The 70,376-nt window shown below is 39.1% G+C and overlaps 8 protein-coding genes and 1 long non-coding RNA gene across 19 annotated transcripts in view; 5 read left to right on the top strand and 4 right to left on the bottom strand.

The window, feature by feature from the left end:
• The window catches only part of LOC135638177 (UDP-sugar pyrophosphorylase-like), a 21,534-nt gene extending 17,721 nt beyond the window's left edge, over positions 1–3,813 (top strand). For both annotated transcript variants that reach the window (XM_065151168.1, XM_065151169.1), the window contains exons 15-17: positions 1,487–1,567; positions 2,896–3,135; positions 3,298–3,813. In XM_065151168.1, the coding sequence (XP_065007240.1) occupies positions 1,487–1,567; positions 2,896–3,135; positions 3,298–3,465 (489 nt within the window). In that variant the 3' untranslated portion in view covers positions 3,466–3,813. The remainder of the gene's footprint in view (positions 1–1,486; positions 1,568–2,895; positions 3,136–3,297) is intronic.
• Positions 3,814–10,371: 6,558 nt separating this feature from the next.
• Positions 10,372–13,880, bottom strand: LOC135638876 (uncharacterized). 3 transcript variants are annotated; one of them, XR_010496779.1, is made up of 6 exons: positions 13,741–13,880; positions 13,592–13,642; positions 13,126–13,438; positions 11,473–12,718; positions 10,891–11,370; positions 10,372–10,681 (listed from the first exon to the last, which is right to left on the bottom strand). It is a non-coding gene; the product is annotated as an uncharacterized LOC135638876 (long non-coding RNA). The 3 variants fall into 3 exon arrangements; XR_010496778.1 differs by having other exon boundaries at positions 11,529–12,718; XR_010496780.1 differs by having other exon boundaries at positions 11,545–12,718.
• On the top strand, positions 10,590–16,353 carry LOC103985548 (putative inactive cadmium/zinc-transporting ATPase HMA3). 3 transcript variants are annotated; one of them, XM_065152393.1, is made up of 11 exons: positions 10,590–10,761; positions 10,927–11,037; positions 11,123–11,356; positions 11,612–11,869; positions 12,154–12,251; positions 13,132–13,387; positions 13,457–13,594; positions 13,756–14,083; positions 14,336–14,538; positions 14,825–15,021; positions 15,121–16,353. In XM_065152393.1, the coding sequence occupies exons 1-11, from the start codon at positions 10,746–10,748 to the stop codon at positions 16,123–16,125; spliced, it is 2,844 nt and encodes a 947-aa protein (XP_065008465.1). In that variant the 5' UTR covers positions 10,590–10,745; the 3' UTR covers positions 16,126–16,353. The 3 variants fall into 3 exon arrangements, with proteins under 3 accessions (XP_065008465.1, XP_065008464.1, XP_018682101.2); XM_065152392.1 differs by having other exon boundaries at positions 11,564–11,869; XM_018826556.2 differs by lacking the exon at positions 10,927–11,037 and having other exon boundaries at positions 11,564–11,869.
• An 11,319-nt stretch (positions 16,354–27,672) lies between these two features.
• On the top strand, positions 27,673–28,716 carry LOC135637611 (uncharacterized). Its single transcript, XM_065150255.1, has one exon. The coding sequence runs from the start codon at positions 27,964–27,966 to the stop codon at positions 28,474–28,476; it is 513 nt and encodes a 170-aa protein (XP_065006327.1). The 5' UTR covers positions 27,673–27,963; the 3' UTR covers positions 28,477–28,716.
• Positions 28,717–29,323: 607 nt separating this feature from the next.
• On the bottom strand, positions 29,324–40,356 carry LOC103985552 (WRKY transcription factor WRKY51). Of its 4 annotated transcripts, none has more exons than XR_010496501.1 (6): positions 39,461–40,356; positions 39,215–39,340; positions 38,999–39,129; positions 36,504–36,927; positions 36,293–36,419; positions 29,354–29,819 (listed from the first exon to the last, which is right to left on the bottom strand). XR_010496501.1 is itself a non-coding variant. In XM_009403283.3 (3 exons), the coding sequence occupies exons 1-3, from the start codon at positions 40,144–40,146 to the stop codon at positions 39,000–39,002; spliced, it is 942 nt and encodes a 313-aa protein (XP_009401558.2). In that variant the 5' UTR covers positions 40,147–40,356; the 3' UTR covers positions 38,675–38,999. The 4 variants fall into 4 exon arrangements, 1 of the variants encoding a protein (XP_009401558.2); XR_010496502.1 differs by having other exon boundaries at positions 29,355–29,628; XR_010496500.1 differs by having other exon boundaries at positions 29,324–36,419; positions 36,504–36,860.
• Positions 40,357–47,245: 6,889 nt separating this feature from the next.
• Positions 47,246–52,503, top strand: LOC135638824 (protein ENHANCED DISEASE RESISTANCE 2-like). Of its 3 annotated transcripts, none has more exons than XR_010496735.1 (3): positions 47,246–48,366; positions 49,852–49,930; positions 50,626–52,503. XR_010496735.1 is itself a non-coding variant. In XM_065152274.1 (2 exons), exons 1-2 carry the CDS (start codon positions 47,265–47,267, stop codon positions 49,866–49,868), a joined length of 1,119 nt encoding a protein of 372 aa, XP_065008346.1. In that variant the 5' UTR covers positions 47,246–47,264; the 3' UTR covers positions 49,869–50,167. The 3 variants fall into 3 exon arrangements, 1 of the variants encoding a protein (XP_065008346.1); XR_010496734.1 differs by having other exon boundaries at positions 50,616–52,503; XM_065152274.1 differs by lacking the exon at positions 50,626–52,503 and having other exon boundaries at positions 49,852–50,167.
• Positions 52,504–55,222: 2,719 nt separating this feature from the next.
• LOC103985555 (uncharacterized) lies at positions 55,223–57,835 on the bottom strand. Its single transcript, XM_009403288.3, has 2 exons — positions 56,054–57,835; positions 55,223–55,608 (listed from the first exon to the last, which is right to left on the bottom strand). The coding sequence occupies exon 1, from the start codon at positions 57,734–57,736 to the stop codon at positions 56,072–56,074; it is 1,665 nt and encodes a 554-aa protein (XP_009401563.2). The 5' UTR covers positions 57,737–57,835; the 3' UTR covers positions 55,223–55,608; positions 56,054–56,071.
• Positions 57,836–60,948: 3,113 nt separating this feature from the next.
• On the bottom strand, positions 60,949–62,178 carry LOC135638228 (xyloglucan endotransglucosylase protein 1-like). The gene is made up of 3 exons (XM_065151249.1): positions 61,855–62,178; positions 61,579–61,772; positions 60,949–61,495 (listed from the first exon to the last, which is right to left on the bottom strand). Exons 1-3 carry the CDS (start codon positions 62,107–62,109, stop codon positions 61,102–61,104), a joined length of 843 nt encoding a protein of 280 aa, XP_065007321.1. The 5' UTR covers positions 62,110–62,178; the 3' UTR covers positions 60,949–61,101.
• A 1,907-nt stretch (positions 62,179–64,085) lies between these two features.
• On the top strand, positions 64,086–65,405 carry LOC103985906 (uncharacterized). The gene has a single exon (XM_009403761.2). The coding sequence runs from the start codon at positions 64,086–64,088 to the stop codon at positions 65,403–65,405; it is 1,320 nt and encodes a 439-aa protein (XP_009402036.2).
• Positions 65,406–70,376: the final 4,971 nt, after the last annotated feature.

The raw sequence follows: 70,376 nt of genomic DNA, 5'->3' as shown, positions 1-70,376 counted from the left end.
ATAGTGTTATTGATGATATTACATCTATATATGTTACTCTACCACATTCTGGATGTGCTTAATAGCTGGGTTTAAGATTTGTAATACCGTACAGTACCGGTATTTCGACTTAGGCTCGGTACGTACGGTACTGTGTACCGAGTACTGTAGCAGCGCTACAGTGCATTGCTACAGTGCTACAGTGCGGACCGGTACCGGACGGTCCGCATACCGCTGGCCTGTAGAACCGGTACGTACCACCCATACCGGGTGGTACGATTCGGTATGACAGACCTTAGCTGGGTTATTGTTGAGAGATTATGATGTTGACTAGTGAAGACAACAAATTAGATCTTTTAGTAAAAAATCATGAGACAAAGTGTCATTCAAATGGGAATTATTCATAAGGTGACAGATCAACTGGAGCTCTTGTTTAGCAGGTATAGTTGCTTCACAATATTAATTGTTGGTCATTGCTTGCGCTCGTAGTATGGCATGGCCTTGTATGGTGGAATGGTTCATGAGGGGAATTAAAATCTAGCTAAGGATGGAAATTTCCCAAGGTCACCAGATGCAACCATCAGATTTTGGGCTTAGAAGGCCAAATATGAAGGTGCAAATCCATATAAAGTTGGGCCATAGTGATGGGATGGAGCTGGGCATTTGTATATTGGTTCCAGGACTGACAATATATGGTAGTATTGCACAAACACTAATCAGTTTTTTAGGCTGAGCCTGTTCAGAAGTTAAATTTTAGACCTGGGATTAAGGTTCGCAATACCGTACCATACCGGTATTTCGACCTGAGCTCGGTACCGGTACGGTGCGGTGTACTGAGCGGTACACCCAGGTGTGCTGAGTACTGTAGCACTACTACACTGCTACAGTACTACAGTGCACTCAGACCGGTACGTACCGCCCGTACCGGACGGTACGGTTTGGTACGGCAGACCCTGCCTGGGATGACCGGTCAGCCTTGACTTCTAAGCCGGTGAAGTTTTCAACTTATCCTTTGTTACTTAGTGAATGGGCCTTTTCAGCTTTCTCTGATAACTAGATGCTGTGGGTGGACAGAAATCTCCATAAATGAAAGATAAATTTATATCTTCCTAACCAGTTCTATGATTTATGCACATGCAACAAGAAAAACAATATCTCAGATTCTTCGTTTGCTCAAATCCTATATATTATCTGTCTCTAGAGAAATAGCATCTACTAAACAGTTTTAAGGACAGGCTTTTTTTCAATTTTTCCATATATGTTATTTGTTTCAGAGATTATCTTATTTAGACACCCAGTTTTTAGTGTCTCAATACATACATATGCCTGGTAGCCATGAATCATTGGGGTGCATTAGTTATCTATTCCCTTTGTTAAAACGTTAAACACTTCAATCAATTTCTACTTTGGAACACCCAATTATATGTATAAATTATCATCTCATTCTGTTTATGGCATTCAAATTTTTATTTTCTGTCTCTGGTTTTGAGTTATTGGCTGATTCTAGGTGCCCAAAGGAAATCCCTATCACAGTGCAACAAGTGGAGAGATGGCTATTTATAAGGCTAATTGTCTTATTCTCAGAAAGGTAACATTTATTATGTAATATATAACCTTGAAAATTGCAAGGCCCTAACTGTAGCTTTCTAATTATGATATTATTCGACTAAAGAAAAAAGGCTATTCTAACTGTCCATAGTAATTTTATGCATTGATACTCGATATTTATTTAAGATAACAAACTTATGGTGCACCTTCTTGCTATTTTTAAGGTGGGCCTTGGAGCTAAAATAAAGATGTACATTGATGCTTCTTGAACTTTGTAAAGGCAGAAGCCCTGTGCAACAGACATCTTTCAATTCTGTTGCACATTTTATGATTTTAGTGTTAGATGTATTTTCAAAATATTTATGTATATTTATATATGAAATGTTGATACGTGATTCTTTTTTTCTCTCAGATCTCAAGATGAGAAATGTCTACAAGGAACATTTTGCTTTGATTAAAGTCCATGAACTTGGACCTTTTTACCTACTTACGAGTTGGATTCTTGTTTGACCTTGCTTACATTCTCATACCATCAAAATTGCACTTCTTTAATCATATATGAGCAGGACATGTTGACATAGCATGTTTCTGATGCATTTTTTGGTTCCATAGAATCTGCTTAAGCATATTACTGCACAAATTGGATTAAGCTTAATTTCTCTCACATGATGCGTGAATTTTAGTGGCACTTGAGAGGAATTGATGTTGTCTGGCTTGATGCAGGCTTATCAGTTAAATATGTGAGAATTATTTTCCTAAAAATGCCTTTGTTTTATCTGGTTATCGGTTGTCTGAAGCTATCTAGTGTGTTGGATTTGCACATATCTTTCCTTATTTCCTTGTCCTTCAAAAGAAATCACTAAGACCTAGCAAACTAATTAGAATTGGTCATTCGGTGTATATATATCATTGCTCATGCTAGTGTGGAATATCAAAATATTAGATTAGTCATCAGCATCAAGGTTCTAAAATCTAGTCATATTGATATGTGCACTAACTGGTACTTACCAATCTAGCCAAGGACCGGTATCAAAACGTATAGCTCAATACATTTTTCATTTTCCTTTTTTTTTCAATTGATAGAGTTGGTATACCATCAGGTCAACGGTGCGATAGAATAACAAAATCGGGATCGAACCTGGACTTAAAATCTTGATCAACGTATTTTTTATTTTTGTCATATTGAATCAGCTACAGCTGTATATTCGATGATTCTTTTTCACGGTTACATGAATGTAGGAGCTACTATGAAGCTCCCAAAGTGAGGAAATACCTGGATAAAGATCCATACAGAGTGATACTGCTGATCTTGTAGATATTTAATTTGCAACAGAGGCTCAGTTTTCTCACCAGATGATGTATTTGCAGGCTGGTGTGCACATAGCTGACCCTGTGACTGACATCTTCAATGGACAAGAGGTGGAACAGTGGCCATGCATCACATGGAGCCCAAAATGGGCCTCAACTTTTAGAGACGTAAAAAGAAAAGTTGGTGAGTGTTGCTCCATATCACAGAGATCTTCCATGATCATCAATGGCCAGAACATATTCCTTGATGGTCTCTCCTTGGATGGAGCTCTTGTTGTCAATGCTAATGATCAAGCAGAGGTATTTCTCTGTTCTCTTACAGCATTTATTCAACAAAGAGATACTTAGATCATTACCAGATGGATCTTAAGCGTTCTAATGTACATGGAGCCTGCAGCATGAGCTTTCACTCAAATAGCAGTCTCGATATGATCTTTAATGTTTAGTTGCGGCCTAATGTAGGTGAAAGTAACCGGATATGTTCAAAATAAAGGTTGGGCACTTGAGCATGTTGATTATAAAGACATCTCGATTCCTGAGGAAACAAGGATAAGAGGTTTCAAAGTCTGTAAGATTGAACAGGTTGAAATAAACTATGCCGACCCAGGAAAATTCTGCTTCAAGTCATGAAGAAGATTCAAATGCAGCTACACACCCGTCTTGTTAGTCCACACTGGGAGATTGTTTTGGTTACAACTTAACCATTCTTTTGTGCATAGGAATAAGTCCTCAAACTCCTTTCTAGTTGTGCATGAGAACAAGTCATTTTGATTCTTCATAATTTTGTATTGCAAATGTTATAAAAGACAAAACCTGCAATGCAGTTTCTGTCTCAAAAGACACCAATATGATTTTCCAACTATGGAATCGAATGATAGGAATGCATATTTTTGTCATATGGATGTAATGATGTTGCCAAAGTCCAATTCAACACCCATGTATTTTGACACCATTTTAATATGACATGAATTTTTCTTCCTCCAAAATATTTTTTTGGCAAATTTCTGCAGCTGGTAGATTGTGTTGTACTCCTTTTCTATGCTTTCAAGGGACAATGAATGGTTAGTTTTTATGGTATCGACGGAATCTAAATTGATGGGATAACTGATTCATTAATTTGTTGAACCTAAACCACTATCTTAGAATGCTTAGATCCATATTAATGATATTACACTTGTTATATTTTCGTGAGTCAATTTGAATCTTTACTTTGATGAGGGAATAAAATTTAAGGTAATTACAAGTGTAACCCAAGGAATTGTACCAGTTTTTGGTAAATTTAGTAGTACATTGAATCACAGTCTATGCAGATCCAACTTTGTTCTTCTTGCTCGATTGTCTGTCCCCTGCATATCATCTTAACTTTCGAAATGTCGATTCTCAATAATCAATCATCATGTAATCAAAAATATTCTTTTACTCATTTTGAATTCGATTAAATCAGTGACTCTCAATTATATTGACAAAGCATAAATTATTCCTGAACATTTATGCATATGATGTCAAAGATATCATGCAAGTATATCGATTTCGATTATAAACTTCTAAACACATGTATGACCTTTTTCTCAAGCGCCACTAGAAAAGTCGATCGACGAAAAGATAAAAGGAATAATGAGCACACAAAGTAGATGATGAGAGTTAGATGATGAGAGTTGGAACCTTTAATCTTGATGGATATTCATCACTAGACTTGTCGATTAGATGCGTATGTATAATGATCATTAATCTGAGAAATAATAATATCCTCGACATAGTTCAATGATAAAAAGAAAAAAATAACACTCGAAATGTAACAAATTACAGAATCCACAGGTCCATATCCCCTTTCACAGGATCACTGTTCAGTCAACTCCCCAAAGAACTCAAACTCAAACTCTAATTGACAATGAATGCATTCATTGGTCTACTGTTTGTGACATGTGAAGACATTGCTTGCCAACCAAAAAGCCCATCCAATCTTGCAAACTTTGATGAGCTAATCCCTTGTCATAAAATTTGGCTGGTTGAGGATGAGAACAAGATTAAGGTCTTTACTTTTTCTGCATGGGATTATTGCTCTTTTGTCCATCAGAACATGACAGCTTTCTCCTCTTTTTGCTCTTGACTGCATTCATCTATCTGCTCATGGAATACTTCTACTGCTGAAACATCTTCAATCGCAAGGAGCAGACTCATTTGAACGCAAAAAGCTGGATTTATGGATCTGCATAGTAGTTTAAAGCATTTGGCTTGTTGTGATAGACATGTTGTTGTCCTTTCTTTTGTCACTGTCATGCAAGTTTGAATTGCCTGGGTTCCACCCCACTGTACCCAAAGCATTGAAGCTTTCTATTGGCATCATTGTTCTTAAAGCTTGTATTGATCTTTTTGAACTGTTGCAGAACCACTACTTGTGAGCTTACTGCAAAACACAACTATGTTTATGATAACTTACTTTTTGATTCTATAATCATATCATTATGAAAACTTTTTGCATTGCTAAACTTCAACATGCATGTTCTGTACAAGAAGAGTTAGAAAGTAGAACCAACAACAAGCAGGTGTATTTTGGGGATGATCCTGCAGACTGGCTTTGAGATCAAGATTATGTTGGACTCCTTAGATTGCCATGATAAGGTCCATATTAGTCAGTCATCACTGGTGTCAGCTCTCTAAGCCGCAAAGAATAATCCTCCACTCTGGAGTGCATCATATAGTGTTTTATCCTTTCGGCATGGATCTCAAAAGGAGTCACCTTTAGCCCCTTTTTAGACATCAACTTTGTAACACTCCAACCAATGTTGGATTAATCATGACCCTATTAGGAGAAGATGGAAAAAAAATATTATGCTGTAATCAATGATTAATTCTCCACTGTGTTATGACTGATCCTTTGTGATTAACCTATTGGTGATGGGTTATAGTGAGTAATAATGGAAGACAGCACAAGTGGATCAAATTTCTTTCAGAATTTGAGGATATAATAGTTTATATGATGAGTGCTGATCCAACTCCACGATATGGTATAATAATAATATAATGAATATTTTTTGTATCAAAATGAAAACTTTAAACTTTGCATTAAGTTAGATCATCAGGAACAAAAAGGAAAAACTATGGATCCTCTGCAGAGTGCAAAAAGGATGAGGTGAGAGATCTGCCATAAGAAGATAACCAGTGGCATACAACATTAGCTTTCACCACATGAAGTTTGTCAGATAGATATAAAATATCACAAAAAATGGACAAAGAGTCTGTTCCAATCCAATCTATCAGTGAGATAGGTGGAGGTGTTCAGCAGCCTTGAGCCCTTCCAGTAGCTCCCCAGCTTCAGCCATCAGGGGATTAGCAGCTTTGCAAGGACCACCTCCAATCCCAAGTGGAGCTGATGATACAGAATCCAGTTCCTATATAAGCATCAACAGCCACAAATGAAGCCATCTAAAATAAAAAAAGAAGTCACAACTGTTAACATAACATATGATGAGAATGAGTGCTGTTCATGGTTGTCTGACATCCTTGATGACTCATGCAAAAAGGAATGAGGACTGTGATTGATATGAGTGGCCATCATTCAGAAAAAATGCAATTAATAAAGCTACTCTTAAAGCTCGCATCAGTCCCATGCTCACATCAGAATCGATGAGCTTTCTCAATCCATCTTTGCCCTGTCCATCATCCTCCATTAGCCATCCAAAGGCAAAGATAACATGAAGGCTGAAAAGTAAAGGAGATTATTGGGGTGGATGCAGCATGTGGCTCTATCGGTAGCCTCCAAAGCTTTGCTCGTACTTCACCATGGAATCATGATTTCAGAATAGGATGCAACAGTCCATCAGAAACCAATACCTTTTTCTGCATGAAAGGCTGAAGATTTTGCACAGATTTGATTTATGATCTGCCTGATAGATGCTTTATAATTTGCTTCATCATGATAATGTTTATTATAAACAGTTATGTATCTTGATTTGGTGATCAATAATTCGAAAAGGGCAAGCTATTAAGAAAGAATGGCAAGCGAATAGATTTTAAAAATATGTTTAATCAATCATCAATAAATATGGACTAATTACATATTACCCCTTATAGTTGGGCTTCCCAATCTCTATACTTTAAAAAATTACATTGACATCCCTATAATGATCTATGATTATAAAAATAAAATATTTAACCTCATTTCTCATTATACCGTCGGCTTTACTACTAACGGAAGATACCGCACGTGTGCACAAATAGTGCTAAAAATAGGGATAAAAATGTTATTTTGCTATCCTCCTCATCATCTAAAAGATATTAATTTTATAGAAGGATAACTTGCTTCACTATCCTCCCGAATTGTCTATCCAATGGCGACGTCGGTAGTGATCCTCATCTCTTGCATCATCTCATTTCGCCTGCTTCGTTATCCTCCCTAATGGCGATGTCGATGGCGATCCTCATCTCCACGGATGTCGCCATTGAGTAAACCGTCCGAGGAGGATAGTGAAACAAGAAAAATGGGACTATGCAGGAGATGAGGATCACAACTGATGTCGTCATTAGGTAGACCATCCAAGAGGATAGCGAAGTCGAAGGAAGAATAGCAAAGCTTTTCACATAAGTTATCCTTCTGTAAAACTAATATCTTTTGGACGTTTAGAATAGTGAAATTATATTTTTAATCCCTATTTTTAGTATCATTTATGATAGCATGTGCGATATATTTCATTAATAGAGTCAACGGTTTGAGGAGAAATAAAGTTAAATGTTTCACCTTTGTAATTATAGAAATACCGATGTACCTTTTTAAAGTGTAAGAACCAAAATACTAAAGGTAACGAACTACAAGGTAATATGTAATTAGTCTGAAAAATAATACAAATACATGATTGATCTACTTAATACTATCATAAAGATTTGATTTGGTGGCTAATAAATTCAAAAGCTTAAGGTGATAAAAGAACCTAATATATATTCTAACAATGTGGTGAATCCTCACAGGAATATATCCTCTGCTAAATCTTCCACATTTTTATTGACCTGTATGAGGCCACCAAACATATGGCCATCATATTTTCTGATGCTCTGATACCAAGAATCATAATAAAATATGGAACCAAAATCTATTTACATGTTGCAAGCTTAGTATATGCTCTCAATGCAATGCACTCACAAGGCAATAGGTATTCTCTTGGAATTGATTCCACTAAGAATGACATTTTGGTGCTCTAGAATATTAGCTTTCACTGAACACCATGTTTATTCTTTTGTGGAAAGCTCCACTTTGGAGTCCATGGTTGCCTTTTGGTGCACCACTATGCCTTCTTGTTGCCATTCTTTGCAGGATGATGGATATAATTTTAATTAGTTTATCCTTCATTATTTTATTTGCCAACTAATCCTTCATATTAACCTTTTAGGGAGGACTTCTCAATAAACAAAATTGCAGAACATTATAATAGAAAAAGCTAAATTTCTAGTGCATTCCAAAAAGGCTAAGATGAGAAAGAAACCTAACCCTAGCATTAGTTGTGTAAGCAGTGGCCCTTCCTTTATCAACTAAAGTCATGAATGGATCAAGCAATAGCAGAACATTATTGGTTGGCAGAATCATCTGACTCCATGGGGCTTAGACAATCTCACAAGAAAGAGAATGTTGATTAAGGATGAGATGTATGTATGTATGTTCTTGGAAAGCAGGAACTAAACTATTAAGATTTTAGCTTGCAATTTGCAGTGGATAGGAAATCCTTTGTGAGAAATTTATGGTTGAAGATAGATAAAACCTGTTGTGGGTGCTTACCATGCCATGCTTTAATCTATGTTTCTGCAATTAACTCACAAATAATTCATAACACATTATGTATCATTAAACTATATATGTATGCCATAATTTGCTGAATTCTAGTGGCAATATGTGCATCCCACTGCTGCCCAATCTGTTTTAGGATACCTTGAAAGAATTGGATCACATCAAATCCTCTCTCTCTCTCTCATCAAAATATCACATTAGTGGTACTGCACTAATCTTGTTATTTCAAAACAACTTCAAGATAAATTATGCCTTTTTTTTTGTTTAATGTGCATTTCATAGAGCAGATTTGGAGAATCACTTTTCCTATCCATTGTTATTAATGTTATCCTTCATGGTGTGTCCTTCAAGCCTTTCCACTAACCAATTCACTTTTAACACAACAATTCTCTTTCTTAGAATATCTATCTCTGATAAATACACAATATCTATGTAAAAATAACGATCCAAATCTTATCAGGTAAATTACCTATCATCTTGGAAAAGTTCATAGGATGAAATCTCAAATCCTTAATTGTTGTCGTCTTCGAAAATTATCAGCAAATATTTTTTTTTAATGTTTTGTAAGTTTATATAAGATATCTGAAAAATATATGCAGATATAAACAGTTTTTTCTTGAACAAAAATTGGTGAGAGAATGTGTGTTTAAAGTGGAATGACAAAACCAATGGACTCAGAACTGCTTTCAAATTTGAGCTGAAAAGAACACTTCTCCTTTGTGACTTTTGTGCCATTGTGGAGCCAAATTTGAAGAGCATGAACAACATAATTAGAAACATGATTTCATGAATTCTGCAAGTTATGTTTGTCACATTCCTTTCTTTGCCAACATCTTCCAGAAATGAATGAACAAATGCTTGACAGAATTGGATGAGATAAGGCCAGTTTTGGATACAATGTTGAGAGAACCCATGCATGATTTTCTCCACTAAAAAAAATTAAAAGTAAAAAAGAAAATAAAGACATGAGCCTATCAAAATTCGACAACCGAGCTGCATCGATCATCCTACCTCAAAGGCTTGTCTCTGAAACCTTTACATGCATTTCTACCTATAAGAAGACTCTCAAACAATTTAAAATTCTTGGATATATGTATCTATATCATGTTTTGTCATCAATATGAATGTAAAGAATTTATCTCAATAGATATATTAATAAGACTGTTGCAACTCATGGCATGCAAAGAGGTGAAAACGGTTTTCAAGATGGGAAAGAAAGCTCGGCGAGAACAGTGATAGACTCGTAACATTTGCTTGAACTTGGAAAGTCTAAATTAGTCATTCCTTTGGTGAGCTTTCGGTATGAATTATTCACGAGGAATTATTCTCTTTGCAATAGTTAATATGTTATGCCCTTTCCATATCATTGATTCACGAGGAATTTTTCATTCTTTAATAACTTAATATATTATGCCATTGTTTTACCTTTTTATTTATCTTTCATTCTCTAACTCTTATAGCTTGATACTTTAGTTTACGTCTCTTATTTGTTCTCTTGATATGCTCTTAATATTAGGATTGTGCCATACGATAATAAAAAGTTCAAAAATATTTTGAGCCAATCTTTGTTGATTGATATGTTGTTGTCGTATTAATTTTATATATATATATATATATATATATATATATATATATATATATATATATATATATATATATATATATATATATATACATGAAGAAATCATCTTTTGGTTCTCAAGCAATGGAGGCCAATGCGAAGGTACCGTAGAACAAACTTATTATCTTCGGCATCATGCAAGAATAAAGAACATGGAATCCTCCTTGGCTCACAAGAGAAAACAACAGTAGGAAATGTTTGATGGTGCCCACCAAGTCATCAACCAAATCATGCTCCATTTTGCTACCTTTTCCTGCCTGCCCACCACCTTATGGCAAGGCATTGCCTTCTTAAATCACCCCAATCCTCTTCTTCCCATTGGCACAAGCAATAGGAGGTTTTGCTCCTCATTCGTTAGGTACAAAATGCATTTCCTTTGCTCTCCAATTCTTCATTAGCAGCCTCAGATTTCTCAGATCTTTTGAATTGGTTCTTCTGCGGCTGCATCCTCTCTACGTGCATACAATCTTGCATTAGGAACCTCAGAAGAAGATTAAGCCTCCTCTTCTAAATGTGATGTTTAAGTTCATATGTAATGTCCACTTTGTTTCTTAAACTGAACTTTCTCTGTCTCTCTAAGCATATACACACACAACAATGATGTTTTATGCAAAGTATAAGTAGATGAAACTAATTGCTTGAGTTAGTGCAAGTATATTACCTCCTGCCACATGATGTTTCACTTTGAGTTCTGCAGATGAGAAACTGGTTATTCTTCTGCATGCACCGGTTCATCATCCTCTTCCTCTTTCTTCTGGCTTTCTTTTTTTTTCCACTTACACACACTGTAAGCATCAGAAATGTAGATGTAAGTACTGCAAACATCAGATATTGGAGCTTGATAGCATCTTAATTGGAGTGAGTGTCTACATAACATGTCTTATCGTTTTAAGGTGTGAAAAGAGAGATCTTGGAAATGGAAGAACAAGGCAGTCCCAAGAGAAGCAAAGAAGTGAGACATCAGAAGAGCTATTTTGAGGTTCTGGGGCTCTGCTGCCCCTCCGAGGTCCCGCTGATCGAGAACATCTTGAGCTCATTGGATGGGATTCAGAAAGTTTCGGTCATCGTTCCATCGAAGATGGTCATTGTAATCCATGACAGCCTCATTATCTCGCAGCTTCAGATCGGTAAGTAGGCATATCTGAGCACCAGAGAAAGTGTTGTTAGTTGTGCATGAACAAACGTCTACTTACTGTCCGCAACAACAATAACAAGAACTTTTCCATGTGAATTATACTTCTACCTTCCAAAGTTTGAAATGCAAGAGATGATGATCTGATACATCATTCATCAAGTTACCTTTAGGACCACTGACCTCAATCAAACTGCTGCAGAAGGATCTATCAAAGTTTCTTTACACTCTATTCTCTTGGCTTCATCAGTTAAGGCATTGAACCAGGCGAGGCTTGAAGCTACCGTTCGAGCATATGGAACTGATGCAATCGTCAAGAAATGGCCAAGTCCATACATACTGGCCTCTGGATTGCTGCTCTCAGCTTCCATGTTCAAACACTTCTTCCACCCGCTGAAATGGCTGGCAATTGCTGCCGTGGTGGCTGGCCTGCCGCCGATTGTGCTGAGAAGCGTTGCGGCCATTCGAACATGCACTCTCGACACCAACATTTTGCTGCTGGTTGCAGGTAGAGCAGCAAACTCCTGAAAAGCTTCATATAAGCAATATGTAGAGATGTGTCATTGATGAAGAATTATTTTCTTCTTCCCTCATGTCTGGATGAGGTATGTATAAGCTTGGTATGAGTTTGGCAATGTGAATCTCTGGTTACTGTGATGGAGATTTGGAACAAGCAGAGCTGATGGATGCACTGTGACCTTGATTGTTTTGTGCAGTTTGGTGTTGGTGATGCATGTTATTGGTAGAATTGGAGTTCCATTGCTGATGCTTTTGTCATTTGTTGTTTGGCAGTGGGTGGAGCGGTTGCGCTTGAGGACTACACAGAAGCAGGCTTCATTGTGCTTCTCTTCGCAGTTGCTGAATGGCTGGAGTCAATATCCAGCCTCAAGGTACCACCTCTCTCTCTCTCTCTCTCTCTCTCTCTCTCTATATATATATATATATATATATATATCATCCTAATGTGACTGTGGGCACACAATTCGAGGATTTTGTGGTGCTGGGTCAGAAGTGACATAGTAGGAAACCCAACCCCACACCATTTATTGGGTCATTTACCAATATAGACCTATGGATGAGATGCAGGATGAAAAGAAGATGGTAGGGCAAACAGAAAAGCTACCAGTCAGATACAGTTCATCAAAACCATCTGGCTGGAGTCTGATATACTCCAATACTTTTCTACACATTCAATGCAATCAAGTGAATGTATAGATTTGCAGTGAAAGTATGGTGCAAGTTTGGGGACTACTTGAGAGGTTTGGAGACACTGACCACAAAATGCTTCCTGTGTCATCACTGAACAATATATGAGCCTGCCAAAGGAACTTATGAAACTTGTTTGAACCTAAGTTACCTGGAAAGAAAAAAATAAGAGTCAGAATCAGCTAAAACCTCTGGCACAATGACACAGACTTGGAATACTAAAAGATAAAGAAGCTATTATAGAGTGAAACATGTTAATAGTATCTCCATAGACTTTTGCTAACTCAAGCACTAAAAAGAGCTATTTTGGTCCATGTAATCTCGATGAACAATTTGATAGCCCATGAATGCACTTTTTTTTTCTTCATTTTTTCTTTTATATAATTTTTTTGTTGATCATCTCAAGGGAGATGTAGACCTCAAAAAGAAAGGAAAAGCGAAATCTTAGGGAACACTAGAACAGTGGTTGTAAGACAAACAACAATGTTCATGGGGCAAAATTATTAGACATGTACTTTGGGATGGTAAGTTTCAGAACAAAACAGCTAAATTTCTAACCTCCAGGCCACCGCTGGGATGTCAACGCTGATGAGGATGGCACCACAAAAGGCCATTCTAGCGGAAACAGGCGAAGTAGTGGATGCTCAAGACGTGAAGACCAACACAATTCTGGCAGTTAAAGCTGGAGAAGTGATCCCAATCGATGGAGTTGTGGTTGAAGGGCAGAGTGAAGTTGATGAGAGTAGCCTCACAGGAGAGTCCTTCCCTGTCGTCAAGCAGCCGCAATCACCAGTTTGGGCTGGCACACTAAACATAGATGGTACAATACTTTTGTCATGCTTCTTCAACTAACTATTTGACCACCGATGACCTGCAAGAGACAATGCAGGTTATATTAGTGTGCGCACAACTGCTTTAGCTGAGCAATCTGCAGTTGCTAGAATGGCAAGATTAGTCGAAGAAGCTCAAAACCGCAGATCCAAGACCCAGACATTGATAGACTCCTGTGCAAAGTACTACACACCAGGTTAGTAGGCCATTAGTTGAAGATCCTCTCAGCAAGATTTCTCCATTGCTAGAAAATAAATGAGGAAACACTTCATCAACTTAAAGGAAGGCAATGAAATATGAAGTAATCACTTGTGCATCTTATGATCTCTGCCTCATCTTTACCTACTACCAATGCAGCTGTGGTGACAATAGCAGCAGGGGTTGCAGCAGTTCCAATGCTAATGAGAGTTAATGATACTAAAAGATGGTTCAGGTTGGCACTTGTCCTGCTTGTGAGTGCATGTCCCTGTGCATTGGTGCTATCCACACCCGTTGCAACATTTTGTGCACTGTTGAGAGCAGCCAGGGCAGGACTCTTTATCAAAGGAGGAGATGTTCTTGAAAACCTGGCTGGCATAACAGTGGTGGCATTTGACAAGACAGGGACACTAACCAAAGGAGAGTTCACTGTCATGGATTTCCGCTCGATTAGCAGCAACGTCTCCCTGCACACACTACTTTACTGGTAAAACATCAATTACAGCAAGGCTTTGTTTTCCGAATACATTAATCTGTTAATGGACACAGAGATCTTCATAAAATCGGTAGAAGGAAAACTAACACATACATGCAAGAATTGAAATGTAAATAAAGATGTTCTCAAATAAAAGGCAACAAAGTGATGATAAAGCTTGCTCTTTTGCAACATTTGGCTCATCCTTAAAGATGAGCTTCTGCATGTTATAAGAGATGAACTGATGATGTGTTAACTCTACAGGGTTTCAAGCATTGAAAGCAAATCAAGCCACCCAATGGCATCCGCATTGGTAGATTATGCTAAATCAAATTCTATCAAACCAAAACCAGAGAATGTAAGGGAGTTTCACATTTACCCAGGAGAAGGAATCCATGGAGAAATAGATGGAAAAAACATCTACATAGGGAATAAGAGAATTGCATCAAGGGCCACATGCAAGACAGGTAAGAAGATATATCCCATCAATTGTTTGCCTTAAGGGTTGTGTAGGTCACATTGTATCACTCCCAAAGTTTTGCAGCATGACTTAGATTTTATCGGATGTTTGTGTTAGCAAAGATCTTACTGATACAATTTATAAAAGGTATCAACATAGAAACCAACAGAGCTTCCAGTATAAAATTTTTATTTTACTTTTTCTATAGACCATCTCCTTTATTTCATGATTAGCAGAAGGATACAGTGATTACTTCAAAGATTTTCTAAGGTTTTTGTGTTTGGATGTTTCAGTTCCAAACGTGGAGGGCATGGAAGGAATCAACTATGGATATATATTCTTGGACATGATTCCAATTGGAATTTTCACTCTGTCTGATACCTGCCGGGCTGGTGCTGCACAAGCACTAAAGGCACTAAAATCACTGGGAATTAAATGTGCAATGCTTACAGGAGACAGCAATGAGGCAGCCATCCATGCCCAGAACCAGGTAAACTAATAAAAAATCAAAAGCAAGCAAGATTTTTTTTTTTAAGCAACTACTTAAGACTTTAGAACAAATTTTGCTCTTTCTAATACTTAATTACAGCTAGGGCATGCCATAGAAATAATTCATGCAGAGCTTCTACCAGAGGACAAGGTAAGAATTATTGGAGATCTAAAGGCCGGAGAAGGTTCTATAGCAATGATTGGAGATGGGATGAATGATGCACCTTCACTGGCCATGGCAGATGTTGGGATCTCAATGGGCATATCAGGTTCAGCAGTTGCAAAGGAGACCAGTCATATAACCTTAATGTCAAATGACATCTCCAAGGTCCCAAAAGCTATCAGACTGGCCAGGAAGACATATTTTACCATCATTCAGAATATTTTCTTCTCGGTGATAACTAAAGTGGTAGTCCTTGCATTTGCCTTTGCTGGCCATCCACTTCTTTGGGCAGCTGTCCTAGCTGATGTTGGCACATGCCTTCTAGTCATCTTAAACAGCATGATGCTTTTGCAGTCAAAAGACAAGAACAAGAAACATTGTGCAAGGCATGAACACAAATTGCCTGGCAGTCATGAACAATCACAGAGTTGCAAACATGGGCATAGTTGCCATGAGCATGAGAAGGGAGACAAAGAAAAGACACATGAGAACTGCATGAATCAAGACAGTCAAATTGAATCATCAATTGCTTCTCATTGCTGTCATGAGTCAGTGGCAGACAAAGCAAATGCAACTCAGGAACATTCAATCTTGATAACTGATGGGAAGGTGCAACATGGAGATGGATTGCTCAAAGAGAATACAAGCAAGAATGTTGCGTGCAGCCACAAGCCTGATATCAGGGAGAATTGCTGTGAGAGTCATGTCATTTGTAGTTCCTCAAAATTTTGCAGAGGCACAGACAAGGAAAAGCATGGTGATTGTTGCATTACTCACCGGCATGTGTGTGGGAAAGAACAACAAGGTTGTTCATCTTCACAGGGGATCATAGAAAGGAGAATGATCGGTGGGTGTTGTAATAGTTACAGGAAACAGTGTGGGAAGAAAGATAGCTGTTGTGCAAATGGAAATGTCCTACTGCCTGAGATCATCTTAGAGTAGAGAGGAGAGTGTAGGGCAGTTTAGGTTAATTCAACTAATGGTGTCCGTTCTTCTCAATTGGATAAAAATTCTGGATGTTGTCTAGATATATAACAATTTGGATTTGGACTGGATGGAAGAAGTTGAGTCATGACTTTCCTTTTCTTTTTCCAAAATCAAACCCAAAGTTTCACAAAGATCACCAATTATTTTGTAAACAGAAAAGAAAATATAAAGAGCAATTTGATATATGAGACTCTGCTAACTGAGCCTGGAACGAAGAGATGTTATCTTCATGACTCTTGAACCTTTACACCTAAAACAAAGAAGCAATCTTACTGTGATTATATCACCCTGTAGTAAACATTTTTTTAACAAAGTTCCTGTTGTTCAATTGCTTACCCACATGTTTTTCGACAAACCATTGTTTTCTCTGTAGGTCTCTTTGTTAGACCTCATGAGGTTACAATTAGGTCATTCATTATCAGGTGCCATTAGGGTGCAATTTTAGCCAAGTCCATGACATTAGACAAGGGGGGTCAGGAGCTTCTTTAGAAGTTCAGCCATTTGTAATTAGAGCATACATGATATGAAAGATAAAACTTTTTAAGGAAATACAGACATTAAATAACCACATTGAAAAACTATAAGATGTCGCTTTCTCTGTAGGTCTCTTTGTTAGCCCTCATGAGGTTACAATTTGGTCGTTTATTATCAGGTATTTTAGCCAAGTCCATGACATTAGACTGGGGGGCCAGGAGCTTTTTAGGAGTTCAACCATTTGTAATTAGAGCATACATGATATGAAGATAACCTTTTTAAGGAAATGTATACATTAAATAACCACATTGAAAAACTATAAGATGTCACACGAGCAAGTACAACCAAGAAACCTAATACCATGGTACAAACACTATTTACTAGTCTGACCAGTATTGACACTGTGATAGCTTTCTACCAACTGGTGTAAGAGCAACATAGGGGTAATCATTTGGTAATCCCCTTGTACAACTTGCATAAAAATCATAATATTATGGCTTCTACTATGATAATCACAACATTAACAAAAAAAAAAGAGCATTTATCTTGATTCTTTTTAGTCACCTACAAGAATCATTTGTATCATAATGCCTAATAAAAAAATTGGTCTTTTTCTCACTATGCTACATCAAAAGTTTGCTGTTTCTTTTCTAGCTCATTATGTATCATAATGCCTAATTTGAGTGTTTGAACTCCCAAAATATCATCCCCTCATGCTATAGTCATATAGTGCTACCTCTATCCAACCTAATGTACAAAATAATTCTTTATTTATATTCTCTTTTGAAAAAAATATTGAATCTTTTTGTTTAACATCACTTACTCATTTCATCATATTTATCTCAATTATTCTTCACAACATTATTCCACAAAGAATGCCTATTCTTTTAATAATCTCATTTACTTATACAACCAGGAACATGCAACTCTCCATTTAAACTATCATAAGAAATATACATGTACCTTCGATCAGGGAATTGATCCATGGTACCAAAAGCTTTCTTGTAAATTTACAGATTATAAGTATTAGGTATATGTGTAAAGTAACAATCAGATTTTCAATTACAAACATTCTGCTGTGAGATGAATGTGACTCTTTGGTAGAAATCCGTCTAGATCATTTCCCAAGTTTGAACTCATCTTATATTGTTCATGTGGTTATTACTCTCCAAATGAAGCTTATTGAATTCTCTAGACTTTTAAAGAAAAAAAAGATATTTTTTTGCACATCCAGAGCAAGACCAAAATTATCACAGAAGTAACACAAGGTTAAATGCAACATGTGCCAACTTATCAATCCACCCTTGTGATTCCTCTTGAATCATATACCTAAAGGGTGGGTCCGAGACGGACAACTACTATATAAATTCCTGATTCATTAGATAGAAAGATCGCCAAGATTTTGTAACACCCTAGAGAACCTATTTCAATTTTAACAGGCCAGACTTTGATTGTGGAGATTGTAGAATTACTTCATATCAAGAGATCAGATACTTGGCAATGTTTGTCATGACGTGGTATACCATCCGATACGGGAAGTATGTGTTAGTCCGACAGGAGACCGGTATACGGACCACCCTGTCTCGGGTGGTTAGTGTTATATGACCTTGTATCACCCGATACGGGGTCTATACCGAGCAGAACAATCGAATTTCGATCAATACCGATGGGTGCCAGGATTCATCTGTTTGAACTAAAAACCTCTTTCTACTCTCTCATTCATTCCCCTTTCGCTCTCTCTAACTCTTCTACTCTCTCAATCTCTTTCTCACTCACATACTTTCCTCACTCTCTCATTTGCACTTAATTAACTATGTTAATGTTGTGATTAGTATATTTAATATTATTTTATCATAATTTGACCTATATTGCAACAAATTTATGTATTTAATGCCTCCTGTAGTGTTTGACATATTTATAATAGTAAAATAGGGCTAATTAGAGTTTATTTAAGTTTTTTAATGTTATGGCAGCAACGTGGATAGTAGTGCCTCAACCAATGATGGCGACAACGCCTGAGAGTCGATGGTCCTGTCTATACATTTTGAAGGTGGTCAATGGACCGAGGAGTAGTATTTTACGTATGCCACCCAATATTCAAATTATACAACTTGATGAGGTACTAGTCAAGTTTATATTGGGAAAGGGAAGGAAAAGGAAGTGGATGATTCTGAGCAGATACGATAGAGCCTACACGGCGTAGACATAAAGTGGAGCTCATCATATTCCTAGCCATCATATTATGGAGAATTTTACTGCCAACATCAGTATAATGATAATTATTTTTCTCAGAGAAACAGTACAGTAATCGACCTTATGATATAGAGTAGTAGATCAATGATGAAAATATAAGTTATGGTATTCTCCAACCTCTACAACAATACATGCCATGATCGTACTTGCCTTAGGAGTCGCCTCGAATACATGTGATTCACAATGATCAAACTACGACCATCATCACATTGATGCATTAATAGCATACAATGTATCATGTATCAGTATACTATGTTATGGGATCAATTTTAAGATTGGGTCTAATAAACATATCAAATTGATATACATATACATAGGATCGAGGACCCCGATCCATTGCCCATAGAGCCTTATCATTCTTTTTTGGTAGTAGAACTATGTATATTCATTGATCGATCCATTTATATTTGATTCATTTGAATCTTAAAGTTCAACTTGTAATCTAACAGTTTAACTCATTTCTTTATAGATAATTCAATATCAATGGAAGGATGATCCGGAACGTACCACAAAGCTGCTCCTCAAAGCCCAAAAAAGATGTCACTCGAGGATTGAAATTTCGTACCATATTGGTGTACCGAGATTTGCTTGCTCGGTACGGTACGACGTACCGAGCGATATGCTTAGAAAAAATATAAAAATCAATTTTAGTACTGAGCGATACTAAATATATAAATATATATGTAATTAATATATAAAAAAAGATATAAAATATATATCTTTTTATATAAAAATATATATAAAGAAGATTACCAAGTAGTAGCCTCATCATCGTCGCCTTGTCCTTCTTCTCCTCGTCGCCTCATATGCGACCTTCGACGCCAAGGTGGTGAGGAGAAGAAAGACGACATCAAAAGGTTCTTCGTGCGGTGACAGTGGATGAAGGAGACTGTTCGGAGATGAAGAAGGTTGAGGTCTTCGCTGCCTTCCTCACGGTCACCTCTTCTATTGCTCTCACCGCTGCATCTCCTGATCCCCGTGCCTCTAGCTCCTCCTCCAAAGAGGTACGACTCTCTTCGTCGTTACCTCTTGGATCGGGATCGTCGAGGGAGGGAGGCGCCAGATCGGGATCGAGAAAGGGCATGGAAGATAAGTTTGCACCGAGGTTTGATGGGCTCAGGTTCATTGAGACACTGGTGACGACGCATTGGTGACTCCACGGTCCTCTTTCTCGATGCTTCTCCCTCTTTCTCAATGCTTCTCCCTCTTCTTTAATGCTTCTCCTTCTTCTTTGAATTCTCTCTTCTTCCTCGCCGTAGCCAGGCTAATACCGCCTGGTAGCAGGCGGTCTGCGTGTCGGTCAGCTGGCGGACTAGTAGGTACCGCCCGGTACGTGTGGTATGGAACAATATTAAAAACCCTGGTGTCACTTTCTTTCCTAATTTAGAATATTTTTGTTAAAATTATACAAAATTTATATTTATTTTCAGCTTAAAAATCTTAATCTATGTTTTTTCTATTTTTAGGTATTTTTGGAGATATATTTTTTTGTCATTTTTCTAGTTCAAACCAGTAAGGCAAACCTTGATACTTGATATATCAACATTGATTAGATCTAAAATCTATTATTAAATTGTTTATTCAATTAGCATTCTCAATATTATGCCCTGATGGGACTTAGAATGTCCACACTCTTTAGCATGAGATTTTGAGTCTCATGTGTCGATCATTTCACCATCAAGACATCATGAAAGTAAATAGTACTTCATAAATATGATATCTATCTAATATGATATATGAAATATGTGACAAAGCTGGAGTCTAGAAGTAACTACTACAACAAAAGTTGTAATGACCCAACTATGGCTAAAATTAATAACATATTTTCTGCAATGGTGTTGAAAGCATATTGACTATTAGACAATACATTACCCCATAATGCTCACATTTGAAATATTAGTAAAGATTTTTATATCAAAATATCTAAGTATCTGGGATGAGTTTCATGATTCAATATCACTTTCCAACAAATAGCTTCTCCGATAAAAGACATATACTTCACTTAGATACAGGTATCAAAAGTATGGACTCAAATACTGGTTAATACAGTATCCACCGATATTTATTGTTTCTTTTTTATGAACACGAACTTTATGGGCAATACACTACCTATTATACCAATACGGTATTGAGCTAGCAGATTACGAAAACCAGCGTTGGACTGAGATTCAAATCATTGATCAAAATATGACCTTTGAAATGGAATCCGCAATGAGCATAGTCCAAAAGACTAGTTTATATGAAAATCGTCATGAATACAAAAATCATCATTTACCAATGGGGATTCCCACATAAAAGGTAAACAAGTGGTAGAAATGGATTATTAGTTGCCTCAAATAGCCTCAACAATCAAGTAATTAAAGTGAGTGTCACAGGCTCAAATAGTCTCAAACATGAAAACCACTTCTTTGATATATAGATGTGAATGTATGATTAAAAAGGCTCGGAAAGCACAAATTTATGTTATTAAAATAAGAATTGAAATTTCCTGAACTAATAAGAACAATACAGTTATGTTTAACCATGACTAGACCTCCTTTTTTGTCAGTTTAGCTATACCAGAAGGACATATATATAATATCCACAGAATAAGAAAGTGTCTCAACGTCTAATACAACAATAACTAAGTGTAGAAGGTTCATAAGCCAAAATGAGAAACAATGCAATCTAAGCCTATCAAATCAACAGGAACTCATTCTCCTCAAGATGAATGCATTGACCAATCTCAAATCTCCTGAAAGAATCCTTTACCAGATTAGATGCCAAGAATAAGACCCTTCATGTTTGGCTCACATCAAATCAATTCTTATTCTTGCAACAATTGACAAACGGATAAACATTCCAGGATGACCACTCACTATGTAAGTAGTATAACAGTTATAACTTATAACCTCCATAACCCTTTAGTTAATCTTCTTTAAATGTGACTATTATAAACCCACAGCAAATTGAACCCAAAGCAGATGTTTGACTTTTATAATTTAGATGCCTTCACATGTTGCAGCACTGTCAGTGCAAGGAATATATTCCTTGAGGAATTTCTTCAGCAGAAACCAGTCCAGTTCTCAATTATCTAATGAGTCCATGTAAGAATATGTAAAGTACTGCCTATATATACAAACAGAAATACCACATAGAAACCAGAAGAACAAAATTAGAGGCAATGAGTCGTTCAAGAAAGCATAGATTGAATGATTGTTCAACAGACTGGTCTGCAAGCGTGACATGAAGATGCAGAGAGTGGAATAAAGCCAAGAATGAGTTGCCAATATCTTAATGTAGAAGTCCTACGCTTCAGCTTGTTGGCAAGTCATTCTTGGCTGTAGTCCGCTCTCTACTTCTCATGCAAGGCTTCAGCAACTATGTGGAAGGTCATTCATCAACCATCTTCATGCATTGCAACTAAATAGGAGAGCTGCCAAAACCAATTATCGTCCATGTATGGTCAAACATATCTTCCAGAAAGAAAGAAACCACAATTTATTTGATTAGCTTTGATATGATTGTATTTTCTTCTTATTATTTTTCTCCTTTTCTTCTTTTAATTGGGTCCTATAAAACGGGACAAAGAATTATTATATAAATGAAAGCTTTAGTTTTCCCACATAACGTGTGTGCAGTGTGATGTCAAGAGTTCCCCTCGATGTAAGTCGGAGGACTCAAAGCAAGTCTTAGGACTAACTATTTAACCTTCTCCCCTCTCTTCCTCAGAATAGCCTAATCATCAGCAACCTCCATTGAAACCCTAACATTTTTGGAGCCCACTTGCAGCACAGGCTTGTGGATCAACATCTCACCAACTCCAGCTGATCAAAATGGTGGTTCAATGTCTCTCTCCCTCGATGAAATCAGTATACGTTTGAACTTGCAACACTTGTTCTTTCATTGTTAAGTTCAGATTTCTACAAATCATCGAGTGTTTTATTGCATCCTCTCTCTATGTTAGCCTTTCTTTCTCTATCATCATTACCTACTGTGTTCCCCAAATCTCCTATCCCATCACCCTTTATGTCGTCTCATGTCAGGCATCATCAACAAGATGAAGCTGCAATACATCAAACTTAGGATCTTCATTGCAGGCTCCATATCTTGCACCCTCTTGAGACTTTCCCCTTCTGTCTAGTATCTTATTGCAGGCAACATACCTTGCACCCTCTTGAGACTTTCCCCCTGTCACTTGTGTGTGTTCATACCACCTGTTATCTTTTGCATATAGGGAAACCTAATAAAGCAAGCACACACCAAAAAAGTTTAGCATGAGCACTAGCCCATACAAATTGTGGAAGTATACATCTTTGTCGGTAAGTTAAGATTGCTCTATGAAGCACCCCACTGCACCCGGGTGCAGTAGTGAGTTCATACAATTTCAATCCCAGATTCATGTAGTATAGTGTCATGTCCATTGAGAGTTTAACAAGGCATCAAATCTATATATTACTGAGAAAAAAAGTTAAGATTTCAAGAGAGCATAAGATAAACACCAAATAATTTAAGTTACTAGAAAATGAGCCAATAAATCACAATGTCACATCTATTGAAATGAACGCTGCAAGAACAAAACTCTTTTCCTGGTCATTAAGTTCAGACACATTCTGGTTATTAGATATCTACCCTTTCTCGAATATTTACCAATGCTTATTAACATGTGTCTATATTTCTGAATGCTTGCAGGCCCACGACGGTATCTATCGACAAAATAGTATCAAATCTATGAATTTAGAGTAACATAGTACATTCTTAATTTTGTTGGCAACAGAGTCAAATTCAGCCCAAATTTTCTACTACCTAGTTCATCCAATGACTGCTTGAACGAGAATGAAGGACCTGCCTCCAGCCATTGTCTGGGAACCCAACGCTCATGAGCATCACTACCATCTACTCGGTTCAGTATGTCCAAATTACCCCGAAGTTTGAAGAATGAAGAAATCAGAGGAGTCCATTACGTCCTTGCATTATCTATTCCCTCTTATATCCCCTTTTACTTTTGCGTAACATCACATCGATCGATAAAGAATGCAATCATTAGAAACGATCAGCAATCAAAATCCACATTTTATCGTATGCCAGGGAAAGTAACTCACCGAGGAACTAAATTTGGGGCGCAATTCCTGCGTTAAGAATCTAATAGCCACAGGCTACACACACACACAGAATGACATCACCGTCCCGAGCAAGAGCAGTGGCGTCGTATGCAGTGCGGCGGGACGTGGACGAAGACGGCAGTGAACGGCGTAGCGGCGGCATGGATGTCCCAAGAGACACACGCAGCCTGATCTTGTGAACCGTTCTTTCGAGTTCTGCTTTAAAATCTGTACTAATCGAGAGTTTACTGCAAACACTTGATGCAATTGCAGGTGTCAGCTTGCGGGTTCGAACCCTCGCGGGATGCCTTCCACTCATTACCCGTTCAAACCCGTAAATAAGAATATAAATATAAATATATATATATATATAAGTCATTTCTGTAAAACAAATTAATATAATCTTTTTCTCAAACAGCATTCTAATGTTAGTTTTTAATATTATTTTTAAAATAATAAAAATATTCTCAATTATTCTTTTATTTTATTTTATTTCTTTTTTTCAAACTCATTCAATTAAATCTGTATATATATATATATATATATGTATATATATATATACATATATATATATATATATTACTTAGTTAAATGAGTCCAAAAAAAAATAGTTTATCTTGACACATATGTCAACGTTGCCAAAAAGCATATTAAATTTGTCCAATTTTAACTTTTGTATTTAATTGGTCAACGACTTAATTGTACATTTAATCTTTATAAAAAATATATAATAATAACAAAAAGTCGTAAGTCCCAATCATCTTCTCGCAAAGATCTAAGGTGTAAAAGAAAGCCATCCTTAGGAATTGGTGTAAGACATCAATCAAAGGTTTTAGGACAGTTTCCAATTGCTTCAATGTCAAGACACAGACAAATTGGCTGTCCTAAAAGAATTGCATCCCTCATACACACAGTCTCATCTGCACTTCACACATTGCCTGCTGAATCAATCCAAAAGCTGTGGATTCTGTTCATAAAATATTCTAATCACCAGCTCGACCAAATCACATCTTCCTTGTGCCACTCAATGATGTATCAACTGCGGATGAACTGCACCTTCTCATGGATGAAGTATCTGACTGCAAAGGTCAAAGAAGCTTATAGAAGTCCCTGTCATGCTTATCTTTCTTTGAATCCGTGTGGTTTGAAGGTGGAAGAATCTGCCACTGATGTGTGAGGAAGAATATGAAGCGGATGGCATAGTCTGACATGTCAAACCTGTGTAGGCAAGCATGAGACTCTGAATGCCATGGAACACTCATCAGAAAGTTCAACATTGCTCTTAAGTCTCATTTTGGCATTTCTATATTATGATAAACACAGCCATCATCTGACAGCATAGAAAAGAAGATTTTGTTCAGTGCTTTTTCCTTTGATCATGTTGGAGTGGCTTATCATTATCTGTGTCTACAAACAATGAGATATTATGACACCCTATTTTAGTTCCACTCAAAAATGAGAGAAGATTTCAATTAGTTTGATGGGTTAAATTGATGTATTAGTATTATTTTGAGCTTAAATATTTCAGACTAATTGTCTAAGCTTATAAAATCAAAGAAATCGATTATTAGAACAGATCGTCTTAAATGATCATAAATCTCTGACCCAATTTATGTTTTTGACAGTGTGCACCCATGACTTTCATAGCAAGTTCTAAAGTAATGTTCATATCCTTCCAAGGCAGATGACAGAGCCAATGAAAGGTCCCTTCAGTTTCAAACACTAAATGACAATTTCCCCTACATCAGAAGGTGATTTAAGGTGCTCCCAAGAAGACAGGTCTATCAATTGCATGCAGAAGAAAACTCAGGAAATCAAGTTCAAGTCATTCAACTCAGTTTGGTTTGAGCTCCAGTTTTCTACAGAATGTCACATCATACTGTCTTCACTCTTCTGCTGCTTTTCCATCCTATCTCATTCAACAGAGTAACATTCCATAGTTAGTCTCCTGAGGAGATGGGAAATAAGAAGGAAAATTGTTTTTTAGGTAGAAAAATGTAGAGCAAATACTAAAGGTAATTTGAATTAGAAATTAAACCAAACTCTAAATCAATGCTAAATTCAAGTTTTTCCATGAAGGTTAATCCTTGCCAGAAAGTGGTAAAATTGTAGAAATGGACTTAATGTATCAAAAAAAAATGTTTAATGGCTTCTCTGCTTTTTTTTTTTTTTTTTGAGAAAATTCTAGTTTATTCAAACTTAAAACATCCTTTGTAATATTATCAAATATATTTAAAGTTAAAGGCTCAAAATATCATCAAATATATTTTTTTATAAATATTAGCTAACCTACCTAATAAGAATTTTAACCATTAATAACAATCCTCACCATTTATCCTTTGTAACAATAAAACTATCTTTCACTTATCATCTATTTTCAAAAGATGGTTAAGATTAATCATTGTTCCTCCTCTTACTATTTGTTTGTGATAAACTACAGGGATGTTTTTCTCATTTCCTATTATTTCTCTTGATTCTCTGTCTTCCCACATAAAAGTATGTCACACCCTTTTTCCATTGTATATTGCAGCCAACTTGATCCCACTGTGCTAATCTAATGTAAAATATTTGGACTATTTCTCAATCACTTTAGCTCTTTGGCCCCTGTTGAAGTATCACATTATTTTTCTTTTTAGAAAACGTGAAACTCACTTTGCTCTCAAAGTCAAAGTCAAATGAATGACAAAAAAAAAAGCAAGAATACAGTGAGGATTAACTTCAATTTGCATATGATTAGGAACCCTAATCATATGCCCCCACATGCATAATAAAGCTGATGGAAAGTTACTAATATGATTAGGACTTTAATTAGCATTTAGATATGAGCTAATTACATATTACGTATTGTAATTAACTATCTTTAGTATTTTAATTTTTATATTTTCAAAAATAATATTAAGATTCATGTACTTATGAAAGTAAAGTTTCTCGCTTATGTCGTCAATTTTGTCGACGAAAATACTACAGGTACTTTATGATAAACGAAATAAGATAAAGTGAATGTAGGCTCAATGATAAACTTTATGATATTTTTATTAATAAAATTGATGACGTGAGGCGAAATTGATTTCACTTTCATAAATATAAACAATCCAACATAATTTTTAAAAATATAAGAATTAGGATTCCGATGATAACTAATTACATAGATAATCTATAATTAACCCTTTAAATAAATATATTTTCAAAGACAGAAAAACCCTTTGTTAATTGCATCCATTAATATCCATGAAAGCATCATTAGTAATTATTAACATTGTGATCTTTGACTACCAACTCCTACACCATTTCAAACAGGTAGGTGGAATGTGTGTTATTGCTGAGATCTAATCCATTGTTGAGAGGCAGCAGATTGGCACATCACACCCATTCCATGTTACTTCCACATCTCACTCAGCTTGTATCATACTCTATCACCCCAACCCCACACGACAAGAAATTTTAACACACGCACACACACACCTATGAAGTGCCCAAAGTACCCTTCGTCCCCTCAAAATGTGCAGCTGTTTATAGTAGAAAATATGAGGTTAACATTGTCATTTCATTAGAAAACGCATGCAAGCAAAATGCACTGCACCGTCCACACGTTATCGACCCGTCCTTGGCTTTTTGAACGAGTCAACTCTCTCTCTCTCTCGTTCTCTCTCTCTATACCCGGTCTATCTTGCTGTGTAGAATATACATGTTGGATATCTTAACCAGTTCTTTCTCCCCTTCAGATTGCTCTGTCTTCTCCTTTTGTTGTTCTTTATCTCCTCGCTCTTCTCTCTCTTTCTTCTCTAAATCTATGTACTTTACGCTGTGTTACTAGATCGATCTCTCTCTCTCTCTCTCTCTCTCTCAATCTTTCTTGCAGTGCAGTATATACATAGTGTATATATTAACCTGTTGTTTATCCCCTTCACATATATACTTCTGTCTTCTCCTTTTGTTCGTCTTCTTCTTCATCTGTTAGAGAGAGACTGAATTAGAGAGGGGAGAAATGGGGGGTTGTATGTCGTGCAGGGGAGCGAGGACGTTCAGCTGCGTGCGGGTGATCCACATGAACGGGTACGTGGAGGATTTCGAGGCACCCGTGACGGTGGGGGAGGTCACGGGGAAGCCGCCGACGCACGTGCTGCTCTCCTCGGCCCACCTCATCGCCTTCGGCTCCAACCTGCTCCGGCCCGACGACTGCCTCGAGCCGGGCCGCCTCTACTTCCTCCTACCCCACGCCGTCTTCCAGTCGGAGTCGTCCCCGGTCGACCTCGCCACCCTGATGACCCGGCTCACCACAGCCGCCAAGAGGGGCGGCGTCGCCGCGCCCCCCGCGGCGCCCCCGCCGCCTCCGAGCGGTCCCGTGTGGCTGGGGCTCGGCCGGGGCAATCCCATGGCGTCGCGAGCCCGGACGTGGCGCCCGGAGCTCGACGCAATTGAGGAGCGCTCCTTCGGTCGGTCCATGGGAAGGGACTCCATGAACAGCAGCATGCGCTCATTCATAGCTCCGGAAACCTGAAACGTGTAGGGTCAGGGGAACGACTGCTCTCTCTCTCTCTCTCTCTCTCTCTCTCTCTCTCTCTCTCTCATCTACTGTGGACTTAAAATGGTCAATTAAGTTTGCGTTCTTCCACCATATGTCAAGGGATGTTAGAGTTTGTTCTTTGTTTTGTCTTTCCAAGATTGAGAGCAGTAGAGAAGAGAGGACACACTGTGTTGAACATGAAATAGAGAAGAAACATGATATTTCCATGCTCCATTTCTTTCTTCTTGATCCTCCAATGGTGATTCCAAAGTTGAAATTTAGATATTGATTGCATCATATGAAAGCTAAGCTAAAGCTCCGACCTTTTGACTTCTTCTTCTATAGAGCTTAGTCAGATACATTTGTCTTCAATTGTGCTCATCTTGTTGGGTGTCACTTTGCTGCTGACTCTGTCAACACAGCAGATTACTATGTATCTGCTTGTCCTCAAGTGTAAGATTTATGAATCAATCTTATTCTTCTTCTGTGATGTAATTGAGCTGAAGTCAACTACAACAAGAGCTGCTCTAACCTTCCACCACCCAGTAAAAGAAAGTTGTCATGCAATTCTCCAGGAAACAAGCATCACCAAATGGGTCTGGTGTGATCATATATGGCACTTGTGTAAATTAAATGATTCCTTTGCTTGTAGATTTGGTTTCTAAGATTGATTTGTTGGTTTCCTGATGATGATAAATAGGTCCATCATAATGGACGACTATCAATTAAAGTTGCTTATGTGTTACTTGTCTCCCAAATAGTACCTCAGCTTGCAAATCCTTCAGAGTTAGTAGAATGAGTTATGTGCCATATGGAGCAAATGTGCCAACACAAGCATAACCCAATCAAATCTCATATGAGTTGTGAGAAAAAGACAGTAACCGATGCTACCTTTAGCCTGCATTACCTCATTCATCAGCACACTGTTAACATGCAGTATTAATTTACAGCCTACTGGTTCGCACTTAATGACCTCAACAGACTCTCCCTATCGCTTGTGCTGAATGATTGTTTTGTGTCATAAAAGTGGTTGGGATGTCTTCACAAGTGGCAGAGGTGGCCTCTACTAAAAAATTGATTTGACCTTTTGTAGAGTCAAACACCAAGAAGCTAATGCATTTATTAAGAGAGATGTAGCAGCAGTACCTGCACCAACAGCAGAAAGAGTTAGTATCAAAAAGTCAATTAGCAGAAGGTCCAAGGTGAAGAATTTGGAAGTGTAAAGCTTCATGTTTATGACTTCAATCTTTAGAAGACTCTTGCATCCATCACCAGTTGTAACTCAATCTTGAAAGCATATGGGTTTGCAGGATGCCAAGTAACAACCATGGGAACTCCTGTTTATAACATAAATCAGCACATCTTGTTTCTGTCAGGCAAACAAAGATTACAAGAGCTGATCATTTTCTAATTTAACAAGCAGTAAAAGATCTAATGTCAAGCTGCAAACAGCCAGAAGAAATAGCCTATTCTTGAAATTCATGTCTATGAATGATGAAGTCCTCTATCCTGAGACAAGGTGTAATCCAACAGAAAGTGTAATCTGGGAGTTGAAGCAAAATAATTCTATCCGAGCCTATTGGATCACTTGGTCAAGAGATAAATCTTTCTTGAGTCATTAAGGTCTAACTTTCATGATCCTCCTATAGATGGTTTATTGAAAAACTCTATCCCTGTTTGTATTCAATAATGTCCTATTTATTCTGAAAGGAAAAAGTCCATAGAGCATAGTTGAAGAAGCCTCCATATTACACTTATTTTGTAACCACAATAGGTTACAGAAGATTAAATGCTTAAATGACGAAATATTCTTTTTAGATATTTTGTTAATATGAGATGTTGCATTTAATAGTTGTCATATCCAAGATGACAAAACTTTGATAGTCATATTCTCATTGGTATTTGGGGTATAGAGTGTGGTTGATTCTTTCTCTATTTTTTTTAAGCTTTGTTCTGGAGTTTAAGAGAGGACCATGAGGATTCTCAAATATGTAAGGCTAAAAACCTTTCAGATGCGAATTTGTCTTATTCGCTTCACACAATTAATGTCTTTGAACAACTAAGAATTTCATTCTTGGTTGGAGGTCTTGTCTTTGTACTCGATATATGCTTGCGATATTATTTCAGGTGCTTTTGTCAAGGAAGATTTGAATGATCAAATTCGACTTAAGTGAGTGCCTCTATTGAAAAACAATTAGAATTGAATTTACAAAGATTACCTTTGACCTTTCATCTTATATTACACCAAGGAGACAACTACCCCTAACAACACCTGACGTCTAAGGACACTCACTAACAACCCTTAGCACTAGCATTGATAATCGAATGACAACAACTAAACCTACATGGGACTCCAAAAAAGCAATCCTTGAAAGTGACCCTTAAACACCATTCCTAGCTACTCTATACTGAGATAAAGAAAGAGACTATTCCACCATTTAAGGTTTCGATTGTCAAATCTTGATTGATCAAAGATAGTGACCATCTCAAGAGTCTACTATTCTTCGAAAGAAAATTGTGTTTTCACATCCATTACATTACTCAACAAGACCGATGAACTCTTCAAGAACCTACATTGATTGACCTAAGTTTGTCAAACCCCAATACATGATTCATGACCCAAGGTATATATCGATAGGCTTTACAACTCAACTACCTCGCTTTACAACTAATTGTGTTTCCACTCCATTAGTGGAAAGATTAATTTTAGACACTACACAATTAGTGCTTCAAAATAAACTAGAACATGTATCACCACTTTAACTACAGTGAGATCATTGGACACTACTTGACTTAACAAACAAGGAACAATGAGTATAAAACATGGTCGCTAGTCAAATATGTCAAAAAGAAGAATTAAGGCCACTAACACCAGTAGCAATTATAAATTACTTTTCAACAGTTTATTGGGATGAGAAATGGAAAGTACTGCAAAATGATAAAGAACTTAACAAATTGTTTTGCATAATGCATAATGCTGAAAATTATTTCCCAAAAATATCAAACGATAATTGACTGCATAGCTAAGTAGAGAGAGCTCTTCATTGTTCTTCATAGCAACACCTGATATAGCTTGAGCAGGAAGAGCTGGGAGTAGCATAGCTTCAAACTCTGTGATATCCGTCATGGAAGAGTTTTGTGGCTAAAAGTTATTGTAATAAGCTTGTCAAAGATTTCAAAATCATTTTAGCTACTCATGATAAATGGAACTCAAGACAGGAAAATACTTACTATTATAATTGGTCAATATTTTTTTAATCCTTAGTCGAAATTATATTTTTTGGAGGATAAGTTACTTGGAGGAAAAGAATTTAAGTTTGGAAAGACTTCAAAAGAAAACTTTAAAATTCAATGGTTGATTGGTCTATAAGTACTCTGAGCATCCTAAAATTTTAGTATGGATGTGAAGTTAAAGATACACATTCTATAAACTCTTAAGGTATTTTTCTAATAGATTAAGTGGTCATAATTTTTTATCATATGGTGTCCAAGGAACATTAGAGCTTGATTTGAGTTAACTCAAAATGGAATTTTCTTCCTTTTTGTATTTTATCATTCTGGCAATAAAATATTTGAGTATTTCTGCATAGATTTAGGCAAAAGTAATCAAACCGTATAAATCTTGTCTCCACTGTTACACTGTATATGCATTTGCATTGTTTCTTGATATAAGAATCCTATTACCCAAGCTCAACTTGGTAGTATATCTCAATGGTTTGGAGTTTGGGAAAGATTTTGCTGAAATAAACTTGGAGAAATCAGGAGTTGTAATTCCTATTTAGTGAGCAGGAGGATAGATACAAAAGACAAACATAGTTGTGGGTGCTTTGAGGAGTCTTAGCATTATTCTAGTTATATTTATTCTCAAACTTGTTACTTGAATGGGATATATTTATGGTTGTTATGGATAGCAAATGAGCATAGAGGGTGTATGTACCCAGTGCATAAGGCTTCCATTAATGAAGGATCAGGAAAGAATCAATATACACAGTCTTCCTCTAAATATGAAAAGGTTATTTCCGTGACTTAAACCCTAATCTCTCAAGGTGCAAAGAAGCAACTTACTGTTGTACCAGTACCCACCCTCTAATGTTGCAAAGGAGCAACCTTATGGATAGCAAATACTTGAAAGAAAATATTCAACTTCATAATGATCTTTGAAATTGATAAGATCCATCACAAGCAACTAAGCGAGAAGGAGATGAGCTGAACTCTTCGATCCATCCAAATTGATAAGATCCTTCTTAGAGGGGAGGAAGAAGCAAGGCATCAAGAAGACTCCTCAAAGGGGAGGAAGAAGGAAGTTTGTTCTTAAGCATTGGACCTCAAAGGTTTGCTTGCTATATACTTCCCCAAAAGAGCTCCCATAAGTGGGACTCATTATCTTCAATTTGTTTGAAGATTCAAAAGTACAACACGTGGCTCTCATAAGTCATAAGTCGGATCGACTCTCCTAGTTAGTTGGTAAAGCCCTTGATGTTGATAATAAGGTATTGGGATCAAATCTGTCTTTGCAACTTATTCTGTGCAAAAGAGAAATAATATAGAGCAAGTCACAAGAATATAGTCTATACTCGACCTGATAGATTTGGAACTTCTTGATATTGTACTCTTCCGTACACAACAGTTTCACTAATCAACAATACTTCCAAGTACTCATGACGCCATCAACAATCCTTTATAGCAAAGTGGGCTTTCATCTAGCCATCAGGTAGAAGGAAAACTTGATCATGGCATTTGATGAAAGATGGACTCTGTCCACCATACAGGAAAAGAAGAAAAAGAAAACAAGCACAACAAAAAGTGAAAACAACTCCTGTCCAGGCTAACTCTGTTTAGATACTTTCATCCACATATAAACCCATCGGAGACTGACCGATGTAACAAATATATCAACTGAAGAAATACTGGCTATTTTGATCATTTAAAGCCTCCATACAAGCCTAATGACACCAAGGGTCACACTGTATCATGTTTGGTACAAGTACATGCAAAATTTAACATTGTACACATGATGTTTAGCAAATTTGACTCCACTCAAAGCATTTTCCAAGAAGACTTGCCCAATCATGAGCTGAGAATTCTTGCCATGTCGATCCGACAAGTGGAAACATACCCAGTAGATCCCAGGTATGATTAACCACCAAATTGTGACCGGTTGATCAAACACCAAATTTGTATTTTCCTTTGGTAGATTACCTGAGAGATATTAAAGTGTGATGGCTGAAAAAGATTTGTCTACGATAGCTTGGTAAAGTTGTCAGGATCGATTTTGTTCTTAATTCCTTTCCTACTTATATTCTTTTAAATAATTGGGTGTCTTACAAAATTATTAGGAAGATGGTTGGTTGCCAAGGGAGTTCTATTGGAATGAAAATGATTTAAAAAAAAGAAATATGATATTATTAGTTAGGATATGTAACTATTTGGGAGGCTTAGGAATCCAAGATATAATTACCATTAAAACTGTAATCTGATTCTCCAAATTATATCTTCTTTGATTGTGTCTATGCTCAAATACTCTGGGAACGTTTTAGAAAAAATTTGAACCTCAATCTTCCTTAATTTATGTTCTTTGGCAATTGGAGTGAGAGGGTCTAGCTTTGACAATTCGAGACTTCTTAAAAATTTACTTTGGGTTTTATGGCTCAACAAAAATAATTATCAATATCCCGACCACCAAATCAAATTTTCTCTATATTATGCAAAACAATTGCAATGACTAATGTTGATAGCTCATTTAATCCTATGTCTCATACTTAGTGCATGTAGCTCCCGTTAATTTAAGGTCTCGGAAATGGTTAATGTATGCAACCTTCTAAATATAGAGACTGTTTCCTTAACTCAGATTATGATCTCCCAAATGAACGACCCTAGCATTATACTAAAGCCCACACTCTTGAATGATATAATATTGTTTCGAAAAAAAAGTTATGGAGGTAAAATGAAGAATAAGAAGATGGTAAGATAACCCTTGTGATTGTATTTTAATTATATTATAGAAGTATATTGCATATTAAAATTATTATCAATGGGGATTCTTATAAAATAGTTCTACCATTCAATCATAGCACAGTTATGATAGCACAACGGTCCAACTGAAGCATTAATGGGCTCACTTAATGACATTTAAGAGACATCATCAAAATGCCCGATCATTTTGTAGGTGTGTTGTATATAAGGTGCATATAAGGAGTCCTCTGGGTAATAAACTAATTCCTCATTTTTACTCTTTGAATTAAACAAATATAAACACCAAAATCATATTGTTTTTCGGAACAGAATTCAATGTTCAGCATGGATGGAGTGGAAATAAAATGAATCTGGACAATGAACTTGCATGGTGTCCCATCACAAATCATTCATGAACTCTATAGCCCAAGCTATTGATAAGGTTAATTATAAATATATTAACCTATCACATCAATGATTTACAATGTTGATTGTCATCTGCATGATCGTAAACTTCTCTTGGAAAAAAAATTGTAAACTTGAAAAGCAAAATTGACTATCAAACAATAGATATTAACCTTTATGATTAAAAATCCAAAAAATTCTAAAGATGGATGCCACATATAAGATTTTATGGTCAAAATTATTTGTACGTTGATCCAACAATTTTTTCATCTTTTTTCTTTTAATTTATTTTAGTTGAATTGTATTTGTGGAAGTTTTAGTTGATTGAAATTTTGCTAGCAAAGCTCATCTTTTTTATGGATGCATTCATAATTTTACATATGTTTTTGGTGGAGAAACCTAAGAAAGAAAATCATATATAAGGCAAATACTCAAAAAATCTGATTCCTATATTTTCTAATTATGTAAAATAGTTAATAAGTAGTCTAATGCTTTCCATGACTTGTAATTCTATTCTTTTTTTACAGAATTATTACAAATCATCCAAAATTTATGAGTACTTTTTTTGTGAATATTGACCATGTGATTTTGGTTTTGGATTTTACTAGTTTTGTTATAAGCAAATAAAGTTTCTAAGACTGAGAAAGATTCTTGTTTGCTTTGCCCAATAACCTCTCCCTATTTTGACTTTTAAGGTTCAAGAAAAAGACATGCACCTGGCATATATTGCAACAGGAAGATAATGTAGGTGGTTTCCACCCATCCCAACACTAAATAGAAGCATTACTGATAAATGTTACAATAAAATAAGTGCCACATATATCAAGATATAAGATTCAAAATTCCTTATTTGATGAACACTACTGTATTAAAAAAGAAAATCCATGATTCTACTTAATTAGAGCTGTCAATTTTTAATCTGAATCCACCAGTTTATTTGCTGGATTCATGTTAATACTTCTTAAGCATTAGAAAAAAATGAAAAATTGCAACACTGCTCTTGGAAACCTAAGGTCAAATCCAGTAGGGATGACCAAATTAATTGGATGGCAGAAAAGGACAGGCAACCATGCAAAAACAGTGGGCAAGTTGTGAAACTTGTCAAGACCTACACCTACTTATCCATTGTCATCAAACTTTTTAAAGGGGCTGTCCATGATTTCCTGTGTTTTCTGGCACTAGGTTGGCAAGGTTTTGATGTCATATGGGCCCAGCATTGTATGAATCTTCCAGGGGACAAGACACTAATTGGAAGGTCTCAACAAGATAAACATGTTTTCATTGACTGGGAAGACTGCAAAGATAACTTTTCTTTTAGTAGGTGAGATGAGACAAGTGCAAAACACAAGAAGGAACTGCAGCCAGAATAGCATTAATTAAATAGAAGCAAATTGACATAGACATGCAATATCTCATTGAAAGTGACACTAACATTAGAAAGAAGAAATGAGACCTCTTAGACGTCTGTTATTGAGCTCCATCCAACAAAAATAAATTGCAGCAGCAACCAGAACAGTTCATTTGAATCCATTCCCTGCCTGTGAAGTTGAAACCATTTGATCTCTTGTTTCTTTGTAAACCTGCAGCAGCAATCATACAGTTACACAGCACATTGTAAACAACTACAGCAGCAATCAGAAACGAGGTGCAGTATCTGTGAATACCTTCCCTGCCTATGAGGTTGAAACCATTCGACCTCTCGTTCCAGAGTGGGTCATGCCCTGGTGATGCCACAGTGCAGAATTGTTTCTCCCATATGCATTTGATCAGCTCTTGCATAAAACACACAGGTGGAATACTTTTCCATGCATCTGCAATCATAATCCATGGAGAACTTGTGGAAACAAGAGTAGCTTTGTCGCTCTGCTGCAAGTGCATGGAAGACTGTTTTGCTTCCTCCCAAGTGCATGCAATGACTGGGCCACCCAGCAGAAGCCAAAGACCATCTTGGGTCCATAAGGAGATGCCTGACTCTATCTTGTAATTATACTATTTCAGCTTTCTTCCGCAATAATCTCAACCTTAGTCAATAACACAGTTGTCAATACCCTAACAAAGTCATGATATCCACCCATAAAGCACTGTATTCTGGTCATTTTGAACAGAAAAAAATAAATAAGTTATACAAACAAGAACCACAACAGTAGCAAAGAATTAGTATCCTATTGTGTTGCTGGTAAAGAATTATTATCTTCAAAATCACTACAGTCATATTAGGTATTTCATGTTTTGTTCTTTAATTTTCTACAAGACTTGCCATGCATTACCTTGGCATGCTCCATGAATAATTATAACATTCTTTCTCCTAGTATGACTTTGAAAATATATACTTTCGAGCTGATAGCTGATATATACTATTATATCTTTTATAGAACTCAACGGCAAGTAATGATCTATGTAGCTGATCTCAGATAAAATATATATGCACTTCTATGCTGATAGTTGACATATATATTTTTCTTACACAAGCATAGTGGTGATGAGATTTATGTAATTGATCCTAAATTGCTGGAACATTGGGCATTATGGTTGGTTGTGGAAGAAGTCTTTTTAATCCTAAAAAGTATAAAATTATCCATCCTTACCGAGATCAAAGGCCAATCAAAATAATGGGAAAATTACATGCATGAGCTGATATGAATTTTTTTTTTGTGACATTTCTTTATGGTTATGTAGCATTACCTCATCACTTTAATGATCGATTGAATTTATTAACAATGGAAGTAATCAAAGTTCTTGAGGATCCATCAGTCCAAATGAGAAATTAAAAGCATAAAAAACAATGCTCAAGTTCGCTATGACACTATTAGGCCGTCCATTTGTATTGCCATTAATATATATATAATTATATTTATATATATATATATATATATATAGGAATTTGTTCCTCATCTAGAAAAGGCAAGTGGGCATTGGCATTTCCTCTACAGTCATCATCATGCAAGACCCACAACCACCCACCAGAATTAATATATAATTCATGCCAGAAAAAGACACTTACTAGTGGGCATGAACTATGCATATAGATCAAGTTGGAAAATTGTGAGCACGGGAATACATTTTTCTACACTTCGATGTCTTCATTTGGTTGGCACAAGTCAAATTTAGATAGTACACTACAATATCTATGTCAAATCTACCAATTGAAATCCAATTAGTTTTGGCAAAGTAATCAAAGCTTCTTCCACTATCCATGTAGTAGTCAGGTAGGTCAAGTCCCACTAATAGAATGGTCACCTCAACCATTGCATGTGCTACTGTATTCTCCATTTCAAGTATTTTATCCAAAGAGTTTCATCGTGAAAGGTTTCACAAACATTTGTAGTTTATATCAAGTAATTGTTAAGGAATCCTTTCGAACCCAAATTACTCATGCCAATAATTTTCTTTCTTGTTCCTAAGAGTATCTCTTTTTCTTAAAATGTTTTACATCATATATATGTGAATATATCCAGACTGCTATATTGCACACAATCATTAAACCATCAAGTGTCTCCTCAGAGTAGAAAATAAATGTGATTCTTTCAGCATACACAAGTTCTCATGATTCTATGGAGTGATCCTCCATTCTTTATACAGGTCCTATTGTAGAACTGTAAGATCTTAATAGACTCCCTTTTTTAGAAAAAATGATTATTTGTTTTTCCTTTGTCATGCACACGCAGAAACCTGATTCCAATAATATCTCAAATGTAATTTTTTTCACCAGCAAAATTTAAATATATAACCCTCCAGCAACAAAGAAATTGTGTAGCCAGCTAGTGACAAATTAAACCACTAAATCACTTCAACCTTGAGATGCATGTCAATTATCTGCACAGTGAGATAGCGCGGGTTGATCTGCCACCATTTAAGTCCTCTATTACCAGATTCTTAATTGTGGTTCCTACTTCAACTTCCAATCTCACCCACTCACTCGGACAAAGAAAAATAAAAATGCCGCCATCAAACCGTACCCTCTTCAGCCACCATCAAACCGTACCCTCATCACAGGCTCCCACTTACACCCCACCGCACCAGATTGGGTCAAAATTTTCTCGGATTTCTTTGGGGAACATGGAAATATTGTACATAAACATATCACAGGAAAAGAAGGAAGTAAAAGAAGATGCATATGGAATGAGCGGTCGTGATTGGAACTTGGAATTAGGTGGACGACCTTAGATGGCGGCGGCACTGTGGCGGTGCTCTCCCTCGTAGGTCACGATCAGCATCGAGGGGTCGTCCGGCGCCCGCTCCACGTGCTTCCTTGCCGGGCAACCCCGCAGGGTGCTGCACTTGTAGTAACTCCTGCAACACCATAAAGGAGAAGAGGGCGTTAGATCAATCTGGGGCCGTTGGTTCGAGATCGGACGTGCGGAGAACGAGTCCTTGCCTGGGGTAAGGTGATCCCTTGATGGGCTTCTGCCCGTACTTTCGCCACGAATACTCGTCGGCCGGGATATCGGCCGCCTTCAAGCCCACCGCCGGCACCCGTATCGTCCGCTTAACCCGCGGCTTCCTGCTCAATGCACGAGACTGGTGATTAAGTTTGGGGCACAACCGCGGCGTAGGTTAGCTAGAGCGCTGATCCAGGCGCACGAGTTGCTACCATAAGCAGGTAGCGGATCTGCTCGATTACCTTCTCTTGGAGCAGTGGCAGCGAGTACCCGGGACGGCGTTCTTGCCGGCGACGTGATCCGAGTGGGCATGAGAGTGCTCATGCCACCGCCGCTTAGGCGCGGACGAGAGGGGCGGCCTGCTGGCGGAGGCGGCGGCGGGCAGCGGGAGGAGGAGGGAGGACAGCGTGAGATTGCCGTTCGACACGCTGCAGTCTCGGGTGACGGACGACACGAACGAGGACGTCGCGGACGTCATCGGCATTGAGATGCTGAAGTACTCCTTGCCATATCGAGTGGGCGGGGGCAGCTCGCCAGCCGCAGCGGTGGAGACTGGCCTGGTGAAGTCGAGGGTCAGCGTCGTCTTGGGAGGCGGCGGGAGCGGGTGGTGAGGGTGGATGACGCGCAGCGGTATCGGCGCGAGGGTAAGACTCTTCACGGCGGCTGGCAACGACGGCTCGGCCAGAGGAAGCGGCGCCACTGGGCCGCGGCGGAACCGGGCGTGGCCAGTGCCGTCGATGATGGCGATGACCTTCTTGAACTTGGAAATAGCGAAATCGGCGATCTCGTGGCAGTCCAGCTGCTGCTGGCAGTGGGGGTTTGAGAGGTGACGGATGAGGTGCTCCATTGAGCGAAGCCCCGCGGCGGTCGCCTCCTGGATGGCGATCCGGTCGTCCATCTTTGTGTACCCCACCAGATCAACGGCCATCACTCGCAGATAAGTAAGCGAACATCAGAATAGAAAAACACAGCCGAAGCGAGCGAACGAAGGAGAAGAGCGGGACATTTTATAGTGGGTGAGAGGAGGAAGACAGAGACCGTTAAGATTCGTGTCAACGGTGCCCATCCATCCATACGTCCATCCGACGGCTAAGATCGCTCGTTTTCTCTTCCGTTGAGACCGAAACTCGCAGCAACACTCTCGTCAACCCCGACAAATCTCCTACCTCAGTTGCTGTTAAATAGAAACGGTAGACCTGATGGGGGACCCACCTTTAGACAGAGGTACGTGCGACGGTGGATTCTTGTCTTTCGTGTTTAAAAAACGAAGAAAATACAAAAGAAAAAGAATAAATTAAAATAGGCAATATATTCTTTCATTGTCGTCCCCTCTTCTACCTGTTAGGTGATTGGGTAGTAGTTGGGGCTTGCCTGCAGAGCTCTCGTTCTCCAATAAAAAGGCAGGTAGACATCGCGTGTGTGTTTTTTAAGTAAGAAAAGCAATTGCAAGTAATAAAAGCCGCAGTGGTACATCGACGTCAGTCCTTTCACCAATCACGAGGTTTCAAAACGCTATCAGCCGTTCGATGAGTAGACTTTGTCTGACTTCCTTTTTGCTGATCCGTATGCTCTTATTCAACTTCTCAATAAATTATAATAAACCTACAAAATATTTAAAAAATAAAAAAATCATGCAGATTGTAATCCAGATGATGTATTCAATTTATTTATGTTAAATAAAAGAAATTGTACACATGGGATTTGAATAGCTAATATTGAATGGCTTGACTTAACCTTGATTGAGATCTAACCAAAAGCAATGCATTGAACATGCAATCACCTTATAAGCAATAATTCACTTAAAATGTCATCATGGTCTGAACATCTTATCATGCACAAATGAAATTATCATGCTACGCAGTACCAAATGGTACCGTTTGATATCGACGATGCGTATCAGTTTGATAATATATCGGTACGCGGATCGCTCAATATCGGATGAAACATGCAATAGTATTATAGTGCTACACTATAGCAATGTTACATTGTTATACTATAATAGTGTTATAGTACTATAGTAGCAGTGTTACGGTATTACAGTAAAATAAAAATATATAAAATTATTCGGTATGTCCTGATGTACCATTTGGTACGTCGGTACTATACCGTACCGAGTCAACATCGAAATATCGGTACGATATATTGTATACTTTGAAAATTACACTAGAATTCTAAAAGACTTTATTTCATATTTGAAATAGCTTTTTTTTTAACATAATTCTATTTTATTAATTCAAATATGCAATTTGGAAATTCCAAGGGAGGGAGTTATTTTAGGATATTGTGGTTGCTTGTCTCACTCTACTATTTGTATGGCCATTAAATAATATGTCCTTTGCTCTCATTTATTGCTATGCAGATGAGCCTTAAATAGGCTGATATGCTCAAACAAGCCCATGGACTACCCTGTTAAAAGATTCAATTATTTGTATGGTCAGCAAGTACAAAGTAATAAAATACAATTAGGCCATGAAATCTTCCTACTTTATTGGGAATCAAATTCTTCATCTTCTCACTTGGGTTCTATTAAAATTGGCTATTTCAAATGGATTGCTTGGAGGAAAAAAAAAAGATTTTGGTAAGATTTCTATATAAGTAAGGCTTGACTTAACCTTGATTGAGATCTAACCAAAAGCAATGCATTGAACATGCAATCACCTTATAAGCAATAATTCACTTAAAATGTCATCATGGTCTGAACATCTTATCATGCACAAATGAAATTATCATGCTATGCAGTACAAAATGGTACCGTTTGATATTGACGATGCGTATCAGTTTGATAATATATCGGTACGTGGATCGCTCAATATCGGATGGAACGTGCAATAGTATTATAGTGCTACAGTACTATAGTAGCAGTGTTACAGTATTACAGTAAAAAAAAATATATATATATAAAATTATTCGGTATGTCCTGATGTACCATTTGATACGTCGGTATTATACCGTACCGAGTCAACATCGAAATATCGGTACGATACGATATTGTATACTTTGAAAATTACACTAGAATTCTAAAAGACTTTATTCCATATTTGAAATAGCTTTTTTTTTAACATAATTCTATTTTATTAATTCAAATATGCAATTTGGAAATTCCAAGGGAGGGAGTTATTTTAGGATATTGTGGTTGCTTGTCTCACTCTACTATTTGTATGGCCATTAAATAATATGTCCTTTGCTCTCATTTATTGCTATGCAGATGAGCCTTAAATAGGCTGATATGCTCAAACAAGCCCATGGACTACCCTGTTAAAAGATTCAATTATTTGTATGGTCAGCAAGTACAAAGTAATAAAATACAATTAGGCCATGAAATCTTCCTACTTTATTGGGAATCAAATTCTTCATCTTCTCACTTTGGTTCTATTAAAATTGGCTATTTCAAATGGATTGCTTGGAGGAAAAAAAAAAGATTTTGGTAAGATTTCTATATAAGTAAGAAGATAATCTATTGTTTTATAAATTCTCTATGTATCTGAAAAATTATTGTATAGATTATTTTGATCATTGACACACCACCAACCAACCTCTTGATGTCCTCAAGGGTTGCATAGACTCCTCTCACAATATTTTTCATATGCTGTAGGGTACAACAGTGTGTCTTAACATTGAACTTGACACCTAGTTAAATGTTTCCATAATTAGTTGCTTAGAAGTGGTTGGTATGTACATTCTTCTCAGTCTCTTCACTCTTCTTCTTTCCTGCATTTCATGTGATCCACCTTGCTATCTCAGGTTCATCATAATGTGGGTGACAAGGAGAGGATGGCATCTACCATGTGTTCTTAGGATAAAACTAATCATGTAATCCCTTCTTCAAGTTAGATCCATGAGTTGACTGCTGTACAAGGCACTGCATATAAAATTTATCTTTGGCTTGGTAGTAGCCACATGAAGTGTTTGATATCATTGCCATCTCTAAGAATCTTTCCCACCTTTTGACGTAAAGAAGGGGGTGCAGCAATTAACTACTCTTCGGTGGGAAGCTTAATCCCTTCCAACCCTACAAATCCCATGTGGTTGGGGTAGCTTTTCTTTGTAGATCCAAGGCCTTCAAGCTTTACCCTAAAGACACCCACACCAACTTGTTTAGTGCTATGATTGCATGTATTCTTCAAGCTTGATTCATTTCTTTGAGGATGGTATTGATAGAGGAGCAGACATGCATGGTTGAGCAGCAAAGTGATCCAAGGCTTCCTCTGAGTCTTTCATGCATTCAGTAAATGATACCTTTCTGTCTTTCTACTGGCCCTCCTTCCTCATACAAATCATTCCATCATCTCATCATCATCTTCCTTTTCATGGACGTGACTATTTAACTACTTGTCCTTCCCTCTATCTCTCTCTCTCCTGTTCCCCACAGAGACTTGTGTCTTTGTGTTCTCTTCTCCTCCTCCTCCTCGGGTTCTCGCGTCCATGGGATTAGAGGTGGTCGTCATGGGCGAATTGCCTTTGCTTCCGGCTATAAAGACGTCCTCCTTGATACAAGAAAAGCCCGTCGAAGGCGGTCCAAGAACGAAGGACGGCGAAGAGGAAGAGTGCGTGACACCGGTGGCGGAGGAACACACGCTGAGGCCGGCCGTCGTGTGCCCGCCCGCCCCGAGAAAGCGGAGACCTGCAAAGCGGACGGTGGAGGCTCCACCAAATGGCTTTTACGACGTGCCTTGTGATCTCACCTCCATCTTTCTCGCCCTCCCTCTCAAGAAGAAATCCTGCGTGGAGTGGTTACGTCTACTGTAGCTTCTTTCCTTGTTTCTTCTGATTTCTTCTTTCTTCTTGTGCATGGACGTGAATGATTTCATGGTCTTCATCTTTTTCTCTGTTGTTGGGGTGAAATTATATATATATAATGTATGTATGTATTGAAGCAAATAGATGTAATAGATTCATGCTACAATGCACAGGTTCTTCTTTTCATTGCAGTAATGTGGGAGTAATCTCATGACTTCGATCTGTAAACACTTGAAGAAAACAGCTTCTGTACTTCCTCTGGATGAGTGTCATCGAGTTGTAGAAAATTCTCTCAGTGAAAGACTGCAGCCAAAGATCTGTGGACATTAACATGTCCATGAGAAGGGAAATTAACATGGAAGGGATGAGATTCCTGCAGACAACAGCACATGATGATCAAGTGCATTCTAATGCAGCTTCCAATTCATAATACCACAGAGGACAACCCTGCACTGTGAATCAACAGAGGCATCCTTCATCATCAACACAGACATCCAACATACCAGCATCTCTTATTATTCTTCTTCTTCTTGGACATGCCTTTATGCTTGATTAGTCTAAGCCATTTACCTAATTCAATGATGCAGTAAGCTCTCAGATGATAGATAAGCAAGGACATGGTCAGCATTAGGAAGAATAGTTGTGTCAGTGGCATAGGCTGTCCATGTGGTTGAGTGACCCACCAATCGCCACAGCTCAGCTCAGTGGTCTACATTTTGGCTTACAAGCAATGCCATCTTTGGAGCTTTTAGCCTTTTTCTTGACCACTGTCTTCTCCACTTTCCACCATATCCATCATTCATCTCTTGATCCACACTCACTTTCAAGAATCTAAGGCTCCATTTCTTGTGCAACGTACCATGAAGCAATATAAGAAGAATTCCTGCCTTCAAGTTGCAACAATCTTAGGTCCCATTTGTTGTAAAAGGTATCATGAACCAATCCAAGAAGATTTCCTGGCATCAAGAAGCAGCAGTGAGGGAACATCAACAGCTAAATTGCTACTTCTCCTTCAGCTGTTCAGGTCTTATTATCTCAAGAGCTGAATTATAACAGTCTTAATTTAGTCCTATGTTAAAAGTGGATAGAGGACTTGAATTGACTTATAAAAGCATGGTGAAAGGTTCCTCGAATGCTCAAGTTAGCTGAGATATATTGGGAGTAGAATTCTCGAGATGAAATATAAGTATCTAGAGAGAGAGAGAGAGAGAGAGAGAGAGAGAGAGAGGAGAGAGAAGAACCATATCATGGCCGGAAGGACCCTTACTAAGTTTGACTACCTGTAACAATATATATATATATATATATATGTGTGTGTGTGTGTTTTCTTCGAGAGACTGTGCTCTATTTATTTAGAGTAGCATGGTGAAAAGAGTTCATTGTTTCTATCTGCCTCTAAATAGACCTTGGAAAGAAATTAAAGCCCTGCTATATATTATTTTGGTCCATGATTCCTTAGTTTCCTTGTTGCCTTTTGGTTTTCAAGTATCATGATACTCTTTTATTTACCTTATAACTTTTACAGCTAGTGAATTTGCATGTTCTTCCTATGAAAAGTCATGTTAAGTGAAAGAAAGAAAGTACTTTCCTTTATCAACAAATGGGTTGAACAGTAGCTTTGCTTAACAATACTCATTTGGATGATGCTGCAGTATGTTAGCTTCAGGTTTGCTTTGCATGGGAGATGATCACAGTCAACAAGTCATCCCTTGCTTATATACTTCTTATAGTAAATTGTTTTGAGTTTGCATCAATCAAAGAAAAGTTCATGACTTGACTCTATACTTTTGATTCCTATTGTAATTAATGTTGTAAATTGCCTTTTTGTTCTTATGATACTTCTTCTGTCAATGAAGTTTCTTATGTGGATTTATGCAATCCATGAGATGCATGCAGCTGGTCTTAAAGATCATCACTAAGCCAAGAATCTAAGAGCTCCTGTGGCTCAACTTCAAAGAGGGGTATACGAGCTTTTGCAATATGTTGACCACCGTACTTGTCTGCACGATTGCACTGTTCTACCTTTCATGAACAATGATGTGATACCAGCTTGTGTTTATTTCAGAGAGAGCGAGCACTCATGGCGTGATTGAAGAACGCCAGTCCAAGCCACAAGGAGCTGTCAAAGATTGCTGTGTGCAGAGCTTGGAGAGAACCACCAATTGAATTGTTATGTGATGACTATGAGGGAAGTGACCACTGCATGCCAGCCGATCTTGGTAGCAGCAGTAGCAGTACCATTCAACTTTCCCCTCCAACCGTCACAATGCAACGCAGTACTCCAACCATCACATTAAGCACTCTCCCTTCTTCTTCTTCTTCTTCTTCTTCCATTGCATTCTCAATTCTACGCTTTCTTGTCAGGCCTGTCTTATCAGCTTTCTCGTTTGCGTCGCCTCGTTTCGGTCCGCACGGCTCACAGTCCAGGATGCAGCAGAAAGCCACAAGCAGACGCACCACCGCCTTCGAAGGGGAAAGCGGAACCATCCACATCAATGCGAGGGACGTGATGGTGTTTTGTCCTCTTCCACCCCCGTTCGATGCATCATCATCCACTTCCGCTCCACAATAACTCGCAAGAGTCCATCACACGCAACCATCCACCTGCAACATCCACAGTATTCGGCACTGCAAGCAGTAGCTGTATCAGTAATAAGAAAATGATGCAGTATCCCCGAAATCAGATCTGCTGTGTAGCTCTGCAAGCATTCTTTATCCACACATGAAGCACGCACGCAGCGCTTGGCCTGCGTCGAGACGTGTGCGCAGTGGAAGTACGCGTAGCATGAGTTTGAGTGGGGAAGGTCATTTCGTCGAACATGTTGTGGGCAGTAGTTGAAGTAAAGAAGTCCGCAACCAACTCATTCCCATCGCGTGTCGAGAAGCTGACCATTGCCTTCGAGAGGCGGGAAACGTGGCAGAGCCTGGTAAGCCAAGATTGTCGTTGTGTACGTCCTGCTTCACATCCGATCTCCGGCTTCGCCACTTGCTTCCCGTGTCACTCTCTCTCTGTGGTAATCGATGGACAGATGACGCCAGTGGTGGGCCGGCGTGGCTCAGCTGTTTGGGCCGTACAGGGTTCAGCTTCCTCGGTAACAAGGACTTCAATCGCATGTCTCAACCAGAATAGCAATCATCGAATAAGCGCTTCTCATGGGAGTTTTTAGCCGTGACGTTACAGTTGGTGGTGGGACCCAGCTTTTGAGCGACACTGTAAGTTTGGGATAACCTTGACTTTTATCTTACATAAGACGGCTGATCCCAAACGAATGGTAATTTGTCGTGATTAATGCCATCTCCGATGGCAATATGAAGTGCCGTTCTTGGCTCCCATCGCGGAGCACACGGCGTCGCCTTCTACAAATATTTGCCTGCCGGTTTGGTTGGACGAGGAGGGAGGGGGAGAAGACGGTGAAGGCGTCATCGGCGGAGATGTGCCCGACGACGAAAAAACCTGCTGACACAGCCGGCCAAAGAGGAGGAGAGCCGCCGACGCCAGAGCCCGCGAGGGCCGCGGAGGACCTCTGCTACGACTGGCGGCAGGAGGCGATCGAGGGCGGGTCCCTTCGACACGTTGACCTCGACACGGGCACCAACGGCTGGGCCTCCCCGCCCGGGGATCTCTTCCACCTCCGCGGCCTCAACTACTTCGCCCGCCGCCAGAAGTGCCCCTCCGGCGAGTGGCTCCTCAAGCCCGCCGGCGTCGACTGGCTCCGATCCGCCTCCCGCCTGGACGACGTCCTCGGCCGCCCTGACAACCGCGTCGCCGCGGCTCTCCGCCGCGCCCAAGCCCTCGGCGGTGCCCGCAAGGCCTTCCTCTTCGCCGTCAACCTCCAGGTCCCCGGCCGCGAGTGCCACTCCGCCGTCTTCTACTTCGCCGCTGAGGAGCCCATCCCACCGGGCTCCCTCTTCTACCGTTTTGTCCACGGCGACGATGCCTTCCGGAACTCGCGGTTCAAGATCGTGAATCGGATCGTGAAGGGCCCATGGATCGTGAGGGCCGCCGTCGGGAACCACGCCGCCTGCCTCCTGGGCAAGGCGCTCACTTGCAACTACCACCGCGGGGAGAACTACCTCGAGATCGACGTCGACATCGGGAGCTCCGCCATCGCCAATGCCATCCTCCACCTCGCCCTCGGCTACGTGACGGCGGTCACCATCGACATGGGGTTCCTGGTGGAGGCTCAGGCGGAGGAGGAGCTGCCGGAGCGGCTCCTGGGAGCTGTCCGGGTGGCGCAGATGGAGATGAGCTCGGCCACCTATGTGGAGACTAAACCCAAGGCTACGGAGGCCGGAAAGACAGGGTTTTGGGGACCGGCGAAGGTCAACCACCATCACCAACACCACCCTGATCGGTGCTCGGGTGCGAAGCCATCAAGGTCGGGGGTGGGCAAGGACGGCGACGACGAAGGTTAGGGCTCTCTTCTCTTGATCTTTGTCGAAAAATGTGCGATTTTTAGATGTTGTGTTAAAAAGCCCAGCTTTTTAGGCTATGTAGATAATAATCTGTCACTGAGAGATGCTTGGAGCTGAAGGGGATTTCATGTCTTCATCTGCTATTGATACATTTCTTGGTTACTTGCTTTCTCTCTTCAATAAGTGCGGGAAAGAATGAATGCACTCATATGTTGATGCTCAATCAGGTTTCCTGTTATTTATTGTAGTAAATTACTGTTGGATTGGAAATTCATGAATCATTTAGCTTTAGTGCTTCCGGTGGATGCTCTCAATTGGTCTTTGAATGCATTCTCTCCCGTCAATTCTCTTTGCATATTTGAAGTCCTAATACTTTGCGTGTAGTAAAAATCTTGCGTTCCTACATACCAACCCATTGGAGCGATAACGAGAGCGGATTGGTGATCTTAGCCTGTTTAAGGAAATACAAGAGAGGAAACACTCGAGTGTGAGTTGATTTAGGTCGGTTTCCTTTTTTGTGTAAAATGCTGAGCAAAGAGCTTGAACGAGAATAAGGACCACTGGTGTCATTCTTTTGATCCTTTGATATGCTTTCTAGTATTTTTGCTTATGATTTAGATCTCAACATGCATTGAATTAGTACAGCTACATCCAAGCCTTGCCCTCATGATTCATTTGGCTTATAGATTTCTGCAACATCGGTATACTGAAAGAGGGATTCAGTTGAGGGAGTAAAACTATCAGAATTAGATTATGCTAAACTCACTTCTTTTTAACGTATATTGTGGGCAAGAAAGCTCTCAAAACATAACAAAGCTAGTCATCCATGCAATTGGAGATGGTATGAAGTTTTGTCCATGACACTGGAGTTACAGAGGCTTGCAAGACATTATACATGATCTATTCTTTTCTGTTAATACAATCAAAAGTATTCTTTTCTTGCTCTAAGAATTATACTTCTTTGAAGTCAGAATCTTGCTGACTAGATTAGCAATCACCATAATCTAGATATTTCTTGGTTAAAGATGTTTCTTTTACCTATACATTTCTTGGAGTACAATCTGTTTTGTGATACTTGATTGTTCTTTTGTGGTTGGAGCTGCTGGCCTTGAACCTGACAATCTTATTATATTTCTCTGGAAACAATGAGAATTTGAGAATATTGAACTGGACAGATAAACAATTATGCAATCAGTGCACCTCATTGGCCTATAAATCTTATATACTTGCAAGTGGATTGTATAGTGCATACATGTGGAACACATGCAATAAGTCTGATCATTTTCTAGTGAAGCAGCACCGGAACCCATGGCTGTGTTGGGAAAGAAGCAGTTTTTTTCTTCTTAATGCAAGCAAAGAACATTTACTTTGCTTGCATGCCTAATTCTTTTCTTTCAAGTTTTATGAGAATCATTTTCAACTTGCCTAAGCTTGTCTCTCTTCTACTGATGCATCATATTTCAACACATCCTTTTTGCAGATAATTTACCTCCATAGTAAAGCTATTCTTCCTTCACTCCATGGCCCATGTACATGCCAAGCTTCTGAAAGTTTTTGAGGTTCTTGTCATGGCTTCTTCACCCTTCAACTTAACAATATTATGATCAGTCAGTATCATCAACTGCTTCTTAGTTTCATTGTTTTAATGAACTTCTTGTTTGATTCATTTGATTCAGAATAATCATGCTTCTGACTGATGTGAACATTCTTTATTGCTTCTTCTGTAGAATCGCTATCTGTAATTTCAACTTACTTGGAAAGCACATTTCCTGTCCTGTTTCAGGACCTCTTTGACATTAGAGTTTGTTGATATCTGCCATAAACAAAATATGTTACTTCACCTTGCAAATTTGAGGTTTATGAAGTCTATTCACATTAAATAATATGCCGTTTTCTTTTTTGTTTTCCTGTCAATCTGGACCTATTTTTCTTTCAAAGAAGAATATATAACTGGGAAGAAGTCTTCAATATTGATTTTATATGGAATAACATTTTCTATTCGTAGTGTTCTCATCACTTTTGAGCTAAACATTCTTCAATTCGTTTTTATCGTCTCCTCTGTTCTCTTTTTCTTTATTTTTTTTTAAAAGATTTAAATTATAATTCTTTTAAAATTATGGAAGAGTATCTAAATCATGTGAGTGCGGTTTTAGATAAAGTTCATGGAAATGCAGTCAATTTTGAAATGAAATATATTGTGGCCCCTCATTTGGAAGTTTATATGATGGTTAATCAATTTCTTAGTGAACAAAAGGTAACCAACATGAAGTGATCCATGGCCAGCGTGAGATTGATGGAGTCATCAACTATCTTCTCCATCCCTCTTCAACTTCATTTGGCAGTAAAATGGAGTCATCTACAGACGGAGTTGTGAGTCAATCATACGTGTGAGAGAGAGAGAGAGAGAGAGAGAGACCCACTGGGTGTACGAGTGAAGGAGAGCGAGAACGAGTCATGAAGTCAGTGCCTACCTGTATCTGTGAGAGACAGACAAAGCGAGTGTGTGCGCGTGTGTTGCGGCTGTTTGTGAGAGACGGTGAGTGTAGTATGCGTGTGTATGAGAAAGAGATAGAGAGAGAGAGAGAGTGTGTGTGTGTGTGTGTGTGGCTGTGTACGAGAGAGTAAAGTTGACCATAGCAACAACATTCAAGTTAAGCTGCAGCAAGCCGTGCAGAGGACTCATGTGCTCACTGACCGTCCTTTCCCCCCTGCCGCCTCTCCGCTGACCTGTGGCAGACATACAAGCAGCCCCATTTACTCCCCCCACCTATCTACTCCACATATATCCTGTTCATCTTTCGACCCAATAAACAGATACATTTCTCCTTGCTTCTTCTCTTTTCTATGACCTTTTACCTTCTTCTTCTTCTCTCTCTCTCTCTCTCTCTCTCTCTCTCTATATATATATATATATATATATATATATATATAAAGTCTCACTTGCAATGACATGTTAAGCGGTTAAGAGGCTTTACTCCCCCTCCGTAAACAACTCCTCCATCTGAGACCTAAAGGTTTAATCTGAATATATATTGAAATGATTGCAACAAGAGGAAATAGATAAAGCCTAAGTTTCAGATCTTCATATAAATCTGTCAGAAATAATAGAAGAGAGAGAGAGAGAGAGAGAGAGAGAGAGAGAGAGAGAGAGAGAGAACTGAATGAACTCCCTGTAGTTAATAATAATAATAATAATAAGAAGAAGAAGAAGAAGGAAGAAGAAGAAGAAGAAGCATGCAGATGAGGAGTCTTCTGTGAGCTGTACACATCACTCTTCGGCTGCTTCATGCTTTCTTCACCTGTTGTGCAAAGGGTTTGGACCAGTCGGCACCAGCCGCTTGTCTTCGTCGACCAAGCTCCCGTTCTTCTTCGGCTGCGTGAAGGGGCGGCCGCAGAGATTGACACCGTTCCTCTTCAACCTGCATCCATGGCGATGAATGGTGGCAGCATCCACACTCAACTCCGTCGCTGATGTCTTCTCTTTCGCTTTGTGACGATGGTGGGTGTGCTTCCAGTTGATCCTTCGAGCGCAACCGCGCGAATCGGCGAAGAATAGAATCAAGCACGCCACCAGGGCTGCCCGAGCCCATCTCTTCTTCATGGCCACCGAAGTAGTACTACTCTCTCAAAGGAAGATGGCAATAACGGAGCTTCCTTGGATCTACAGATGCTTATGATCCATCCACATCTCCTCGATCATTGCCGTGCACCAACCCGCATTAATGGATCATCAGTTCTCTTGGACAAAAGAGAGCATCTTTACCAAAGAAACCAACGTACACAGACCTGACCGCTTCACACGCTAGCTTAAGATGGAACAAACGGCTAATAACAGGCTTCTTTTCTGCTCTCTCTGGATGATGATTCTGGGCAACAATGGCTAGGAAGGTAAACCAAGAAGAACAATGGAGAGGGAGAAGCAGAGGAAGGGGGAAGAGATCTGACGAAAGCTAGAAGGAAGGGTGAATCGTGGAGACTTCTCCCGTTATACCCGTGGGGGTTGGCAGCTCAGTTCTTCGGCCTCTTCTACTTAAATAGAGGGTACCGTCTGCAGAAGAAAACAACAACTCCACTTTGTACACTCGTCGTACTGTTTTGCACTCAGATCTAAGCAGTATACAGAGTGTTTCTACATGCATGTTAGGATATTGTTTTCATGCATGTAATGCACAGCCGGTTGGGTCATGGCCATTGAGGCAGCCAAAGGAAGAAGCGTGGCATGCATCAAACAACATATACAACCTTCCCTTGGGGATAGGGCAGCAGACCATGGAGACTTGCAGTGGAATTCTCTGTACATGGTTCCAAAGGATGTTACTGCTGCAAGTTTCGTCACAGGGTTTGGGTTTGTGAGTGGTGAATTATACATTGCTGTCTCTCATGAAAGAGAGAGAGAGAGAGAGAGAGAGAGACTGTCCCCATCTTCACATACCATTCTTGAGCTCTACAGGGAGGGCTACCAGAGAAGCCAATGGTCAAACTCCCACTTATGTCACAAAGCTTTGTAGGAGCAGAACCTTTCACCTGTATATTTGTTCTCCTTTTTCCTTCATGTAAGCTTAGACTCATCTCTGCAGTTAACATCAGAAGCTAAGCTTTGAAAAAGCATAATGAAGCTAAGAATAGATCATCTAATAATTTAAAGAAATGAAAATAAGAACATATCTTAATCATCGCTATAATACTTCACTTATGGCCTGTACAGTTGCAGCAAACAGATGTGATATGAGTGCTTTACGTACAGGAAAGCTACAGAGAGAATCGGCATTCTGCAGTTGCAAGTGCAGAATGTTACTGATTGAAATCAAAGGATATCTTCTGATGAAGCAGGGGAAGAACACTGGCATAACTCTAACCCTACGCCAAAATCAAACATTGGAAAGCTCCATCCCAAGACCAGTCTCGTGATGACAATAAGAGTTCCTGAAGGCAGCAGTGACGAGCGCCTGCGACCAATCCGTCTTCACCAACTGCATCCCTCGTCGCCCGGTCATCGGCGTCCCACAGGCTCGAGTAGACCCTCATGGCGTGGCTCTTCAGGTACGGCACGCCGGCGTGCCATCCACGTAGAATCTTCCTTCGTCCGAAGCACCGTCAGAAGAAGCTTCACAGCACAAGGAGCAGTTGACTCAGACGACATGTCCAGGATTCCACGAGAGGGAGTAGGTGCGGAAGTTCCCTGAGGGCAAGGCCATCGCCATGAGAGAGCTTCGGGTGTGGATGAATTGGTGGAGGGGGGCCATGACCACAAGAGGGGGGAGGTGGGGAGGTTCCCTGAGCGCAGTAGCGGAGGGAGATGGTTGAGCGTGTTCACCTACTACAGAGGTACAATGACGTCCCATATAGTTTTCGTTTTTCCAATAAAGCAATGTTCTATTATTCCAAGAAAACTACCTAAAAGATGGAGAGGTCGATTTCCATGTAAAAAATCTTTTTTTTTTTCATTTGATTTTTTTTAATATCCTAAACGCCTTTGGTCGTTGCCACCACCTCCTCGTCCTAAGTAGGTTGTTCTCCTTCAAGTGGACATTATCGACTATCGCCTTTCTCACCATGTCCCCTTCTGTTTTATCACATTGTATCTACTATCACCCTCCCCCAACTGTCCCATCGTGTTACTTCTGTCGTCCCTCGTCGTGCTGCCTCTATCTCTATCATCCTTTGCCTTGCTATGTTGGCTCCACCAATCCCCATTGTGATCAATGTCCATGGCATACCCTCAAATTAGTAGTTCGAAATCCTAAATAATGTCGAAAGCATCAATGTTCCGACTTTAAGGCACGTTCACGATGACGAATCAATGGGGCATCCATGAATTGGGGCAAAACTCTCCCGAATGTTCTATACCTTCCTTGGGTCGAGTTGGTGATGAGGGTGTGGAGGGCAACTTAGAGAAGGTGTGGGCAGGAGACCATCTCGATAAGCTATGCGTTGATCTATCGACGAACAAGCATGCAACCGTGACAAAGCAAAAGACAATTATGATGAGGTGGCGAGGTAAGAAGATGATAATAAGGAGAGACATTTAGAATCTTGAAAGAAAAAAAAAAGCTACCAAATGAGAAAAATGAAAACGGAGGCACCTTTCAATAAAAACCAAAAAGAGAATTTTTTTCAGAAAAATCACTATATATATATATATATATATATCAAGAATAATAAAAATAACAAATTGACTAAGATGATGTATATATTTACATCATTTTATGTGAAGTGACAAAGGCTTTTCCGTTTTTTCTGATGTGGATAAAAAAAATAGCTTCTTGCTGAAGTATTATGTTCAATGCATTGTGGTAGTGCAGATATACCAGTCTTCTGCTAGATGATTTATCATCTCCCTGACCATTAGAGCCCATAGCAAAATGAACCAGTTGTTGTTTGACAGCATGATAGATTCATTGGAAGTGCTTCCTTGGAAGAAATCAAAACCTGGGATAATTTCCCACTCACAATCTGGCTGCTCAAAGGATTAAAACAATGCAATTTAAAGTGAATGAAGAATGAGGAAAATTTTATTTAAAAGCTTATCTAATCATTGAAGTAGCTGTGTTGCAGCTTGAATTAAGCTTAATATATCTCCCAGGTTTTCCTTTAAAATAATTATGATAGTAAGAAGAATATTAATAACATTTTACCTATTTCAAATTATTAATACCTGCATAGAAACTTAGCACTCTTGTTCAGAATGTAGACATTCATCATAAGAATATGTGAAATGCCAATGTCTATCGCAGCCTGCAAGCTGTACATTACAAGAGTCTCACATAGGAAAGGGGAATTGTTACTAACTGCAACCAAATAATGAGCAAGTAAAATTAACATCATGTAAAATATTCTGATAGAAGGAGCTATAAGGAGATTCAAGAGCCTTTCAATCTATCTGATTCGAGAAAATGCACTTACCAAGTGTTCAAATAAATCGATAAACAATATGTCTTTGGCTTTATCGCTAATGGCCTTCTGAATCCATTTGTCATCATTGTAAACCCTAACACATAATAAGTTCCAAGCGCCATCCCAACACATAGAAGGAGCTATAAGGAGATTCAAGAGTCGTTCAGTCTATCTTATTCAAGAAAATGTACCCATCAAATGTTCATATAAATCGATAACCGATATGGCTTTGGCTTTATCGTTATCGTTGCTATCGGTTTTCCGAATCCATTTGTCATTATTGTAAACCCTAAATGGCTCAATAGTATCAATCCTGCCGATCACCACAGTTGCAAGAGACATCCTGAAGAAGAATAAATGACAAGCATACATTCACATCAACAAAAACAAGCTTTAAGGAAATGAACAACAGTGTTCAAGAGAAAACCGATGAAATGATTACTGAAAACAAGGAAAAAGGAATGTAACAGATGTGTCTCAAATGGTTAAGGCATATAAAATAAGAAAATAGGAAATTATGTGCATAAAAAGGGTATACAGAGGAAAGGAAAAGATATGGAAATTACCTGAATTCATTCATCGAGCTCATTAATTTTTCATTGTGAACCTAAGCAACAAGGGATTCTAACAGTACAGATGTGAAGTCACAGCATGCTTTTGATTTGTAACAGTTGAAATGAACATTTTATAAAATGGCATCCAACCAACACTCACAACACAAAAGATAATATGAAGCACTGTAAAGCTGAATTCTGAAGATATGCAAAGCCAAAATGAGAATCCAGTACCGCTTAATTCATGTGGATCTATACCAAAAGGCTCTGCAACTTTCTAAGACGCTTGATAGCAGGACTCTTAACACCCTTCCTGCTCTTCTTTACAGAGCTTGCCTTCACCTTAATCTTTTTGATCGTTGGAGGGGTTTCCCTGATGGGCCCAGGTGGAACTCCTTGCTTAAGTGCACTACCTTTTGGAGTAACAGACGGCGGTAATCTCAAGCTATGTGGAGGCAAAGGATTATTAGGCTTCCAGACCAAGTTACTCTTCATAGAAAATCTGACTTTCTTAGCACTCTTATCCCCACTCTTCTCAACATTGCCTTCACCATTAGCACTACTTCTCTTGTCATTGACCTTCACATCAGCACTCTTTGCCCTCCTCATCCTTTTCAAGGCAGCACCAGCAACAGGTCTTGCTGGCATAACACTAAATTGGTCGTTATCATCTGTCATGCCTGCTTCAGCAGCAGCCTTCTCGAATTGTCTCTGTAGATTAGAGATCATGCATTCGTCAAAATCCATCAATCCATGGGTTTCCATCACATCCCCATTCGAACTTACATCATCAACAACATCGATACCCTCGGTTGTGGCTTCAACAACATCACTTCCCATAACTGAATCCATGGACGACTTCTTTTTTCCAGACTTTTTCTTTTTCTTCTTGATGCTATCTGAAGATTTCTTTAAATTCTTCCTCTTTTTATTGCGCTTATCATCAGAGCCACCATCACCACATCCGTTCTTCACCTCAACCTGCATCTCTGTAACAACTGTACTGCTCACATTCTCCGAGCTCCCATTATCCAAATGCTGGACTGAGATATGAATTCCAGATTTATCTAAATCGTTCTCCAACTTCAGAAAGTCTTCATGCAAAAGGAACAGAATTTTCCGGTTTCCCTGAAGAGTCTCTGAAGCAGAAGCAGAATCAAAGAACTTCTTTGAAAATGCCAGCAACAAAGCAACTTTTCCAAGTTTCTCGACTTCATTGCCAGAGTCGACCTTATCTCCAGCCTTCTCGAGATTCAACAGCTTCCTCCCATTCTCAAGTAACCGGTCAAAGACATTTATCTTGATCTTATTGACGAGCACCTTATCCGCAGACTTCTTCAGCACCGAAACGAAGGGATTCAGCATCAAATCCAGCGTCTCCACCGCGAGAGGGAGGAGATCTCTGATCTCGTCCAAGAAGACCTCGGCGACATGGTAGTTAACGCCGTTCGCCGGGTAGTTATCAGCAGAAAGGAGCGATTTTTCCAAGAGGATTCCGGTAAGCCGGGCCGTGAGCTCGGGATCCCACGCGTTCTTCCTCAACAGAAGGAAGGCGTGGCAGAGGAACCTGCGGATGAGGAGGTAGAACTTATCGAGGCGGAGGAAGTCGATGCCGCTCCACTCCCGACGGATGGTAAGAAGGAAGGCCTCGAAGTAGCGGGCGGCGAGGGGGGCGGAGACTGACTCGAGGAGGGTGGCGAGGCGGCCGGCGAGGTCGGCCTGGACAGGGAGCTTGTCGGCGTGCCACACACAGTAGAAGATGCCCTTCCAGATCTTGGCGAGGTCGGCATCAGAGACGGCGTCGTCGGACTGCCGGCAGAGCCACGAGGAGAGGACGCGGACGGCACGGTCGCGCGCGGCCTTGTTGCAGGAGGCGAGGCGCTTCGCGATGTCGGCGCCGGAGAGGGGAGCGTCCATGGGGGCCGCCGAGCGACGAACCCTAGATCTGGCGAGCGGCTTAAAGACCCGAGGCGTCTGATCGAAACCCTAGGGAGGCCAGAGAAAGAAGCAGCCCGGTGCCGTTACCGCCGTGCGAATAAAGCTGTTGGCGATGCCAATGAAGCAGCACCTTTCTCCATTTGTTTCCAAACTTACCCATTTGTTTACCTGCATCTTAATTGGACGAATGGTTAGGGTCGACGTGCCACAGTCAACAGTTATATTGAGTACACTTATTCTATGTAGGGATGGAAAATGTTTTCGATGTTTGTGTTAGCGTCAGTGTTTTGGAATTTATTATGGGACTTATGAGGTTAATTAAGGAATGTTAATCATGTTTATTCGCCAAATAAATAGAAATAATAGGATGGCAGGATTATGTTAGAGTTAAATCCAAGTCTAATTTTGACCCCAGTCTCTAGCATCCTATTTTTTCTTCCCTCTCTTATTCTATCTAATCTTGATGATTGGGTGATGCCATTTGAGCCATTAACTTGTTTATCTCAAATTATTCACCTCAAATACTAAAATTTAGATTAATGATAATAGATGATGTAAATTTAATATTTTGAGTTGATATGATTTTGTTAATTATGTCGATTAAAGATGTGAAATCTTATAATTAAGACTTTTGGGGTCTACACTTTACATTAAATAAGTTGATGGTAGTTAAAAGAGGGAGCTAATTATATATTACTTTTTATAGTTAGTTACTTTTAACAATTAGATCCGTAAAATATCAATATAACTTTTACTAATGAAAATATGATAGCAAAAAGATAATAAAATAATTTTAACATTTCAACTGGTAGTGGTGGACGACGCTAACGCAGTTGCCAAGCAGCTCTTTCGGCACTCTGCATTTGCGTCGATGCTCCGTCATTAGAGAATCAAAATCTATTATCGAAGCCATCCATGACCTGTCAAAGCAAGACATGAAGATGCATGCCCCCCTTATTAACGTTGATGTTGTACCCCTCCTTGCCACCCACCCGCCTTCTCAACCACCACCACTCCTCCGCGATTTAGTCCTAGAAGAACATCATTGTTGCCCTCCTCATCCTCTCCATCTCCACTTGCAAAGATGCTCATGTGCATTTTGGGCATCCTCGATGCCCTCGCTACCGCCCAGCATATCGCCATAATCCTTTATAGCCTCTCTTCATTGAAACGTATTGTTCCATTATATGGTCAAAGAAGCCCCTCATTGCCACCCTTGTGGACCTCCTCGATGCCCTTGGCGCATTGACTAAATCCATCAAGGACATGCTCCGGATCCTCTTCGGCTTAGCCCTTTATTTGTCAACTCCATTGCCCATGTCAAGCTGGGCACTGTGTTGCCTTTCTTCATGCTAGTGGTGAAGGACGGGTGGAGAGGGGTGATGGAGGACACGATGACGATAACCGCCCAAGCGACAAGATGCGATGAAAGTATAGAGGTGTTTCGGAGGGTGGATGGCGTCAGCATCCTAGTAGATCTAGTGGTTGGGGGGAGCAAGAGGGCAAGAGAAAACAATGTAATTGCATTGTTGAACCTAGTAAAGAGCGATGGAGACAAGACGATATGGGACATCAAGGAGGTGGACAGGGCAGAGGCAACCATGAGGGCTTTGGCTAACAACGACAACGGGGTGAGCGCGAGGGGAAATAGCAAGATGGAGGCGCTACTAAGAGTTTTGGAGAGCAGGCGAAGGAGCTAGCTATAGGGTCTTGATAATTCTAAGACCAGGGGAACTAGGCGCGAGGGGAAATAGCACTGACAACTCCGTGTCACAAATGTCATGTGCTCTATCATCGCTCTACATCCACCACCACCAATTAAAATATTAAGATTAAATTTTTACCTTTTGTTTTAGTGTTTTCCTTAGTAAATCCGACGACATTAGGATAAATGGACCTAGATGTTTCACTTTCATAATTATAGGAATACCAATATACTTTTTAAAATATAAAGATCAAGTGGCTAATAACTAACTATACTAATAATATAATTAGCATTAAAGTAGTAGACATGTAAATGAGTTTCAAGAGACTTCTATCAAGCGAAAACAAGAGGCAAGAGAAAAATAAGTGCCACAAGGTTTTATTAACATTAATGCCGGATGAACATGAGTTAGAGCTAGGAAAGCCAAAAGAAGCAAGTTTCTCCGAAGTGGGGAGATGGTGGTGCAACAGTCTCTACAAAAATTAATCCAATGAATAACATGAAGCCGCAGTAAACAACATCATCGAACCCCGTCGAAAGAGGGAATAGTGTGCAAGCAGAGTTTATAGTCAATATGTAGTCAGAGCTGTCTAGTCTCTGACAATAGGGTTTACATGTTTCGCTTGGTCAAGAAAGATAGCGAGCTTACACCTTTGTAGCGATTGAGTGCGATGGTTTGAGTCAGAAAAAGTTCAGCCGAAGTGATTTTAAGGTGAGTGTTGAGCATCCGAAATGATTCCTGAGTCGAATGTAGGTTGGCTCCGACCTTTTCGGGGTTATGAGGCTGAGTCAAGACGAGTTTGGTCTTCTCGAGGATCCTACATAAGTTGTCAATGTCGGGAGATTTTTTGATTTGACCTTTTCAATGATAAAGTTAATCTTAATGAAGTGGGAATAATAGAGGATTCAAGTTTGATCCCTTGTTCAGGTCTTGAGGATTGCCCTGTACATCCTCTTATAGCTTATTTATACGGATAGTCGACCCGTATAGTTCCTTGAGACACGTCCTTAGTGAAGAATGACTACAAGGACGTCGCTTACGTGTGAGCCGAGCCGACCGCAGGGGCAAACAAGCTTTGTCACCAAGGGGTTATTGCCCTCGACGATCAGTCCGTACCTTCCATCGAGTCGTGATCTACTAGGGGCAATAGGTTTCCGTCCTATCGTTCGCTGTTGGAAAAGGGTGATCCGAGCATTTCTCTGCCCATATCAACGTTTAGGTGGCTGAGTTGATGTCAGGATATTCCCTATCAATTAGTATGGCTAACTCTCGTTTCAACATGTTGCAACTTTACAAGAGAACCTTTTTAGTCTGGAAACATATAAGGTTATCAATTTGAAGAGATTGTTTAGATGAATGTGGTCTCTCAGTCTTTTAATGGTTGTTGATCATTGCTTATCTAAATTGTTAACTATCAAACATGAGCTTTCAAAGTGAGTACGTTCAGATCATAAAATTAATTTGTCCGGCTCCAAAATCTTCTCATGAATATAAGCCGATGTGTGCTTTCATTGGTTGTGTTCTACTCGCTATGCTTTTGATAGCTCTGTTCTACACGCATAATATAGTTTTTTGACAGTAGACTACAGCAAACATGATGAATCAAAGAATGACACTGCTTCTTCTCTCTCTGTTCTCTCAGGCAATGGAGCACTCCGGAGGTAGGCCCTGCGAGAACCTCTTGAGGTCACTGCAGTAGTTGTAGATCATGTAGTTCTTCTGCACCCACTTCATCCTCTGCTGGCCCATCGAATCCAGCTCTTGGTTCCACCACCCACCATTGCTGGGAACTGAGTTGGAAGCACACTCGGTGGTAGCAGACGATGGAACGCAAGTGTCAGCCTTGAAGTTTCTGTATGATGCAGTGAAGGGAGCTTTCGACCAGTCGGTCTTGACGAGGCCGCCTCGGGTGGCCCAGTCATCAGCATTCCAGAGGCTGGAGTAGATCCTCATGGGCTGGCTGTTGGGGAAGGCGATGCCCCTCGATTCCAGGTTCTTGAAGTCTCTGATGGGTGTGCCATCGACCATGAAGCTGGAAGAAGAACAAGATCCATGGTGAGCATGAGAATTCGCATTGACTGTGTTGAAATGATATAGATTAGTAGTAGTGCTCACATGACGTGTCGGGGATTCCAGAGGATGGAGTAGGTGTGGAAATCCTCGGTGGGATCGAACCAGAGCTTGAACTGTATCTCCCTGTTTCCCTTTCCCTGGGTGAACACATTGGTGTGGAGCGTGTACGGATCACCGCTGAGGTTGCCCAGGAATTCGAAGTCGATCTCATCATGCGTCGGCCCTTGCGAAGACAACTGCAGGTAAACACACCAACAACATGAGTTCTTCCTCCATAACTGACGAAAGATGCAGACCATTTAGAATGATGGAACTCACGTAGTAAGCGGTGACGGTGCCGGCAGAGTTCCCGGGGACGAGTTTGATCTGCATGTCGATCTTGCCGAACAGGTACTGGTTCTTGGACTGGAATCCGGAGCCGGAGGCCTTGTCGAGGGAAAGGGTGAGGAGCTGGCCGTTGTCGAGATTCTTCGCGCGGTCGTCGCCCCAGGTGACGTCGAACTCCTGGTAGAAGTTTCCAGCGGAGGCGATGGCCGCCAAGGAGCAAGCTACAAGGAGAAATCGCATCGCCATAGTGGTGATGATGGTAGTAGTAGTAGTAGGAGGAGGAGTGGGATAAGAGGATGCAGTGTGGGGATTGGGTTGCGATCGAGGGTTCATTATATAGGTGAAAGGGAAGAGAGACGGAGCCATGGATGATGGGTTGGCAATGGGCTGGAGACAGCAGTGGTTTGAGCTGCTTTGAATTGGATGGGGGAGTTCAGGGAGTGTGAGTGGAAGGGGAGGAGCGGCTTCCCATGGCCAGCTTGCAGCGCATGAGGGGGTCCGCTCCTCGGAGATGGAGCCATGCGATCTTAAAACCAGCATTTTGCTGGTTTCATGCATTTCTTTTTCCTAATTATATGTTTTAAATTCGAGGACGAGTTTTGATGCAATGGTTTGAGAAGCTGCTGTTCAATGGATCGGGAGAGGTTGGAGACCACACACAGCTGGGAGTGTAGAGGTTTATGTGGACAGGTTGGTGTGGGGTGGGACGTGGTGTCGTCCTCCTTGGGTGATCATTTTGACCTGGAATCCTATGAGGGAAATAAGCGGGGTCCACTATTGCGTCCTACGTGGTATCCTCTAGATGAATCATCAAAAAGAACCATAAACTTTAAGAAATCATAAAGTAAATATTTATTCTTATCAATCATCTATTTGGATGATCCCATTTTTATAGATCATCTGTGCATTAGAATGAAATAGATAAAAAAATATTTAAAATAAATTTGATAAGATAAATAACAAACTTGTTACAAATATCATTATCTAAGTTAATTTATACCTTCTAAGATTTGAGGACATCAATTGTCTTTTCTCTCTCTTCTATCAAGGTGACTCAACCATGTCTAATTTGGGTAGACAGTAAACAAAAAAAATCCTAATTAGAGTGACCTTAATGGTTATTAGTTCTGATGACAGATTCTATCTCACACAATGCATCTATTCTTGTGATCGATTAAGGCGACTCACAAACTGATCCAAGATTGACCTGGTCTTCCCCTCCTCACCTTAGAACATGGGGTTGGACATCCGGCTTTGTCTCCCCTCACGTCTCTCTCCTCTCCTCCAAGCCTCAAGTAAAAAGGCACTGGCATCTGCTGGGATCAAATGCCACAAACTCCACCTCTCCCTTGCCATTCCTCTTCCTAGTTTGCATCTGAGTTCTTCTGTGAAGTATGTACTGATTAATCTTGTCAAGGTAAAGTGCACAGACCTAACAAGTCTTTCCATTCCTTTCTGTCACTTGTTTCAAAAGAATTGACATGCTTGCTGCACTGTGATCCCTTTTTTTTTTTCCCCCTGTAGCTACAGTCTAAGAACATCAAAATTTCAGAGTGGAAATAAGGTTATGTGTTTCTTTTTATTATGAGCATGGATTATTCGAGTGCATGAAATTGGATACTAATAATATATTCGAGTGCATGGATTATTCACTTCATTTGGTAATATATTTTGATACTATATTCTCGTGAATTCTTTCACTTTGTTATCTATCATACGATCTAATATATATAAGTAGCTAAATGTTCGTTTCGATTATAAATAGTGATAGTAAGACTAATCATTGAGACAAGTACTATTATTTTATTTTCCTCCCTTTTCCAAGAATGCCAAATTGGATTTTCTAATGGAGTAAACTACAAGTGGATTAATGAATCTGTTGTTTATCTGAAGGAAAACAAAAAGATAATACACTAAACACAGTTTAAGACAATAAGAGAGAGAGAGGAATTGATAACAGTGTGATATATATATATAGGTAAATAATTGAATTTGATTATCTCATAGACCCTGAGATTAACTGGATAAATACACAACTAGAACATGGCACATTGGGGACAAATCAAATTGAACTGTTTCTATTGTTTTCCTTTGTCATACTTGTCGTTGACCTATGTTGATATTGATGATATCATTGATATATTGCTAGGTCAAACTTATTTGTTGCTTGTAATAAATAAGAAGCTTTGTGCACCCTGCTGTCTTCATGCAGTCAATACCACATGGCTACGTCAAAACCAAGCACTCGCCTCAAAGAGAGGAGCAGCCTCGTCTCCCACGCTCGTAGCACCACCGACGATGGCGCACGTCGGCGACGAGCCTCGGTTCCCAATTCTCCTGACCGAGAGGCCCGGCCGCCGCAGTGCAAGACGCTGACGAGATCGAACAGCGACGTCGGTAAGAGAGAGAAGAGCGTTATACACCGACCCGCCACTGCCACTGCCATTGTCAATGTCACCAGATCACGTCTGCCTGCAAGAAAGCCCATCGAGAAACCTCCGTCGCCCTCCCACCCGTCTCAAAGAACACCGCCGTCGGGCGCCGTCAAGGAGAGAGCTCTCAAGAAAACTCCCTCCTCCATACCACGAGCTGCTATCTCCTCAAAGCCGGCCGGTACATCGATCTCCTCAAAGCCGACCGGTACATCGATCTCCTCAAAGCCGACCGGCACATCGATCTCCTCAAAGCCGGCCGGTAAATCGGTCTCCTCAAGGACAGCCGGTACATCAAGTAAAGCAGCAACGACGCTCAAGACCGCGAGGACGCAGCCAACGGTGAGAGCAAGGAGTCCAGGGAGTGTCATCCCCAAAAGAAAGGAGACGACGAGCGTTGCTGCTCCAAGCACGCACGAGGAGCCAGTCGTTGCAGCTGAGCAAGACGAGAAAGTGGCACCGCCAGCCCAGGTCGAAGAGCAAGAACCTGTAAGCTTGCCGTCGTCGGAAGATCTCATATCTGATGAACCGATGGACATCGTCGAGGACGAAGAAGTTCTTGAAGTTACTGAGCAATATGAACGAATCTCTCCCGAGCAAGCGCCTCCGTCCACTCCAGTTGACGATGGGAATGGTGGTGATCATGGCGGAGACGAAGAGCAGGACGGCGCCAACGACGATGAGCTCCCGCAGGGCTCCGAAGAGGAGTCGGTTGCAGATATCACCGATGAGGAGCCTGAAGAAGAACCAAGCGAGACCGTGGAGCAGGAAGATAAGGCGGAGGAGGAGGACATCAAGACGCCAGAGGCAGAGCCGAGCACCGCATCGGCCGTGCCGGAGAAGGAGACCGTGGAGGAGAAAGCAGGGGAGGAGGCGCCGACAGTGAAGACTCGCAAGAAGCCGGCGGTGGCGCAGGAGGAGAAAAAGGAGACGCAGATGAGCAACGAAGTGATCGAGCAGACGAGGAGCAGGCTGTTGGAGAAGCAGAAGAGCAGGGTGAGGGCTTTGGTGGGCGCCTTCGAGACCGTCATGGCGCTGCAGGACCCTGGAGGTCAAACTGGTCAACAAAACCATTACAACGCGACAAAAGAGTCAACAGAGTCAACCTAGATGGGAGAAAGTGAAGCTCCAATGGTGTCATTGTCCTTCCTACCGAACTTATTAGTGGGAAGTAATGCACAATGGAATCACTCTTTGGGGTTGTATTATTAGGTTACATGGATCATGTATTTTATCTTTCTCTAATTGTGTTTTCTGATTGGAATATTTCTAGAAGAAATATAAAATTAAAATTATTATCTATAATGGATGATAAATATGGATCGATCATCTTATATCTATGGTTAGGATACGATTACGACGTGAGAATTTTACGTGCGAATCATTAATTAATATTGATTTTTAGTTCTTTGGAATAATAGAAATAACGTCAAGCATCAGAACCATTCGATCGATCCCTTCTCATTGATTATAAGAGGTTTTTTCTTTACTAATGATATCTATCGAGTTGTTTATCCCCTTGAGGACTCCAGAGATAGGACTGAAGCACTTCAAGCAAAGATAAGGTGAGCATTTAACTTGAAAGCTGATAGCTTATTCATGTCTTCTTCATCGTCTATAAGATGTGGACTTGTCTATCATTGGATCCAAGGGAAGTTATCTCACTATTTCACCCCTCATACTAGCTGAAGCTAATATTGTCCTCTATGGCCTAACGAAGACGACAAACCTAAATCACTCAATTATTTATGTGAAGATTGATTTCTTCCAACTTGTTCATTTTGCTACGAGAACCTAATGCCAATGTAAGTGAAAACCAAAACTTGCAATTAGTCATCCTTCCAAGTGCACTAAATTGTCAAAAAATAAATTATAGTCTTGTGTTATAGATAAAAAGATAGTTTGAGTTCCTTTATAAATAGAGAGTAATTTAATGCATCTTGAAATCAAGAGAGAAATAAAGAACAAGAGAGGTTGAGAGATTGAAGATTTAAAAGATTGAAAGATTGTAAATGATTATATGGAATATATATATATATATATATATATATATATATATATATATATATATATATATATATATATATATATATATATATATATATTGTTTTATGATTATCTATATTCTTCTCCCATCTTCCTTTCAAATTTGTCAGCAGCCCATTGATGCTTCACCTAAACATTCAATTAAGACATGGGTCTCCAAATCAAGTCAGGCCTCATCTTTCAAGCCCTCATCCAAAGGTGAGTGACCAATGTAGTATTCTTTGGCAGATAAAGTGAGAGACAACGATGGAAAGAGGCAAATGGAATCAGTGTTTTTGACATGCACTGATATGGATATTCTGCTGCACCAAATGCCAGAAAGATAAGAACAGAGGTGGATGGGGTCATCGGCAGCGGTCTAAATGATCATATCTTGTCATCAGTGACTTGTTCTCTGTCTCATGTGTCAATTCTGGTTTATCAATGGTGAGAACCGATTTGCAAACAACAGGTCACAACCATGTCTCTCAGTAGATATCTTATTGGCAGAAGGGAAATATGACAACGTGGTTGCTTGTCCTTTCTAGAATCTGAAACATTAAAAAAATATTATATATATATACACGAATTTTATAAAATAGATCAATAAATCTAATAAAAATAATATCATATTAGTCTGACTACTAATTATAATGTTGGTTGTTCATAAACTCAATCATAAAAATATATATTTTTAAATAATTTAGGTTATAAGTCTTAAGTGAATGAATAAGTAATTAATATAGTAAAACTCAAATTATTAATTGATATTAATTATTTCTAGATTCTATTTTTTAACAATCAAGTATCTTATACTGCATATAACTACAAGAATACTTACCATTCTTAGATAAAAAAAACTGTTATAATATGTTACAAAGTATCTTTAGTGACTCAACAATTGAGTCTGATCATACCAAGCCTTAAGATAATATTTTACAATCATAAAACTTGATTAATGATCTCTAAGCATATCACAAAATTAGTTTTTATTATTAATAATATAATAATATATTACTTTATATTTTTTTCAAAAAATTATACCTCCATATAAATATAAACTGTAAAGTAGACTTCTTGTTATCAAGATAATTTACAGAATTAGCATATGAAAAATACTATCATTTCAAGCTGATCTAATATCATATATGCGAGAATATAATCATTCATCCCTTTCAGTTATCTTATTTATTTCTTTGTAGTCTTTTTATGTTTTTATTCCTACGTAACTCTAATATCTACCTAGTATTTTAATTGTAAGTTGATATATGATATGACATAAGCTTAAACATATAATAGACTTCCAACTATGCATACATAAAGAATATATTTTTTTTATTTTTTTTAAAGTTATTTTAAAAATACTTATTTTGATTGAAATCTTACTTTTATCATTTGCTGAATAAAATTGTATACTAAATCTCTTCAAGTCTTAGTCAATATATCATTCTTAAGACACTCGTAACAATTCTTGAGATATATCCCTAAATATCTTAATGCTAATAACATAAAATACCTCATTCATATCAACCATCTTAAAATTCTTAGTGAGAAATTCCTTTGTTTAGTATATATTATCAAGCAAGCAAAATATTATATATATATAAGACCAATATAATAAACTTATTTTCACTGATCTACAGATATAAATACTAATCAATAATATTTTTATTAAATATGAAAGAAATAATGATATTAAGAAATTTTATATACCATTGTCTAGAGACTTGTTTAAGGTCATAAATGGTTTTCTTAAATTTACATACCAATTTTATATTTTTTATTTTCTTTGTGAATCATTTAGGTTAATCTATATAAATCTAAATCCTCATTCAAAAAACTTATTTTCACATTTATGATGTAATTCAAAATCATAATAACCTACTAATGTAAAAATGATTTTTAATGACTTTATTAGAAAAAATATCTCATTATGGTTGATGTATTCATTATGAGTAAAATCTTTAACTATAAGTCTGACTTTTATATTATTCGATATTGACCTTTGATTTATGTTTATATGACAAACTCTTTTATAGTTGTTAGGAAAAAATATCATTGACATCTTCGCCAACTCAAAGTGGCCCTGATCCATATACGAAGAGTCATCCGGAATAGAGCATAGTCTCTCTAGACTCATTACCTACATAAAGACCGAGGTTGGGGGTTGCTTCTCGAGTCAATCCATCTGATGCTTAAGTTAGTATCGATGTCTCTCTACCTTAATTTGGAGTTAAAGGTGCGTTTTTCTACTAACCTTGAGGAGAAGAAATATCCTATAAAGATTCCATAGGGGTAGTTCATAACCAACCCGAGCTACCTCTTGGACTTTCAAGAATATTTCTACGAATTTTTCATTAGGGAGGTAGTTTGTAATTGACTCAAGCTACCCTTGGACTTTCAAAAATATTTTTATGAATACTCTGTAGGAGAGATAGTTTATAATCGACCCAAGCTACTTCTTAGACTTTTCAAAATATTTATATGAATATTTCATAGGGGAGGCAATTGATAGCTTGGTAACTGACCCGAGCTGCCTTTTGGACTCTTATCTATATGGGTAGGAGGGTGTTGGGCTTCTTGCCTTTATCTTCCTATGGGCTTTACATGGTGTTGATGTGATAAATGGTAGTCAATTGAGATTATATTCTCTATCATTTGTTTCCCCTGAAATCATTGTAGATTTAGAAAGGGGTTGGAAAGGTCGGGGGTCGTCTTGCACAAGTTTAGATACCTGATCATCCTAGCCCATTTCAAGGCATGGTATTTTGAGTTGGAGCTTGAGGATGACTCATTCATCGACTACCCCAAGGACTATAGTATTTATATGAAAAGTAAAATACATTTTAATGATAATCCTGACTCATTGCCTTGTTTGGATGCCTGATCCGTTGGCAAGCCACCTTTGAGCTTGTAATATTAGTTCTTGGTTCTCTTTTGTCTTTTTGTAGATTGATGTCTAATTTTAGTTATATAGATCTGATCTATCTAATGTAATTTTTTCTTGGAATAATAAAAAGATACCTTCTGCAAACTTGAAATGTACCTCAATCGGACCTGAGGGGGGCTTTAAGGATAAAACTTATTTAAGTTAGAGATATGTCATATTCTTGATAATGCCACACCTTTTGATATCTCGAGGCAATATATCTTATCTCAAACAACTTTTACGACTCGATATGGTCCTTCTTAGTTTGGCACCAACTTTCATCAGGATGAATTTGAGTCACTTATATTAGCCTTGCGTAGCACCAAGTCTCATAGCCGAATTTTCCAAGGGTGAATATCTTAGTTGTAGAGCTTGTCTACTGCCTTCTTATATCTTAGAATTCATAGATATGTAGTTGCTCGGGTTTTATTGATTAGGTCGAGTCTGACTCAAAGTACTTCTTCAAAGGTTTCCTTATCGAAGTTCTCAACACAGGGTATCGGGAAGACTATCTCGGGTGGCAGAACAGTCTTAGTAATGAAGGCTAAGCTAAAGGATGATGCTCAATAACTTATTCATCTATGTACCCTTCGATTTAATGATTTACTTTTTAAGACATTTGAGGATAGATCGATTGGTAACCTCGGTAACACCATTGGTTTGGGGGTGAGCTACCGAGTTGAATCTTAGCTGGACTCTATAGGACTAGGCCTAGCAAAACTTTCTGAATTTTGAGTTATTAAACTAAGTCTTATTATCTGTGATGATGGCCTTCGATATCCCGAAGCGAGTGACGATATTCTTCCATACAAATCCATCGACCTATTTATTAGTTATTGATCCTAATGGCATGACTTCTACCCACTTTGTGAAATAATTGACATCCATGATGAGGAACCTTTATTGACATAAGGCTAGTGGAAAGCGCCCAAGAAGGTCCATACCCCATTGAGCGAATGACCACTTGCAATTGATCGGGCTCAAGGTGACTACACCTTGACTACACCTTGACCTAAGCAAATCCTATCTTTCTTATAGCATACGATCTCACCTATCCAATTTGGTTCCTCCCCAACCATAGTCATGTTGAGTTTCTCGATAGTTCAAGTCGATAATGTCTCGACCAA

The sequence above is a fragment of the Musa acuminata genome, chromosome BXJ3-5 (assembly GCF_036884655.1).
Source record: "Musa acuminata AAA Group cultivar baxijiao chromosome BXJ3-5, Cavendish_Baxijiao_AAA, whole genome shotgun sequence".
Classification (NCBI taxonomy): Eukaryota; Viridiplantae; Streptophyta; class Magnoliopsida; order Zingiberales; family Musaceae; genus Musa; species Musa acuminata.
Note: the sequence above shows the minus strand (reverse complement) of the source record. Positions and strands in the feature narration are given on the sequence as shown.

Excerpts from the sequence above, each read along its gene's own strand:
- LOC135637611 (XM_065150255.1), top strand. The coding sequence starts at position 27,964 with ATGGGGGGTTGTATGTCGTGCAGGGGAGCGAGGACGTTCAGCTGCGTG.
- LOC103985555 (XM_009403288.3), bottom strand. The coding sequence starts at position 57,736 with ATGGACGCTCCCCTCTCCGGCGCCGACATCGCGAAGCGCCTCGCCTCC.
- LOC135638228 (XM_065151249.1), bottom strand. The coding sequence starts at position 62,109 with ATGGCGATGCGATTTCTCCTTGTAGCTTGCTCCTTGGCGGCCATCGCC. Across the intron at positions 61,773-61,854 it reads GCACCGTCACCGCTTACTAC|TTGTCTTCGCAAGGGCCGAC; the intron begins GTGAGTTCCATC and ends GTTTACCTGCAG. Across the intron at positions 61,496-61,578 it reads TGGAATCCCCGACACGTCAT|CTTCATGGTCGATGGCACAC; the intron begins GTGAGCACTACT and ends TTCTTCTTCCAG.
- LOC103985548 (XM_065152392.1), top strand. Across the intron at positions 13,595-13,755 it reads TGCAAAGTACTACACACCAG|CTGTGGTGACAATAGCAGCA; the intron begins GTTAGTAGGCCA and ends CTACCAATGCAG. Across the intron at positions 14,084-14,335 it reads CTGCACACACTACTTTACTG|GGTTTCAAGCATTGAAAGCA; the intron begins GTAAAACATCAA and ends TTAACTCTACAG.
- LOC103985552 (XM_009403283.3), bottom strand. The coding sequence starts at position 40,146 with ATGGCCGTTGATCTGGTGGGGTACACAAAGATGGACGACCGGATCGCC. Across the intron at positions 39,341-39,460 it reads TGCCACTGCTCCAAGAGAAG|GAAGCCGCGGGTTAAGCGGA; the intron begins GTAATCGAGCAG and ends TGCATTGAGCAG. Across the intron at positions 39,130-39,214 it reads AAGGGATCACCTTACCCCAG|GAGTTACTACAAGTGCAGCA; the intron begins GCAAGGACTCGT and ends ATGGTGTTGCAG.
- LOC135638824 (XM_065152274.1), top strand. The coding sequence starts at position 47,265 with ATGAAGTGCCGTTCTTGGCTCCCATCGCGGAGCACACGGCGTCGCCTT.
- LOC103985906 (XM_009403761.2), top strand. The coding sequence starts at position 64,086 with ATGGCTACGTCAAAACCAAGCACTCGCCTCAAAGAGAGGAGCAGCCTC.